The sequence below is a fragment of the Arachis stenosperma genome, chromosome 6 (genome assembly GCF_014773155.1).
Source record: "Arachis stenosperma cultivar V10309 chromosome 6, arast.V10309.gnm1.PFL2, whole genome shotgun sequence".
Classification (NCBI taxonomy): domain Eukaryota; kingdom Viridiplantae; phylum Streptophyta; class Magnoliopsida; order Fabales; family Fabaceae; genus Arachis; species Arachis stenosperma.
The window spans coordinates 63679884-63751972 of record NC_080382.1 but is presented as its reverse complement, the minus strand read 5'-3'; the positions used below and the strand labels follow the sequence as shown (position 1 = coordinate 63751972).

Genomic DNA, 72089 nt, shown 5'->3' with positions numbered 1-72089 from the left:
ACACTGGAGCACCCAGGTATAACACACATTCTATATTCTACACATATCTGCTTGGACCCATGCTAACTTAAGCATCGGAGTGTCATTGCAGGTACAACCCCCAGCCGCTCAGCACACCAAGCTCGGGTCACGGAACCCCCACCTCGGGTCTTGCCAGACGACCGAGCTACACGTTTCAGGTAACCCTCGGAACATTGGCGCCGTTGCCGGGGAACCTGGAAGTCATCCTTTTACCATGGCGGACGACCCTCACAACAATGACCACGCTGCATCAGAATAAGAGGAGGAAGTTGACACCGGCGAACGACCGGACAGCCCTCTATCACCACGCACTCCAGGAGGAAACAAACAGAATCGCCCCAAGACATCACTCCCAAACAAAGATCCACAAAACCCCGAAAGAGAAAAGAGCTCGGAAATTCTAGAAGCAGTCCGGGCACAACAAAACCGACTGAAACAACTCGAAGAGGACATAAAGAAGCAAAAAGAGACTGAACAAGATCTGAGAAGGGAGGCTCGCAAGCGCAGAGAATTAGAAGAAAAACTACGGAAAATAGAGGCCAACTTGAAAGATCGGACAGAACGCGACACCACCCCCGAAGGCAATCATGATCCCTTCACAAAAGAGATCATGAAGGAGAAGGTACCGCGAAACTTCAAACCACCCGATATGGATCTCTACGACGGCACCACCGATCCAAGTCACCACCTCAGCAACTTCAGAAGCAGAATGTACCTAGTCGACGCCTCCGACGCGATTCGATGCAAAGCCTTCCCCACCACTCTCACCAAGTCAGCTATGAAGTGGTTCGACAAACTGCCACCAAGATCAATCACTAGCTTCGAAGACCTAACCAAAAAATTCCTAACAAGGTTCTCCATTCAAAAGGACAAGGCAAAACATGCCCCCAGTCTACTCGGGATCAAACAAGGTAACCAAGAAACTCTCCGAGAATACATGGAGCGATTCAACAAAGCCTGCCTGGACATACAACACTTGCCCACTGAAGCGGCCATCATGGGACTAGCAAACGGCCTAAAAGAAGGACCGTTTAGCCAATCCCTATCAAAACGATACCCGACCTCCCTATACGAGGTGCAGGAGCGGGCAGAAAAATATATCAACATGGAGGAAACCTCCCAGCTAAGAGACTCTTCTAGGAAGGAATCAACCTACCCACTCCGAGATCGAGATCGGGAACAGAAGAAGAAAGAAGAACCCAGCTCGGACAAGCCACGGAAGTACCACAACTACACCCCCTCCGAGTCTCCCTGGTAGACGTCTACAGAGAAGTATGCCACACCGAAAAAATTCCACCGCCCCGACCTCTAAAACACAAGAGAGCGGGGAGAGATCGGTCCGAATACTGCGAATATCACAAGCTCTACGGTCATTCTACCAACGACTGCCACGACCTAAAGAATGTCATAGAAAAGCTAGCCAGAGAAGGAAAGCTCGACAGATACATAGCAGAGAAAGGAGAAGAGACCAGGAAGAGAAGACGAGGAGACAATGAAGGTCGGGCCGAACAAATCCCGCGAAACCCTGAAAGACACGTTCACATGATAAATGGAGGTTTTGCAGGCGGAGGAACATCCAGATCCTCGCGAAAAAGACACCTCAAAGAAGTCTATCATGTCCGAGAAGACAGTCCCCTGCCCGAGTTACCCACTATCTCATTTACCCGAGAAGATGCTCAAGGAATAATACCCGGACACGACGATCCGATGATGATCACCGTTATTCTAGCAAACGCCAACTTACATCGAATCCTGATTGACCAGGGAAGCTCGGCAGATATCCTGTTCAAAGCGGCCTTCGACAAGCTCGGACTCGAAGAAAAAGAGCTAAAAGCCTATCCCACCGACCTATTTGGGCTAGGGGACACCCCAATCCATCCCTTAGGATACATCTCGCTACACACTACCTTTGGAAAAGGCGAGCAATCTAAAACATTAAGCATCGACTACATCGTGGTCGACGTCACTTCAGCATACAATGCCCTCATTGGGCGACCAACCCTAAACAGACTGGCAGCTATAGTCTCGACCCCACACCTCTGTATGAAGTTCCCTACCACAAAGGGAATCGCTACCCTAAAAGGCGACCAAAAGCTAGCACGCCGATGCTACAACGAAAGCTTAAGCCTAAAAGGGAAAGAGGTCAACACAGTAGAACTCGGACGAGTTCAAGCCCGAGAAGACCTTCGGCCACAACCAGAGGGAGAGACCGAAAAAGTCCAGATTGGGAACACACCTGAAAAAATAACAAACGTAGGGGCAAACCTCGAAGCGGGCCTAAAAGAGGAACTCATAACCCTCTTGAGAGAGAATTCCGACCTCTTCGCCTGGAAAGCCTCCGACATGCCCGGCATAAGTCCCGATCTGATGTGCCACAAGCTATCAGTGTACCCGGGATCCCGACCTGTCCAACAAAGACGCAGGAAGCTCGGGCCCGAACGCATGCAAGCAATAGAAGAACAAGTACAAGCACTACTAGATGCAGGGTTCATTAGGGAAGTAAAGTACCCCCTATGGCTCGCAAACGTGGTCCTGGTAAAAAAGCCCAATGGAAAATGGAGGATGTGCATAGACTACACGGATCTCAACAAAGCCTGCCCCAAAGATCCATATCCGCTACCAAACATCGACGCCTTAGTAGACGCAGCCTCAGGCTATAGATATCTCTCCTTCATGGACGCATACTCGGGATACAACCAAATCCCGATGTATGGACCTGACCAAGAAAAGACCTCGTTCATAACCCCAAGGGCAAACTACTGCTACGTAGTAATGACCTTCGGGCTGAAGAACGCAAGGGCAACCTACCAGAGGCTAATGAACAAAGTGTTCTCAGAGCACATCGGACTACAACTGAAGGTGTACGTCGACGACATGCTGGTAAAAACACAAGAAGACAGAAACTTGCTGACCGACCTCACCAGTGTCTTCGGCACCCTCAGAAAACACAACATGAGACTTAACCCGACGAAGTGCACCTTCGCCGCAGAAGCCGGAAAGTTCTTAGGCTTCATGCTGACTCAAAGGGGCATCGAAGCAAACCCGGACAAATGCCAAGCAATACTCAATATGAAGAGCCCGACGTGTGTCAAAGAAGTACAACAACTGAATAGAAGACTGGCCGCCCTATCAAGATTCTTGGCAGGATCAGCAATAAAATCACTACCTCTCTACTCACTCCTAAAGAAAGGGAAACCCTTCTCGTGGACCCCGGAATGCGAAAAAGCCTTTCAAGAATTCAAGGAATTCCTCGGGCAGCCACCAGTCCTAACCCGACCTTTAAAAGGGGAAGAGCTCGTACTATACCTCTCGGTCGGACATCGGGCAATCGCTTCAGCGTTAATACGAGAAAATGACCAAGGACAACACCCCATATACTTTGTAAGCAAGGCACTGCAAGGGGCCGAATTAAACTATCAGAAAATAGAAAAATTCGCCTACGCCTTAGTGTTCACAGCTCGGAGGCTCCGTCCCTACTTTCAAGCCCAGACCATCAAAGTCCGGACAAACCAACCCATGAGACACATCCTACAAAAAACAGACCTGGCAGGACGAATCCTACAATGGGCGGTGGAACTGTCCGAGTTCGACCTCCGTTATGAAGCCCGGACTGCCATAAAATCTCAGTATCTAGCCGACTTCATCGCAGAATACACTGAGACCCCCGGAACCCCGCTCTCGTGGAACCTGTATGTCGATGGGTCCTCAAACAAAACAGGAAGCGGAGCCGGCGTTATACTCGAAAGCGACCAAGGAACGCGGATAGAACTATCCCTAAAATTCGAGTTCCAGGCTTCGAACAACCAAGCCGAATACGAGGCCCTACTAGCAGGTCTAAAGCTAGCCGAAGAGGTCGGAGCCCAGAATATCACGATCTTCAGCGACTCCCAGGTCATCACATCACAAGTAAAGGGAAGTTACCAGGCCAAAGACCCTACTATGAAAAAATACCTAGACCAAACACAGGCGCAATTGCGCCACTTTTCAGAAATACAAATCCAGCACATACCTCGGGAACAAAATGCCCGGGCAGACGCCCTCTCAAAGCTCGCGAGCACCAAACCCGGAGGCAACAATAGAAGTCTCCTCCAAGAGACCTTACAATCTCCCTCTGTGATAAGAGAGGAAGAAGCACTGAATATATCCAACCAACAGCAAGGATGGATGACCCCCATACTCAATTACCTGAAGTCGGGAACTCTTCCCACCGAAAGAAAGGAAGCTAAAAAACTCACGAAAGACGCCCAGAACTATACACTAATACACGACATATTATACAGAAGAGGATTCTCAAACCCCCTCCTTAGGTGCGTCCCGACCTCAGAAACAAAGAGCGTCCTTGAAGAAGTCCACGGAGGCATGTGTGGGAACCATCTCGGAGCTCGGGCATTATCCAAGAAAATAGTCCGAGCCGGGTTCTACTGACCGACCTTGCAAAGAGACGCAACGGAATTTGTGAAAATATGCCCTCCCTGCCAAAAACACGCCAATTTTCACAAGGCACCACCCGAAGACCTTATCAGCATCACCGCACCATGGCCCTTCGCAAAATGGGGACTCGACCTACTCGGCCCATTCCCACAAGGACCGGGGCAAGTCCGATACCTCATAGTAGGGGTCGACTACTTCACAAAGTGGATCGAAGCTGAACCCTTAGCCACCATTACGGCTCAGAAAAGCCGCAAATTCCTATACAAAAACATTGTCACAAGATTCGGAGTCCCCTACTCCATCACAACAGACAACGGGACACAGTTCATGGACACAAGTTTCCAGAACTTAGTGGCCGAACTAAAAATCAAACAGCAATTCACATCAGTCGAGCACCCACAAGCCAATGGACAAGCAGAGGCTGCAAATAAAGTCATCTTGGCCGGGTTAAAGCGAAGACTCCAAGAGGCCAAAGGGGCATGGGCCGAGGAGCTCCCCCAGGTGCTATGGGCATATCGGACAACCCCACACTCTACAACGGGAGAATCACCATTCCGACTAGCTTACGGGATGGAGGCAATGATTCCCGTCGAAATAGATGAAGGGTCGCCCAGAATCATCTTCTACAACGAAGGAGGCAACCCACAGGCACAAAGGGACGAACTCGACCTCCTCCCCGAGGTCCGAGAAAGAGCCCGAATCCGAGAAGAAGCCCTAAAGCGACGAACAGCCCTCAGATACAATCAGAAGGTAATAAAGCGAAGCTTCTCCATTCACGACCTGATTCTAATCCGAAATGACATCGGAACACAAAAGTCGAGAGAAGGAAAGCTAGCCGCAAATTGGAAAGGACCCTACAAGGTAACAGAAGTCTTAGGAACAGGCTACTACAAAATATCCGACCTAGAAGGCAATGAGCTGCCCAGGGCCTGGCACGCCTGTAATCTAAGACGGTACTACAGCTAGAAAAATTTGACCCGAGGTGTACTCTTTTTCCCTACAAGGGTTTTTTAATGAGACGCCCGGTCAAGTAAGGCACCCGACCTAGTCAAGGGTAAACACTCTGTAAATATTCTTTCTTTTTTAATACTAATCAAATTTTTCTATTTTCTCTTGTTCTTCATGATAAAACCAAATCCTGGAAAAGTACCCCACCAAGGCGCATTAATTTATGCTCGACAAAACGCAAAAAATCATTTGCCAAGAGACCACACAAGGTCGGCAAAGATAAAGCGACGAGGTTCAAATTAATGTGAGAAGTTATAAAGTAACTCTGGAAAGGCTCAAAAAGCCAAATAAAAAGAGATTACAAAAATAACTTAAAAGGCCGACCGGCAACAAGGTCGGACCCAACAAAGGAGGTACTCGAAACGTCCGAGGTCCGAGGAAAGGCCCAGACCAGAGAAAGAAGCCTTAAAATGGCGGAAAACCAAGATTTCGAAAACGCTTACTAAAAAGTTGCTTTACAAAAAACAACTAAAAAGTACAAGCGAAAGAACGAAATCGAAGGAAGTTTCGAAAACGCTAGCTAAAAAGTTGTTATCCGAAAACAACTAAAAAGCACAAAAGCGAAAACAAGAAGTCAAAACGCTAGCTAAAAAGTTGTTATTCGAAAACAACTAAAAAGCACAAAAGCGAAAACAAAAGGTCAAAACGCTAGCTAAAAAGTTGTTATCCGAAAACGACTAAAAAGCACAAAAGCGGAAACAAAAAGTCAAGCGCAAACAAAAAAACACCGCATAATAAAGTTACTACAAGTAGCTAAAAAAAAAGCAAAAGGTGTCCAAAGCGTTCACAGAAACCATCCAAAAACAAAAGAGCCCACAGGTCGGGCAAAAACACCAAAAATACAAGGTTACAGAGGATCAAGGCCCTTTCCGGACTCCACATCAACAGCAGGCTGAAACATAGATATCGGGACTGCATCGACGGCAACGTCATCCCGGTTTGACACCTCCACGCCAGATCCATCCCCGGCCAAAGAGGAAGTCGGGTTCTCAACAGGAACTTCGGGGTCGGACGCCGGAACCTCATCCTCGTTTGGAGCAGGAACAATCTTTCCCTCCACAACGACGTTATCCGTACTGAACAAACTCAGATCTAGGTCGGGAGCAAGAACCCGAACCTGAGCCTTCAGATTTTCAAACATAGCATCCATACCCTTGGCCACATGACCTTCCAGCTCGTAAAACTTGTCCTGCGAAGATTGCAACTCCTCCTTCGTCTCCACAAGCTCGGCATATAGCCGAGTATAATTCTCCGTGGCCACCTTCGCCATCTCCTCAGATGTCTTCGCTGACGCCACAGCCGCAGTAGCCCTAGCTTTCTCTTTCTCCAAAGAAGCCTCCAGCTCAGTAATCCTGGCAGCCTTCAGTTGACTAATCTTATCCAGCTCGGACTGAGCCTTCTCAAGTCGGGAGCTAGTCGCCCCAAGAGGAGATTTCTTGAACTCCCGGGCAATAGCGGCATGAAGACTAGCCATCCGGACACAGCTCCGCGCCATATACTGAAAATGATGCTCCATAGACACATCATCAGTAGAAATAAAAGTCTGAGGGAGGATATGCTGCTCAATCCAACCAAGAGCATCAAAGTCCTTATCATTAAAACCGGCAAGCCCTTGAGAGGTCTTCTGCTTCTTGGGAGGAGGACCCGAGAATGGAGGAGGAGAAGAAGTAGCAGGCCCAGAGGTCGGAGGATCCTGATTTACAGCTCGGAACTGAGGAGTCGGAATAGTCTTCGACCGAGTTTGAACACCCACAGTAGTCTTCTGCGGAGAAGATCGGGCAGAAGCATCCCCGGCCTCGATATTCCGAGCAGCCACCGACTTCTTCGTCCGACGAAGGAATTTCATGGAATCCGCCTGAGAAGACATCTCTGCAAGAAATAAAGAAAGGGATTACCACAACAGATACTCCACCAAAAACAAGCAAAATACTAAAAAGACAAATTTCGAAAGAGGTCGGGAACTACCTAACTCGGAACGGAGAAGGCTTGGATCTCCCAACATTTTCTTCGTATCCAAGTGAGGTGCCCGACCCCATAAACTGCTCACCACACCCACAAAAGCCTGCTCCACCTCGTCTAGACTCTCAAAGGTATACTTAACAGACACTACATTCTCCTGCCAACAAAGAGGAAAAGAAGGCTCCCCACTCTCATCTAAAAGAAAGGTCGGACGTCTCCAGTAGCCCGGACCTTGAAATAAAAGTTCTTAAAATCGTGAAAAGACTCATCATACAGGGTACAAAACTTTCTTCCCTGGTTAGCCCTAAAAGAGACCCAGGACACCTTCCCTCCACCCGACCCCGGCTTCGTCAACACAAACAGATAGGAAAACAGAGAAATAGAGGGAGAGACACCCAAAAACTGACACAAAAGTTGGAACAGCTTTAAAAATGCCCAAGAATTTGGATGGAGCTGCGTAGGGGCAAGGTTACAAGACCACAACACCTCGGACTCCAGGTCGGTAAAAGGAAGTCGGACGCTCAGTTTAGAGAAAAAACAATCATAAGCGTAAAAGAAGAGCTTCTCGGAACTATCTAGGGGCGGGAAGCACACTCTCTCCTCGAAATCCGGGGCTACTAGCTCATAATCCCTCTCAGACTCTCTATCTTCACATATACTACATTGCCTGCGAAACCTAGCTAAATACTCAGAATCTACCACAGAAGGGACTTTTAGAGGAACAAGATCTACCCAACCAAGACCACTCGGAATCTTGGTCGACATTGCTTGAAGAACCTTTCGAGACATAAAAATCTTGCCTACAAAGAAGAGTACAAACAGCAAAACAAAAATCACATAAAAGCAGACAGCAAAAACCCATTCAGCAAAAACAAGAAACAAAGATCTTTTAGAAGAAAATACAGCAACCCGGAGCAAAATACCACAGAACAAAAAAGAGCCCCCCCCATGTACAAACAACAAAGCAATGGCGGCGCCTCTTTTCGGGGCAACCCAGGCGTAGAGAAAAAGAAACAGACAAAGAGCCACACAAAAGAACAGAAGCATATGTACACAAAAGAAAAAGAGACGAGAACGAACCTGGAAAGAAAGAGAACGACGAGTTCCGACAGCAAGGAGAAACAGGCGGCGCAGAAGGAACCCCGGAAAAACGCACAGAAAGAATCGGAGAAGAAGAACAAAGAGAAAGAAGGAGCGGTGCTCGAAGGAGAGATGGCGAAAACTCAGAAAACGGAAAAGGGAACAGAATAAACGAAAAAAATGAGGAAAGGGGCAAATAAATAACACCTTCACAGAGCCCGAACGGAAATCGAGGAGAAACGGTAAAAAGCAATAAATGCTGAAACGGCCATCTTCAAATTTTGAAAAAAAAACTACTATGCCCGAGCTCGACCTCTCAAGAAGGACGAACTCGGGCAGGGGCACTGTTCATACCCTGACCGAGCTCCCCAAACTCGGTAAGTTCATAGAAGGTCCGACCTCGTCCAAAGGCCCACGCCTGAGGTCGGACCTCGGACAAAAAAGCTAAGAAGGCCCATCAAAAGGAACGAAGCCCAAAAACCTAAAGGCCGAAAAGGCCTAGGAAAGGCGGTTCCACAAAGATAGGGATAAAACCCCCAAAAGATAAGATAAGATAAGAATATCTTATCCAGGGAAGATCACGGCCAACTACTATAAATACACTGGAGCACCCAGGTATAACACACATTCTATATTCTACACATATCTGCTTGGACCCATGCTAACTTAAGCATCGGAGTGTCATTGCAGGTACAACCCCCAGCCGCTCAGCACACCAAGCTCGGGTCACGGAACCCCCACCTCGGGTCTTGCCAGACGACCGAGCTACACGTTTCAGGTAACCCTCGGAACAAGTTTTAAAACCAATTTTTCAACCAAAAATCTAGTTTTAAAACTAGTTTTTAAAAATCCAATTACCAAACTAGATTTTTTAACAAAAAATCCACTTTTAAAACCACTTTTAAGACATGAGACACAGAGAAGCAGAGAAAGTGCTTCAAATTAGACACTATAAATAGTTTTAAAACACACTAAAACTACAGTTAATTGCTGCCTCCATTACTTCACATACAAACACAAATACAAATGCGAAATACCAATTCATGTCATGATTAAAACCAAAACAAATGATAAATTCTGCAGGGAGCATAATGGTAACTCAGGTGAAGGTATATATCACAAGATTCCAAGCAGTATAATAATTAAATAAATAAAATTCCTCTATAGTTAGAATTTACTTTCAATGTGACAGATTATATTACTTTTAGGTAAAATGTAAAATTAAAATTATGTTGTTAACTGTGTAGTTCCTTAACAATGTAAACAAATTAAAAGCTTTATTATAGTTAGAACATAAAAAAGAGAAGTATCCATCAACCAAAATAATAGTAGGTCATTAGCACTTTTCAGTTTTTGTCATAGAAAAAGCAATTACATGAATCAGAATTAGTGGAGCAATTGGTAAAGAGCGATAGAAAAAGCAATTATATGAATAAATGCATAAAGTTATGAAGATATATGTAAATCAAATTAGTGGATTTGGAATTGGATAACATTATAAAAAGTATATTATCTATACAAAACACATACTCACACAACACCAAGACATTAGATTAGACTTGTAATGCACTTATGGGTTCTGTTTGGTTTTGGCATAAGAAGGCATGTTTGTCCTATTTGCTGGTGCATGTACTCTGTCACTATCATCAAGTGGTCACAAATCTTTGGAAAGATTCATGTGTGTTCATATTTATTGCTATAATACTAATAGTAAACCTACACAACTATAGTACAACCATTTGCATTAAAGGACAAATAATTCAACTTAAATCATTGATGCCAGGGCATCTAGGCCAGTTTCACTGACCTTTTCTTTACTGTTTTAGGGTAGTTTCATGCATTTTCTTAGGAAATAAGTAAGTTTTGGGTAAAAGAACACTTACATCTTGATGTGAATTTTACATTATTTCATGAGAATTATGCAAGGAATGAATGTTAACTTGGATAATGCATGATTTCATGACTTGGATTAGAGCTTTGATGCACTTTATTTGTGTAATTTCAGGACAAAGGAAGCAAGAAAGAGCCACGTTAGCATCCACGTTAACCTAGTGAGCTCTAACGTGAGTTCTAACGTGAGGACTAGGGGCACAAGGCAACGTTATTGGGAAAGGTGAGTCCCAATAACGCTTGTGAAGATGAGACATAACTACGTTAAGAGCCACGTTAACTTAGTTAACGTGAGCTCTAACGTCGGGGCTAGGGGCACAAGGCAATGTTATTGGAAAAGGTGAGTCCCAATAACGCTTGCGAAGGTTTGTAAGGCAACGTTAGTGGTCACGTTAGTACCACTAACGTTGGAGTTAACGTGGGCCATGTGGTGGGAACGTTAGTAAGAAAAGTGATTGCCACTAACGTTCTTGGTGGACGAAATTGTGATCATCGATAATGGCTCTTTGGTATGTGCATTTATTAACTCAGCACTTTCTTTCCACAACTTTGCTCAACTAACCAGCAAGTGTACTGGGTCGTCCAAGTAATAAACCTTACGTGAGTAAGGGTCGATCCTACAGAGATTGTTGGTATGAAGCAAGCTATGGTCATCTTGTAAATCCCAGTCAGGCGGATTCAAATGTGATTGGATTAGATAAATAAAAGATAAATAAAATAAACTGGAAATAAAGATAAAGTTACTCATGTAATCCAATGGTGGGAATTTCAGATAGGTGCATGGAGGTGCTGTGTTCCTTCCGAATCTCTACTTTCTTATTACATTCATCCAAGCCTTCTTACTCCTTTCCATGGCAAGCTGTATGTAGGGCATCACCATTGTCAATGGCTACATCCCATCCTATCAGTGAAAAAGGTCCAAATGCTCTGTCACAGCACGGCTAATCATCTGTCGGTTCTCAATCAGATTGGAATAGAATCCAGTGATTCTTTTGCGTCTGTCACTAACGCCCAGCCTTCAGGAGTTTGAAGCTCGTCACAGTCATTCAATCCCAGAATCCTACTCGGAATACCACAGACAAGGTTAGACTTTCCAGATTCCCATGAATGCCGCCATCAATTCTAGCTTATACCACGAAGATTCTGATCAAAGAATCCAAGAGATATGCGCCCGGCCTAAGGTAGAACGGAAGTGGTTGTCAGTCACGCGCGTTCATATGTGAGAATGATGATGCGTGTCACGGATCATCACATTCATCAAGTTGAAGTGCAATGAATATCTTAGAATAGGAATAAATCGAATTGCATAGAAAATAATAGTAATTGCATTAAAACTTGAGGTACAGCAAAGCTCCATACCCTTAATCTATGGTGTGTAGAAACTCCACCGTTGAAAATACATAAGTGAAAGGTCCAGGCATGGCCGAATGGCCAGCACCCATAACGTGATCAATAGTCTCCTAAGATGAATAATAAAATAAAACTGAGACCAAAGATTCCTAGTACAATAGTAAAAGGTCCTATTTATACTAGGCTAGCTACTAGGGTTTACAAAAGTAAGTAATTGATGCATAAATCCACTTCTGGGGCCCACTTGGTGTATGTTTGGGCTGAGCTTGATCTATCCACGAGCTGAGGCTTCTCTTGGAGTTGAACGCCAAGTTGTAACGTGTTTTGGGCGTTCAACTTTGGTTCGTGACGTGTTTCTGGCGTTTGACTCCAGAATGCAGCATGGAACTAGCGTTGAGCGCCTGTTTACGCCGTCAAAATCCGAATAAAGTATGGACTATTATATATTGCTAGAAAGCTCTGGATGTCTACTTTCCAAAGCCATTGAGAGCACACCATTTGGAGTTCTATGGCTCCCTAAAATCCATTTCGAGTGCAAGCAGGTCAGATTCCAACAACATCAGCAGTCCTTTGTCAGCTTCCTTATCAGAGTTTTGCTCAGGTCCCTCAATTTTAGCCAGAAATTACCTGAAATCACAGAAAAACACACAAAATCATAGTAAAGTCCAGACATATGAATTTAGCATAAAAACCAATGAAAACATCCCTAAAAGTAACTAGATTATATTAAAAACTACCTAAAAACAATGCCAAAAAGCGTATAAATTATCTGCTCATCAGTTCTCGAACCCACATTGTCACTCAGCGTTAACACCACTAACGCCCCAAGCCAAAGTCCATGCTTACATCACTTTCTCTTTGCAAATAAAGCTGAGCCCACTGAAGATTCCAGAACTGCTTCAACTTAAGATCAAAGGCACATATCAAAGACTTGCAGAATTGACTAGAAGACCAAGAAGAGTAGTATATATAGGAGTAGTATTGAACTAGAAAAGAGGTTGGCATATTGGAGAAAACTACTGATGAGCGGATAATTTATACGCTTTTTGGCATTGTTTTTAGTATGTTTTTAGTGTGTTTTAGTTAGTTTTTATTATATTTTTATTAGTTTTTAGTTAAAATTCACTTTTCTGGACTTTACTTTGAGTTTGTGTGTTTTTCTGTGATTTCAGGTATTTTCTGGTTGAAATTGAGGGACCTGAGCAAAAATCTGATTCAGAGGCTGAAAAGGACTGCAGATGCTGTTGGATTCTGACCTCCCTGCACTCGATGTGGATTTTCTTGAGCTACAGAAGCCCAATTGGCGCGCTCTCAATTACGTTGGAAAGTAGACATCCTGGGCATTCAAGAGAATTTGGAAGGTCTAAACCTTGTCTGTGATATTCTGAGTAGGATTCAAGGATTGAATGACTGTGACGAGCTTCAAACTCGCGATTGTGGGGCATTAGTGACAGACGCAAAAGAATCACTGGATTCTATTCTGACATGATCGAGAACCGACAGATGAATAGCCGTGCTGTGACAGAGCGCGTTAAACATTTTCACTGAGAGGACGGGACTGTAGCCACTGACAACGGTGATGCCCAACATACAGCTTGCCATGGAAAGGAGTAAGAAGGATTGGATGAAGACAGTAGGAAAGCAGAGAGACGGAAGGGACAAAGCATCTCCATACGCTTATCTGATATTCTCACCAATGAATTACATAAGTATCTCTATCTTTATTTTATGTGTTATTTATCTTTTAATCATTAATCCTCCATAACCATTTGAATCCGCCTGACTGAGATTTACAAGATGACCATAGCTTGCTTCATACCAACAATCTCCGTGGGATCGACCCTTACTCGCGTAAGGTTTATTACTTGGACGACCCAGTGCACTTGCTGGTTAGTTGTGCGAAGTTGTGATAAAGAGTTGAGATTGCAATTGAGTGTACCATGTTGATGGCGCCATTGATGATCACAATTTCGTGCACCAAGTTTTTGGTGCCGTTGCTGGGGATTGTTCGAGTTTGGACAACTGACGGTTCATCTTGTTGCTTAGATTAGGTATTTTCCTTCAGAATTTTTAAGAACGAATTCTAGAGTTTCAAGGTGATGTTTTCATCATCACCAAAGCTGATTGATTCTCATCAATTTAGCTCTTGAATGCAATGTCCTGCTGAAGCTTGGCTAGCCATGTGTAATTTCTTTAGACTAAAGCTTTAGACTAACATTGCATGATTCCTGGAATTCTTATTAAAAATTTTGAATCTCTTTATTTTCTTTTCCATATAATTTTCAAAAAATCCAAAAAAAATTATAAAATCTTAAAATAAAAAATATTTTTATGTTTCTTGTTTGAGTCTAGTGTCTAATTTTAAGTTTGGTGTCAATTGCATGTCTTTATTCCTCTAAATTTCGAAAATTACATGCATTATGTTCTTCATTGATCTTCAAGTTGTTCTTGATGATTTCCTTGCTCTGATCTTTAAATTCTCTTGTCTTGAGTGTTTTGTTGTTTCTCATATGCATTCTCAATTTGTTAGTGTCAATAATATACAAACTTCTAAGTTTGGTGTCTTGCATGCATTTTTTATTTGATTTTAGTTGCATTTTAATTATCCCTCATCATTAAAAATTCAAAAAAAAAAAATTTTAATTTGTGTCTTTTCAAGTCAATAATACAGAGAATTGAAGATTCAGAACATACAGCAGAGGAATCACATAGAAAAAGCTTGGCGTTCAAAACGCCCAGTGAAAAAGGAAAACTAGCATTTGAACGCCAGCCAGGATACCTGACTGGGCGTTTAACGCCCAAAAGGGTAGCATTTTGGGCGTTAAACGCCCAGAATGGTTGGATACCATTCTGAGCGTTTAACGCCAGGATGGCACAAGAGGGAAGATTTTGTTTTTAATGCCAATTTTTTTTTAAGTTTTCAAAATTTTTCAAAATCAAATCTTTTTCAAATCATATCTTTTCAATCATATATTTTCAAAATCAATTTCTTTCCATTTTCAAAAATACTTGCTAACAATTAATGATTTGATTCAACATTTCAAGTATGTTGCCTTTTCTGTTGAGAAAGGTTTAATGTCTGAATCATATCTTTTAAATTTCTTGTTAGCCAAGTCATTAATTTTCAAAATCAAATATTTTTAAATTGTTTTTCAAATCATATCTTTTTAAAACTATATCTTTTCAATCATATCTTTTTGATTTCTAATTTCAAAATCTTTTTCAAAAATCACTTTATTTCTTTCCCAATCTTATTTTTCGAAAATCATTTACCATTTCTTAAAATTTCTTTTAATTAATTCACTTTAATTTTCGAAAATTTCTTCCCCTCTTCTCACATCCTTCTATTTATGGACTAACACTCCTCCTCAATGCACAATTCGAACTCTATCTTTCTTGATAAGTTCGAATTTTTCTACCTCTTCCTTCTATTTTTCTTTTCCTCTGACACCTCAAGGAATCTCTATACTGTGACGTAGAGGATTCCATATTTTCTTGTTCTCTTCTCTTTCATATGAGTGGTGCATGAAATTGTGATCTCTACTTTTCACAACTCAAGCAATCCCCGGTAATGGCTACAAAAACTTGGTGCTCAATACCATGGTCTAAACATAATTTCACAACTTCGCACAACTAACCAGCAAGTGCACTGGGTCGTCCAAGTAATAAACCTTACGCGAGTAAGGGTCGATCCCACGGAGATTGTTGGTATGAAGCAAGCTATGGTTACCTTGTAAATCTCAGTCAGGCAGACTCAAATGGTTATGGAGGATAACATAGAATATAAAATAAGGATAGAGATACTTATGTAATTCATTGGTGAGAATTTCAGATAAGCGTATGGAGATGCTTTGTCCCTTTCGTCTCTCTGCTTTCCTACTGTCTTCATCCAATCCTTCTTACTCTTTTCAATGGCAAGCTGTATGTTGGGCATCACCGTTGTCAGTGGCTACAGTCCCGTCCTCTCAGTGAAAATGTTCAACGTGCTCTGTCACAGCACAACTAATCATCTGTCGGTTCTCAATCAGGTTGGAATAGAATCCATTGATTCTTTTGCGTCTGTCACTAACGCCCAGCCTTCAGGAGTTTGAAGCTCGTCACAGTCATTCAATCCTTGAATCCTACTCAGAATACCACAGACAAGGTTTAGACCTTCTGGATTCTCTTGAATGCCGCCATTAATTCTAGCTTATACCACGAAGATCCCGATTAAGGGATCCAAGAGATAAACATTCAAGCCTTGTTCGCTTGTAGAATAGAAGTGGTTGTCAGGCACTCGTTCATAAGTGAGAATGATGATGAGCGTCTGGTGCACGAATTTGCAATCCGTACAACTAACCAGCAAGTGCACTGGGTCGTCCAAGTAATACCTTACGTGAGTAAGGGTCGATCCCACGGAGATCATTGGTTTGAAGCAAGCTATGTTTATTTTATTAATCTTAGTCAGGATATTAATTAAAATTATCAGTTGGAATTATTAGATTGGAAAAATAAAAGAGAATAAAATCGTTACTTGTTGTGCAGTAATGAGAAATATGTTGGAGTTTTGGAGATGCTTTGTCCTCTGAATTTCTGCAATGTAATATTCAACTCAATTGTTTGTAAAGCACGTCTACGGCAAGCTGTATGTAGGGTGTCACCATTGTCAGTGGCTACCTCCCATCCTCTCAGTGAAAACGGTCCAGGTGCTCTGTCACAGCACGGCTAATCAGCTGTTGGTTCTCGATCATGTTGGAACAGGATCCATTGATCCTTCTGCGTTTGTCATCACGCCCAGCAATCGCGAGTTTGAAGCTCGTCACAGCCATTCGATCCTTGAATCCTACTCGGAATACCACAGACAAGGTTTAGACCTTCCGGATTCTCAAGAGTGGCCGCCATCAATTCTATCTTATACCGCAGAGATTCTGATTAAGGAATCTAAGAGAAGCTCATTCAGTCTGATGTAGAACGGAGGTGTTTGTTAGGCACACGTTCATGGATTGAGGGAGGTGATGAGTGTCACGAATCATCACCTCCTTCATAATTAAGCGCGAATAAACATCTTAGATCGGAACACACACACGTTTGAGTGAAATAGAAACAATTGCATTAATTCATCGAGACGCTGCAGAGCTCCTCACCCCCAACAATGGAGTTTAGAGACTCATGCCATCAAAGTGTATAAAATTCAGATCTGAAAATGTCATGAGGTTCAAAATAATTCTCTAAAAGTTGTTTAAATAGTTAACTAGTAACCTAGGTTTACAGAATATGAGTAAACTAAGATAATTGGTGCAGAAATCCACTTCTGGGGCCCACTTGGTGTGTGCTGGGGCTGAGACTAAAGCTATCCACGAGCTGAGGCTTTTCTTGGAGTTGAACTCCAAGTTATGACGTGTTTTGGGCGTTCAACTCCGAATCATGACGTGTTTCTGGCGTTTAACTCCAGACAGCAGCATGTACTTGGCGTTCAACGCCAAGTTACGTCGTCTATCTTCACGCAAAGTATGGACTATTATATATTGCTGGAAAGCCCTGGATGTCTACTTTCCAACGCCAATGAGAGCGCACCAATTGGACTCCTGTAGCTCCTGTAGCTCCATTTCTAGTGCAGGGAGGTCAGGATCCAACAGCATCAGCAGTCCTTTTTCAGCCCAACTCAGATTTTTGCTCAGCTCCCTCAATTTCAGCCAGAAAATACCTGAAATCACAGAAAAACACACAAACTCATAGTAAATTCCAGAAATATGATTTTTGCCTAAAAACCAATAATATTTAACTAAAAACTAATTAAAACATGCTAAAATCTACATGAAATTATCCCCAAAAAGCGTATAAAATATCCGCTCATCACAACACCAAACTTAAACTGTTGCTTGTCCCCAAGCAACTAGATGAATAAAATAGGATAAAATGAATTTAAGGAGTAATAAAATCTCCGAGTTTTAAGTGAAGCTCAGATTCTAATTTAGATGAGCGGGGCTAGTAGCTTTTTGTTTCTGAACAGTTTTGGCATCTCCCTTTATCCTTTGAAATTCAGAATGATTGGCATCCATAGGAACTCAGAATTCAGATAGTATTATTGATTCTCCTAGTATAGTATGTTGATTCTTGAACACAGTTACTTTATGAGTCTTGGTCGTGGCCCTAAGCACTTTGTTTTCCAGTATTACCACCGGATACATAAATGCCACAGACACATGACTGGGTGAACCTTTTCAGATTGTGACTCAGCTTTGCTAAAGTCCCCAGTTAGAGGTGTCCAGAGCTCTTAAGCACACTCTTTTTTCTTTGGATCACGACTTTAACCACTCAGTCTCAAGCTTTTTACTTGGACCTGCATGCCACAAGCACATGGTTAGGGACAGCTTGATTTAGCCGCTTAGGCCTGGATTTACTTCCTTGGGCCCTCCTATCCATTGATGCTCAAAGCCTTGGATCCTTTTCACCCTTGCCTTTTGGTTTTAAGGGCTATTGGCTTTTGTTCTTTTTCTTGATCCAATGATTCCTTGTTTTTTTTTCGCAAGCTTGTTTTTCACTGCTTTTTCTTGCTTCAAGAATCAATTTCATGATTTTTCAGATCATCAATAACATTTGTCTTGTTCATCATTCTTTCAGGAGCCAACAATTTTAACATTCATAAACAACAAGATAAAAAATATGCACTATTCAAGCATTCATTCAGAAGACAAAAAGTATTGCCACCACATATAAATAATTAGAATTTTTCTTATTAAGAACTCGAAAAAAATATTGCCTCTTTATTCTAAAAATCTACTATTTTATTCATGTTTGATGATGATGAGAAAAATAAATTATAACTTAATTGGAATTAAAATCAAAGTAGAGATACTAATTACTACTACTAATATATAACTTCTAAGGTAAATTCCTAATAAGAACAGTTATCACAGAGTTAAGGCAAAGATTAGAACTCAACGACTTTTATTTTGGGAAGTGGATGTTCCTTTAGTCTGTGGGGTGCTTGGTCCTTCAAGAGATAACTTCTAGCTCTGATTCGAGACTCTCAGCCATATTGACCTCTCTTACTAGGGAGTCAATAATATCAACACTCATGCAGTCATTTGGGGTGTCTGGATGTTGCGTGGCTTTAATAACGTTCAACTTGAACTCCTCCTCATTGACTCTCAGGGTTACTTTCCCTTTTTGGACGTCAATGAGGGTTCGGCCAGTTGCTAGGAAAGGTCTTCCTAGAATGAGAGTTGCACTCTTGTGCTCCTCCATTTCCAGCACCACAAAGTCAGTAGGAAAGGCAAATGGCCCAACCTTGACAATCATGTCTTCAATCACACCTGATGGGTATTTAATGGAGCCATCAGCAAGTTGAATACATATCCGGGTTGGTTTGATTTCTTCAGTCAAACCAAGCTTTCTCATAGTAGATGCAGGTATTAGGTTGATACTTGCCCCAAGGTCACACAGAGCTTGCTTGGTGCAATTACCCTCTAATGTGCATGGTATCATAAAGCTTCCGATGTCCTTAAGCTTCTCGGGTAAGCTTTTCAGAATGACTGCACTGCATTCTTCAGTGAGGTAAACTTTTTCAGTTTCCCTCCAATCCTTCTTATGACTTAAGATCTCTTTCATGAACTTAGCATAAGAGGGTATTTGCTCAAGTGCTTCTGCAAACGGAATCTTTATTTCAAGAGTCCTGAGATAGTCTGCAAAGCGGGCAAATTGCTTATCCTGTTCCGCTTGGCGGAGTTTTTGAGGATAAGGCATTTTGGCTTTGTATTCCTCAACCTTAGTTGCTGCAGGTTTATTACCTACAGAAGTGGGTTGGGAAGCCTTTTTAGAAGGGTTGTTATCAGCACTTGTATGTGACTGATCTGTTGAACCTATGCACAATTACTCAAGAGGGGGGGTGAATTGAGTAATGCAACAACAATGAATCTTTTTGCGAAAGTTAAAGACAATATACAAAAGCGTTATTGTACTAGTATTTTTCCAAGAGCTTAACTCAATTGCTAAGCATTTATAAGGAGCTTTTACTTTCCAATAGACACCAACTCAAATAAATTGATCAAGCTTTTCACCAATCGGACTTAAGCCACTCCTTAAGTACTTACGAAGCTACTTTACGATCACAATTTATTTGCTTAAAGGTAAAAGACAATAATATTGAAGAGATGAGTTTGGAGAGATGCAAACGCTATTTAGAGTGGTTCGGCACAATCCTTGTCCTACGTCCACTTTCTTTCTCAATCGCAATTGAGAAGTTCCACTATTGCCAAGCTTCAAGGTGCTTGCGCAAACCTTTTACAATCCGAGTCCTTAGTTTCTAACACCTCACGGTATATGATCACCACTCGTATACTAACCCACTCCACTTAGAGATACCTTCTCTAAGATTTGCCTTGAGTACTTAGTATACCTCTTTGGTATCCTCACCGACTATAGTGTTTGTAACTCTTGACTCAACCTTGGAGATCACACTCCAATTTACAATGTGTACAAGAAAAACAATTCTCAAAGAATTGTTGAGATGAAATGAGTGCTCTCTAGAAGAGTGTGTGATTACAAGTTTAGCACTATTGAACCAAATGATATTACTCTCTCAAATTGTGTATTATATCACTTAAAAATGTGTAGAATGAAAGAATATGAACAAGATAGTTTTCTAAAATCAAAACTTGTGAAATGAGGCTTCAATCCATCCATTTATAGATTCCCCAAACCTTAGAAACGTTGGGGAATTAATGGGATGGAGCATTTATGTCAAAACTAGCCGTTTTTTATGTTTTGAATTATTTGCATCGATGCATAACACTTTGCATCGATGCAAATGTGCCTTTGATGCTGAAATTTGAATTTTCAGCTAGGTTGCATCGATGCAAACATCTTTGCATCGATGCAACAAGTCGTTGCATGCTTTGCATCGATGCAAGATGAGTGTGCATCGATGCAAACCTCAAAGAATGGCTTAAAAACACTTCAAAATGCTTAGGATTGATCTCAAACTTGTTGGAGTCAATTCCTATGCTTTTGTACTTTTGAAAACAAGTTTTTAAACCTTTTGGCTAGCATCGAATTGCAAGATGTGTATCAAAACATTTTGTGAGTGTGTGTTGAGAGATTTAGCAATTGGTTCTTAACAAGAAGTTACCTAAGTCCTAAGACTCTATACTTGTCTTCAACTGTTGTGGACTTGAGTTTCTTGTTGTTGTTGTGTTTGCTTTCAACTCTTCATGCTTGTTCATTCAAGTTGTTTGTTGGTTTGTCTTTTCATGTCGTTTGTTGGTTTGTCATTCATCAAAACCTACGAATACAAACTTCGCATACAAGCAACATGATTTACAATTTCCCCCTTTTTGATAATGACAAACCAATTTTGAGGATATGTATTTATAAATGATTTTGAAAGCAACAATAATGCACTTTGTTTTATAGAAAGCTTTGGAGAAGACTTTAAGAAATAATTTTGCAAGAGTTCCCCCTAAATATGTGCATTTGTTCCCTTAAAGATTTAGATATCAAAGTTTTTGCTTAGCGGAAGTCTTTTTGAAATCATTGTTTCGCAAACTTATTTCTTTTTTCAAATCCTCAAACTTCTTCTTTTTCAAAAGATCAAAACCTCAAACTTTTCTTCCTTTTTCAAAAGTTCAAAACTTCAAATATCCTCAAACTTTTCTTCCCCCTTTTGACATTATCAAAAAGAAAGGGAGTTTGAAATGCATAAAACAATGAGATATTCCCCCTTTCAAAAAAATTTGATTTCCTCTTTTTATATATAATAAGCATGCATAATTCCCCCTAAAATATATCAAGACATGCATATTAACTTAAAATAGGGGTACCAAGCCTATTTTGAGTTATTCACCAAACAAGCATACAAGCATTAATCATTAAACAAAATTATGAAGGAAATATCAAAGTATTTAAACCATAATAGAAATCCTTAACTTACTAGGAGTTAGTTTAACAATTCATATAATCAAATAAGCATAAAGTAATGAAAAGTGACTTTGCTCAAAAATGGGGTTTTGTTGCTCAAAAATGCCAAATTCACTTGTTTTTGTGTAATTTGGTCGTGTTTGCATCGATGCAATGGTCTTTGCATCGATGCACATAGCACGTCGTGTGCTTTGCATCGATGCAAAGCTTGGTTGCATCGATGCAGCATGCATCATTTTGCCCAAAATCACCAAATTTTCATCCTTTGGTGGTTCTTTCTTCAATCCTTTGAGTTCCAACATGTATATACTCACTTAAACCATTATAAGCTTCAATTTGTTGATCCTCCATTGTTTATAATCTTCAAATTCTTCAATCTACCTCAAGATTAATCACTCATTCATCAACTCATAAACTTTTCCAACGCCGATTACTTTGCCGGTGTTGTTGTCTCCATAGATCACGTTTCCTCCGTTTGTAGGCTCTATTTCGGTGAACTTTGCTTCATCGCCGGTCATGTGTTTGGAGCATCCACTATCAACATACCAATTTGTATCCTTAGCTCCAACACGTACCTACAAAATAATTAAAATTTGGTTTTAGGTACCCAAGTGAATTTGGGTCCTTGATGGTTAGTATGAGCATAATGCCCATAAGGTGCCCCTCTCGTATCTTGACTACGAAAGTTTATATGTTTAATTCTAGTAAAGCATACGGGTGCTATATGACCTACTTTATTACAATAATGACATATGACATTTGGATTATGCATCCTATGCATGTTTCTAAATGGTTGCCTAGGTTGTTTCCTAAATGCAACATCTTTTGATCTATATACATTGTGATTATAATTTCTAAATGAAGCATGTTGAGGAGGATGTTTAAAGGCTTTATTCCTTTTAGGCATGCTTACCTTTTGGGCTTGCGGTTGCCTAATAGGAGTTTTAGCATTTTTAAATTTTCCTTTTTCAAAACCCAAGCCTTCCTTATTATGAACATGCTTTTGGTTTTTCAACATTTTATCTAAGTTCTTTGAAGATTCATTGAACTTAGCTAAAGTGTTCTTAAGATTTGTGATTTCATCTTCATGCATTTTACAAGATTTGTATGGATCACTACTTGTGCTACACTTATCTTTTCCAAGATTGATATTCTCGTTTTTCAACATCTCATTTTGTTTTAAGAGTTCCATATTCTTTTTCTTTAGGAGAGAATAATCTTGGGTAAGTTTTGTGTATACCTCAAGTAAGGCATCATATTCATCTTGTAAATTAAAAGAAGTGGAGTTGTCATCACTAACCTTTTCTTCGCTTGCCATTAAGCAAAGATTTGCAACCTCGTCGTCATCGGAGTCGGATTCATCCTTTGATTCTTTAACGTGGTTGGTTCCTTCGTAAGTGATTTGGAGTTTATCCCAAATCCCTTTAGCGGTTTCACATGTAGAGATCTTCATATAATCATGCTCGTTAAGTGCACAATGAATGAAGTTGATGGCTTTATCATTCAATGCCACTTTCTTCCAATCATCGTCACTATATTCATCTTCTCCTTTCGGTATTTGCTTTGAGACGGAGACTTGTCTTTTTTTTGCGCTTGTTGTCTTTGTTGGAATGTGATTTCCATTCTCAATTACTTTCCAAATTCTCACATCTTGAGAACGGATCCAAATTCTCATCTTATTTTTCCAATAAGAGTAATTTGTTCCGCTAAAAAGAGGAGGTCTAGCGGTTGAGTTACCTTCGCTAGTGTTGTTGTTGTTAAAGCCTGTGCTTGCCATGATCTTTTCCCTTAAACGGTTAAGTCTTTCAAAGGGTTAAGCTCTGATACCACTTGTTGAACCTATGCACAATTACTCAAGAGGGGGGGTGAATTGAGTAATGCAACAACAATGAATCTTTTTGCGAAAGTTAAAGACAATATACAAAAGCGTTATTGTACTAGTATTTTTCCAAGAGCTTAACTCAATTGCTAAGCATTTATAAGGAGCTTTTACTTTCCAATAGACACCAACTCAAATAAATTGATCAAGCTTTTCACCAATCGGACTTAAGCCACTCCTTAAGTACTTATGAAGCTACTTTACGATCACAATTTATTTGCTTAAAGGTAAAAGACAATAATATTGAAGAGATGAGTTTGGAGAGATGCAAACGCTATTTAGAGTGGTTCGGCACAATCCTTGTCCTACGTCCACTTTCTTTCTCAATCGCAATTGAGAAGTTCCACTATTGCCAAGCTTCAAGGTGCTTGCGCAAAACCTTTTACAATCCGAGTCCTTAGTTTCTAACACCTCACGGTATATGATCACCACTCGTATACTAACCCACTCCACTTAGAGATACCTTCTCTAAGATTTGCCTTGAGTACTTAGTATACCTCTTTGGTATCCTCACCGACTATAGTGTTTGTAACTCTTGACTCAACCTTGGAGATCACACTCCAATTTACAATGTGTACAAGAAAAACAATTCTCAAAGAATTGTTGAGATGAAATGAGTGCTCTCTAGAAGAGTGTGTGATTACAAGTTTAGCACTATTGAACCAAATGATATTACTCTCTCAAATTGTGTATTATATCACTTAAAAATGTGTAGAATGAAAGAATATGAACAAGATAGTTTTCTAAAATCAAAACTTGTGAAATGAGGCTTCAATCCATCCATTTATAGATTCCCCAAACCTTAGAAACGTTGGGGAATTAATGGGATGGAGCATTTATGTCAAAACTAGCCGTTTTTTATGTTTTTGAATTATTTGCATCGATGCATAACACTTTGCATCGATGCAAATGTGCCTTTGATGCTGAAATTTGAATTTTCAGCTAGGTTGCATCGATGCAAACATCTTTGCATCGATGCAACAAGTCGTTGCATGCTTTGCATCGATGCAAGATGAGTGTGCATCGATGCAAACCTCAAAGAATGGCTTAAAAACACTTCAAAATGCTTAGGATTGATCTCAAACTTGTTGGAGTCAATTCCTATGCTTTTGTACTTTTGAAAACAAGTTTTTAAACCTTTTGGCTAGCATCGAATTGCAAGATGTGTATCAAAACATTTTGTGAGTGTGTGTTGAGAGATTTAGCAATTGGTTCTTAACAAGAAGTTACCTAAGTCCTAAGACTCTATACTTGTCTTCAACTGTTGTGGACTTGAGTTTCTTGTTGTTGTTGTGTTTGCTTTCAACTCTTCATGCTTGTTCATTCAAGTTGTTTGTTGGTTTGTCTTTTCATGTCGTTTGTTGGTTTGTCATTCATCAAAACCTACGAATACAAACTTCGCATACAAGCAACATGATTTACATGATCCCCCATTGGCATTTGAATGCCAGGGGTGGAAGCTGGAGTGGCGTTAGACGCCACCTCCCTATTTGTTACTGGCGTCTGAACGCCAGAACTATGCTCCCTTTGGGCGTTCAACGCCGGATTCATACTTGTTTCTGGCGTTGAACGCCAGGAATGAGCATGGGATGGGCGTTCAGCGCCAGCATTATTCCTCTCTGGGCTCTAACTGTCCTTAGAGGGATTTTGAGTAGCCATTTGTTCAGTTCTAGGCTTCCTGCTGCTTTGAAGTGAGGTATTTAATGTTTTCCCACTTCTTAATTGAACTGCTTGGCATTCTTCTGCTATTTGTTTTGACAATTGCTTTTCTGTTTGCTTTAGCTGTACTTCCATATTCCTGTTAGCCATTCTTGTTTCCTGTAGTATTTCCTTGAATTCGGCTAGTTGCTGGGTTAGAAAGTCTAATTGCTTATTGAATTCATTATCCTGATCCACAGGACTGAGTTCAGCAGTTACTGTTTTAGCTTCTTCTTTCATGGAAGATTCACTGCTTAGGTACAGATGCTGATTTCTGGCAACTGTATCAATAAGCTCTTGAGCTTCTTCAATTGTTTTTCTCATATGTATAGATCCACCAGCTGAGTGGTCTAGAGAAATCTGAGCTTTTTCTGTAAGCCCATAGTAGAAGATGTCTAATTGCACCCATTCTGAAAACATTTCAGAGGGGCATTTTCTTAGCATCTCTCTGTATCTCTCCCAGGCATCATAAAGGGATTCATTATCTCCTTGTTTGAAGCCTTGGATGCTTAGCCTTAGCTGTGTCATCCGTTTTGGAGGGAAATAGTGATTTAGGAATTTTTCTGACAGCTGTTTCCATTTTTTATGCTGTTCTTAGGTTGGTTATTTAACCACCTCTTAGCTTGATCTTTTACAGCAAATGGAAACAGTAATAATCTGTAGACATCCTGATCTACTTCCTTATCATGTACTGTGTCAGCAATTTGTAAAAATTGTGCCAGAAACTCTGTAGGTTCTTCATGTGGAAGACCGGAATACTGGCAGTTTTGCTGCACCATGATAATGAGCTGAGGATTCAACTCAAAGCTACTAACTCCAATGGAGGGTATACAGATACTACTCCCATATGAAGCAGTAGTGGGGTTAGCATATGACCCCAGAGTCCCCTTGGACTGTTCATTTCCGCTTATGTCCATGTTGGAGTAAAGGGGTAATGTGGATTTAAATTTTTAGTTTATAAATAAATAAATAAAAATTTGAAATAAAATAAAAACCAAAATAAAAATAAGATAAAATAAGAAAATTAAAATAAAAAAAATTTAATAAGAATTTGAAAATATTTTATGAAGATTTTTGAAAAGGTGAGGAGAGAGAAAGTGGTTAGGATATTTTTGAAAAAGATAATTTTTTTTTAAACTTAAAAAGATAAGAATTGAAAAATTTTAAAATTGAAATCTGAATTTTTATAAAAAAATTTCGAAAAAATAGTTCAAAATTAGTTAGAAAAGATAATTTTTTTTGAATTTTGAATTTTATGATGAAAGAGAAAAACACACAGAAGACACAAGACTTAAAATTTTTAGATCTAATGCTCCTTATTTTCAAAAATTTTGGAGGGAAAACACCAAGGAACACCAAACTTAAAAATTTTAAGATCAAAACACAAGAAAGACTCAAGAACACCTTGAAGATTCACAAGAACACCAAGAACAAAAGAAAGAACACCAAACTTAAAATTTTTAGAAAACTTCACTAAATTTTTGAAAATTGAAGAAAAATTAACAATAAAACACCAAACTTAAAGTTTGGCACAAGATTAAATCAAGAAAAATTATTTTTTAAAAGAAGTTTTGAAATAAAGATACCCAATTACCAAGAACATAGACCAACGCTCTAGCCAATTGGGCAGAAAAGGTAACAATTGTTCTGAGCAGGTATATTTCTTTTTTAAAAGACTAATGCTTTGGATTAGTACAAGAAAAACAAGAAAAGACACAGAACAAGAAAAACTCAAGATCAAACAAGAAAAATAAACACGAACAACTTGAAGATCAATGAAGAACAAAGAACACAAGTTCGAAGATTTTAAAGAAAAATATCAAATATGTAATTGACACCAAACTTAGAACAAGACACTAAACTCACGAAAAACTTAAAAAATTGATAAAGAAAAATAATATTTTTGAAAAATTTTAAAAAGGGATGATAAAAGATGCAATTCTAGTAAAAAGAAAGGATAAATTCTTCCTAATCTAAGCAACAAAATAAACCTTTAGTTGTTCAAACTCGAATAATCCCCGGCAACGGCGCCAAAAACTTGGTGCACGAATTTGCAATCCGTACAACTAACCAGCAAGTGCACTGGGTCGTCCAAGTAATACCTTACGTGAGTAAGGGTCGATTCCACGGAGATTATTGGTTTGAAGCAAGCTATGTTTATTTTATTAATCTTAGTCAGGATATTAATTAAAATTATCAGTTGGAATTATTAGATTGGAAAAATAAAAGAGAATAAAATCGTTACTTGTTGTGCAGTAATGAGAAATATGTTGGAGTTTTGGAGATGCTTTGTCCTCTGAATTTCTGCAATGTAATATTCAACTCAATTGTTTGTAAAGCACGTCTACGGCAAGCTGTATGTAGGGTGTCACCATTGTCAGTGGCTACCTCCCATCCTCTCAGTGAAAACGGTCCAGGTGCTCTGTCACAGCACGGCTAATCAGCTGTTGGTTCTCGATCATGTTGGAACAGGATCCATTGATCCTTTTGCATTTGTCATCACGCCTAGCAATCGTGAGTTTGAAGCTCGTCACAGCCATTCGATCCTTGAATCCTACTCGGAATACCACAGACAAGGTTTAGACCTTCCGGATTCTCAAGAGTGGCCGCCATCAATTCTATCTTATACCGCGGAGATTCTGATTAAGGAATCTAAGAGAAGCTCATTCAGTCTGATGTAGAACGGAGGTGTTTGTCAGGCACACGTTCATGGATTGAGGGAGGTGATGAGTGTCATGAATCATCACCTCCTTCATAATTAAGCGCGAATAAACATCTTGGATCGGAACACACACACGTTTGAGTGAAATAGAAACAATTGCATTAATTCATCGAGACACTGCAGAGCTCCTCACCACCAACAATGGAGTTTAGAGACTCATGCCGTCAAAGTGTATAAAATTCAGATCTGAAAATGTCATGAGGTTCAAAATAATTCTCTAAAAGTTGTTTAAATAGTAAACTAGTAACCTAGGTTTACAGAATATGAGTAAACTAAGATAATTGGTGCAGAAATCCACTTCTGGGGCCCACTTGGTGTGTGCTGGGGCTGAGACTAAAGCTATCCACGAGCTGAGGCTTTTCTTGGAGTTGAACTCCAAGTTATGACGTGTTTTGGGCGTTCAACTCCGAATCATGACGTGTTTCTGGCGTTTAACTCCAGACAGCAGCATGTACTTGGCGTTCAACGCCAAGTTACGTCGTCTATCTTCGTGCAAAGTATGGACTATTATATATTGCTGGAAAGCCCTGGATGTCTACTTTCCAACGCCAATGAGAGCGCACCAATTGGACTCCTGTAGCTCCAAAAATCCATTTCGAGTGCAGGGAGGTCAGGATCCAACAGCATCAGCAGTCCTTTTTCATCCTAACTCAGATTTTTGCTCAGCTCCCTCAATTTCAGCCAGAAAATACTTGAAATCACAGAAAAACACACAAACTCATAGTAAATTCTAGAAATATGATTTTTGCCTAAAAACCAATAATATTTAACAAAAAACTAATTAAAACATGCTAAAATCTACATGAAATTACCCCCAAAAAGCGTATAAAATATCCGCTCATCAGCGTCACATAATCATCACATTCATCATGTTCTTGGGTGCAAATGAATATCTTAGAACAAGAATAGGCTGAATTGAATAGAAGAACAATAATAATTGCATTAATACTCGAGGTACATCAGAGCTCCACACCTTAATCTAAGGTGTGTAGAAACTCCACCGTTGAAAATACATAAGTGATAGTAGTGATCATTGGCTTCGGCCCCAAAGAGGGAACCAGAAGAACCAAGATGATAATACAATAGCAAAAGGTCTTATTTATAAAGAACTAGTAGCCTAAGGTTTACAAAGATGAGTAAATTACATAAAAATCCACTTCCGGGCCCACTTGGTGTGTGCTTGGGCTGAGCATTGAAGCTTTCATGTGTAGAGACTTTTCTTGGAGTTAAACGCCAGCTTTTGTGCCAGTTTGGGCGTTTAACTCCCATTCTTGTGCCAGTTCCGGCGTTTAACGCCGGGCAGTTTCAAAGCTGATTTGGAACGCCGGTTTGGGCCATCAAATCTCGGGCAAAGTATGGACTATTATACATTGCTGGAAAGCCGAGGATGTCTACTTTCCAACGCGGTTGAGAGCGCGCCAATTGGGCTTCTGTAGCTCCAGAAAATCTACTTTGAGTGCAGGGAGGTCAGAATCAAACAGCATCTGTAGTCCTTTTCAGCCTCTGAATCAGATTTTTGCTCAGGTCCCTCAATTTCAGCCAGAAAATACCTGAAATCATAGAAAAACACACAAACTCATAGTAAAATCCAGAAAAGTGAATTTTAACTAAAAACTAATAAAAATATAATAAAAACTAACTAAAACATACTAAAAATATACTAAAAATAATGCCAAAAAGCGTATAAATTATCCGCTCATCACAACACCAAACTTAAATTGTTTCTTGTCCCCAAGCAACTGAAAATCAAATAAGATAAAAAGAAGAGAATATACAATGAATTCCAAAAACATCTATGAAGATCAGTATTAATTAGATGAGCGGGGCTTTTAGCTTTTTGCCTCTGAACAGTTTTAGCATCTCACTCTATCCTTTGAAATTCAGAATGATTGGCTTCTATAGGAACTCAGAATCCAGATAGTGTTATTGATTCTCCTAGTTAAGTATGATGATTCTTGAACACAGATACTTTATGAGTCTTGGCCGTGGCCCAAAGCACTCTGTCTTCTAGTATTACCACCTGATAGATACATGCCACAGACACATAACTGGGTGAACCTTTTTAGATTGTGACTCATTTGCTAGAGTCCCCAATTAGAGGTGTCCAGGGTTCTTAAGCACACTCTTTTTGCCTTGGATCACAACTTTCATTATTATTATTATTATTATTATTATTATTATTTCTCTTTTTTCTCTTTTTTTTTTTCGTTTTTCTCTCTTTTTTTTGTATTCACTGCTTTTTCTTGCTTCAAGAATCATTTTTATGATTTTTCAGATCCTTAGTAACATGTCTCCTTTTTCATCATTCTTTCAAGAGCCAACATTCATGAACAACAAATTCAAAAGACATATACACTGTTCAAGCATACATTCAGAAATCAAAAGTATTGCCACCACATCAAAATAATTAATCTGTTATAAAATTCAAAATTCATGCAATTTTTCTCTTTTTCATTTAAGAAAATTTTTCATTCAAGAAAGGTGATGGATTCATAGGACATTCATAACTTTAAGGCATAGACACTAAGACACTAATGACCATAAGACACAAACATAGATAAACATAAGCATAATTTTCGAAAAACAGAAAAATAAAGAACAAGGAGAATAAAGAACGGGTCCACCTTAATGATGGCGGCTTGCTCTTCCTCTTGAAGATCTTATGGAGTGCTTGAGCTCCTCAATGTCTCTTCCTTGCCTTTGTTGCTCCTCTCTCATGATTCTTTGATCTTCTCAAATTTCATGGAGGAGGATGGAATGTTCTTGGTGCTCCACCCTTAGTTGTCCCATGTTGGAACTCAATTCTCCTAGGGAGGTGTTGAATTGCTCCCAGTAGTTTTGTGGAGGAGAGTGCATCCTTTGAGGTATCTCAGGGATTTCATGATGAGTGGGATCTGTTGTTTGCTCCATCCTTTTCTTAGTGATGGGCTTGTCCTCATCAATGGGGATGCTCCCTCTATGTCAATTCCAACTGAATAACAGAGGTGACAAATGAGATGAGGAAAGGCTAACCTTGCCAAGGTAGAGGACTTGTCCGCCACCTTATAAAGTTCTTGGGCTATAACCTCATGAACTTCTACTTTCTCTCCAATCATGATGCTATGAATCATGATGGCCCGATCTATAGTAACTTCAGACCGGTTGCTAGTGGGAATGATTGAGCGTTGGATAAACTCCAACCATCCCCTAGCCACGGGGTTGAGGTAATGCCTTCTCAGTTGAACCGGCTTCCCTCTTGAATCTCTCTTCCATTGAGCGGCCTCTTCACAAATGTCTATGAGGACTTGGTCCAACCTTTGATCAAAGTTGACACTTCTAGTGTAGGGGTGTTCATCTCCTTGCATCATGGGGAAGTTGAATGCCAACCTTACATTTTCCGGACTAAAATCTAAGCATTTCCCCCGAACCATTGTAAGCCAATTCTTTGGGTTCGGGTTCACACTTTGATCATGATTCTTGGTGATCCATGCATTGGCATAGAACTCTTGAACCATTAAGATTTTGACTTGTTGAATGGGATTGGTAAGAACTTCCCAACCTCTTCTTCGGAGCTCATGTCGGATCTCCGGATATTCACTCTTTTTGAGTTTGAAAGGGACCTCGGATATCACCTTCTTCATGGCCACAACTTCATAGAAGTGGTCTTGATGCACCTTTGAGATGAATCTCTCCATCTCCCATGACTCGGAGGGGGAAGCTTTTGCCTTCCCTTTCCTCTTTCTAGAGGTTTCTCCAGCCTTGGATGCCATAAATGGTTATGGAAAAACAAAAAGTAATGCTTTTACCACACAAAACTTAAAAGTTTGCTCGTCCTCGAGCAAAAGAAGAAAGAAGAGAGTAGAAGAAGAAGAAATAGAGGAGATGGAGATGGCTTTGTGGTTCGGCCAAGGGGGGAAGGAGTGTTTAGGTTGTGGGAAAATGAGGTGGTGAAGATGAGAGAGGGTGGTGGGGTAGGTGGGGATCCTGTGGGGTCCACAGATCCTGAGGTGTCAAGGAAAATTTATCCCTGCACCAAGTGGCGAGTAAAAATGCTCTTTATGCCAATTCTGGCGTTAAACGCCGGGATGGTGCCCATTTATGGCATTTAACGCCAGCTTCTTGCCCTTTCCTAGCATTTAACGCCAGTCTAGTGCCCCTTTCTGGCGTTAAACGCCCAGAATGGTGCCAGACTGGGCATTAAACGCCCATTTGCTGCCCTTACTGGCGTTTAAACGCCAGCAAGGTTTTCCTCCAGGGTGTGCTATTTTTCTTTCTGTTTTTCATTTTGTTTTTGCTTTTTTAATTGATTTTGTGACTTTCCATGATCGTCAACCTACAAAAAACATAAAATAACAAAAGAAAATAGATAAATATAACATTGGGTTGCCTCCCAACAAGCGCTTCTTTAATGTCAGTAGCTTGACACTTAGCTCTCATGGAGCCTCACAAATGTTCAGAGCAATATTGGAACCTCCCAACACCAAACTTAGAGTTTGAATGTGGGGGTTCAACACCAAACTTAGAAGTTGGTTGTGGCCTCCCAACACCAAACTTAGAGTTTGACTGTGGGGGCTCTATTTGACTCTGTTTTGAGAAAAGCTCTTCATGCTTCCTCTCCATTGTTACAGAGGGATATCCTTGAGCCTTAAACACAAGGATTCATCATTCACTTGAATGATTATTTCACCTCTGTCAACATCAATCACAGCCTTTGCTGTGGCTAGGAAGGGTCTGCCAAGGATGATGGATTCATCCATGCACTTCCGAGTTTCTAGGACTATGAAATCAGCAGGGATGAAATGGTCTTCAACCTTTACCAGAACATCCTCTACAAGTCCATAAGCTTGTTTCTTTGAATTGTCTGCCATCTCTAGTGAGATTCTTGCAGCTTGCACCTCAAAGATCCCTAGCTTCTCCATTACAGAGAGAGGCATGAGGTTTATGCTTGACCCTAGGTCACACAGAGCCTTCTTAAAGGTCATGGAGCCTATGGTACAAGGTATTGAGAGGGTCCTGTCTCTTTTGAGGTAATCTCTGCCTAGACAAGTCATCCAGTTCTTTGGTGAGCAAAGGGGATTCATCCTCCCAAGTCTCATTACCAACTAACTTGTCATTTAGCTTCATGATTGCTCCAAGGTATTTAGCAACTTGCTCTTCAGTGACATCTTCATCCTCTTCAGAGGAAGAATACTCATCAGAGCTCATGAATGGCAGAAGTAAATCCAATGGAATCTCTATGGTCTCATTATGAGCCTCAGATTCCCATGGTTCCTCATTAGGGAACTCATTGGAGGCCAGTGGACGTCCATTGAGGTCCTCCTCAGTGGCGATCACTGCCTCTTCCTCCTCTCCAAATTCGGCCCTGTTGATGACCTTGCACTCTCCTTTTGAATTTTCTTCTGTATTGCTTGGAAGAGTACTAGGAGGGAGTTCAGTAACTTTCTTACTCAGCTGACCCACTTGTGCCTCCAAATTACTAATAGAGGACCTTGTTTCAGTCATGAAACTTTGAGTGGTTTTGATTAGATCAGAGACCATGGTTGCTAAGTCAGAGTGGCTCTGCTTAGAATTCTCTGTCTGTTGTTGAGAAGATGATGAAAAAGGCTTGCCATTGCTAAACCTGTTTTTTCCACCATTATTGTTGTTGACACCTTGTTGAGGTCTCTGTTGATCCTTGATGAGCGGATAATATGTACGCTTTTTGGCATTGTTTTTAGTATGTTTTTAGTAGTTTTAGTTGAGTTCTTAGTATATTTTTATTAGTTTTTAGTTAAAATTTACTTTTATGGACTTTACTATGAGTTTGTGTGTTTTTCTGTGATTTCAGGTATTTTCTGGCTGAAATTGAGGGATCTGAGCAAAAATCTGATCCAGAGACTCAAAAGGACTGCAGATGCTGTTGGATTCTGACCTCCCTGCACTCGAAGTGGATTTTCTGGAGCTACAGGAGCCCAATTGGCGCGCTCTCAATGGCGTTGGAAAGTAGACATCCTGGGCTTTCCAGAAATATATAATAGTCCATACTTTGCCCAAGATTTGATGGCCCAAACCGGCGTTCAAAGTCACCTACAGAAATTCCAGCGTTAAACGCCGGAACTGGCACCTAAATGGGAGTTAAACGCCCAAACTGGCATAAAAGCTGGCGTTTAACTCCAAGAAGAGTCCCTACACGAAAATGCTTCATTGCTCAGCCCAAGCACACACCAAGTGGGCCCGGAAGTGGATTTTTATGTCATTTACTCATCTCTGTACACCCTAGGTTACTAGTTTTCTATATATAGGACCTTTTACTATTGTACTTTCATCTTTTGATCATGTTTTGATGATTGAACCCTCTTTGGGAGGCTGGCCATTCGGCCATGCCTAGACCTTGTTCTTATGTATTTTCAACGGTGGAGTTTCTACACACCATAGATTAAGGTGTGGAGCTCTGCTGTACCTCGAGTATTAATGCAATTACTATTGTTCTTCCATTCAATTCCGCTTGTTCTTTGTCCAAGATATCACTTGTTCTTCAACATGATGAAGGTGATGATTGACGCCCATCACCATTCTCACTCATGAACAAGGTGACTGACAACCATTCTTGTTCTACAAGCATCTGAGGCTTAGTGAATATCTCTTGGATTCTTTAATCGGAATCTTCGTGGTATAGGCAGGACCTGATGGCGGCATTCAAGAGAATCCAGAAGGTCTAAACCTTATCTGTGGTATTCTGAGTAGGATTCAATGATTGAATGACTGTGACGTGCTTCAAACCTGTAACCTACTGGGCGTTAGTGACAGACGCAAAAGAGTGATTCTATTCCGGTAGGGGAGGGAACCAAACCGGTGATTGGCAGTACTGTGACAGAGTGCGTGCATTAGCTTTCACTGCGCGGATGGGAGGTAGCTACTGACAACAGTGAAACCCTACACGAGCTTGCCATGGAAAGGAGTAAGAAGGATTGGATGAAGACAGTAGGAAAGCAGAGAGACGGAAGGGAAGGCATCTTCATATGCTTGTCTGAAGCTCTTACACCAATGATATACATAAGTATCTCTATCTTTATCTTTATGTTATTTTCATTCATCACCATTATACATTTGAGTCTGCCTGACTGAGATTTACAAGGTGACCATAGCTTGCTTCATACCAACAATCTCCGTGGGATCGACCCTTACTCGCGTAAGGTATTACTTGGACGACCCAGTGCACTTGCTGGTTAGTTGTGCGAAGTTGTAGTGATCACAATTTCGCGCACCAAGTTTTTGGCGCCGTTGCCGGGGATTGTTCTTGTGTATGGACAACTGACGGTTCATCTTGTTGCTTAGATTAGGTATTATTTTTCTTCAGAGTTCTTAAAAATGAATTCTAGTGTTTCAAGGTGATGTTCTTATCATCACCAAAGCTGATTGATCATCATCAATTTAGCTCTTGAATGCAATGTCCTGCTGAAGCTTAGCCGGCCATGTCTAATTCCTTTAGACTAAAGCTTTAGACTAACATGGCATGATTCCTGGAATTCTCATTAAGAATTTTGATACCTTTATTTTCCTTTTCACTTAATTTTCGAAAAATCCAAAAAAATTACAAAATCATAAAAACCAAAAATATTTCTTGTTTAAGTCTAGTGTCTCATTTTAAGTTTGGTGTCAATTGCATGTTTCTGTTCTTCTTGCATTTTTCAAATTTATGCATGTGTCTTCATTGATCTTCAAGATGTGATTGATGATTTCTTACTCTAATCTTTAAATTCTCTTGACTTGAGTGTTTTGTGTGTCTCATATGCATTCTCATTAGTGTCAGTAGTATACAAACTGCTAAGTTTGGTGTCTTGCATGCATTATTATTTGATTTTAAGTGCATTTGATTATTCCTTATTATTAAAAATCCAAAAATATTTTTAATTTGTGTCTTTTCAAGTCAATGATACAAAGAATTGAAGATTCAGAACATACTGCAGAGGAATTATACAGAAAAAGCTGAGCATTCAAAAATGCCCAGTGAAGAAGGCAGACTGGCGTTTAATCGCCAGCCAGGGTACCTGGTTGGCGTTTAACGCCCAAAGAGGTAGCATTTCGGGCGTTAAACGCCAGAATGTATACCATTCTGGGCGTTTAACGCCAGGATGGTGCTAGGGGGAAGATTTTGTTTTCAAATCAATTTTTTCAAGTTTTCAAAGTTTTTCAAAATCAAATCTTTTTCAAATCATATCTTCTCAATCAAATGTTTTCAAAATCAATTTCTTTCCTTTTTCAAAGATACTTACTAACAATTAATGATTTGATTGAACATTTTTTGCCTTTTCTGTTAAGGAAGGTTTTATGCTTGAATCATATCTTTTCTTGTTAGGCAAGTCATTAATTTTTAAAATCATATCTTTTCAAATTGTTTTCAAATCATATCTTTTAAAATTGTTTTCAAATCATATCTTTTCAATTACATCTTTTAAAACCAATCATATCTTCTTAACCACATCTTTTTCAAAATAGTTTTCAATCAAATCTTTTTAATTTCTAATTTCAAAATCTTTTTCAAAAAATCACTTGATTTCTTTTCCACTTTTAGTTTCGAAAATCAATTAGTGTTTTTCAAAAATGTTTTCAAAATTTTTTACTTAAATTTTCGAAAATTACTTCCCTTCTTCTCACATCCTTCTATTTATGGACTAACACTATTCCTTAATGCAAAATTCGAACTCCATCTTCCTTGATAAGTTCGAATTTTCAACCTCTGTCTTCCATTTTTCTTCCTCTGACACCTCAAGGAATCTCTATACTGTGACATAGAGGATTCCACATTTTCTTGTTTTCTTCTCTTTCTTATGAGCAGGAGCAGAGACAAAGGCATTCTTGTTGAAGCTAACCCTGAACCTGAAAGGACCTTGAAGAGAAAACTAAGAGAAGCTAAAACACAACTCTCTTTAAAGGACCTGACCGAATTCTTCAAAGAAGAAAGACACATGGCAGCCGAAAACAACAACAATGCCAACAATGCAAGGAAGGTGCTGGGTGACTTTACTGCACCTACTCCCGACTTCTATGGGAGATGCATCTCTATCCCTGCCATTAGAGCAAACAACTTTGAGCTTAAGCCTCAATTAGTTTCTCTAATGCAACAGAATTGCAAGTTCCATGGACTTCCATTGGAAGATCCTCATCAGTTTTTAGCTGAGTTCTTGCAAATCTGTGACACAGTCAAGACTAATGGGGTTGACCCTGAGGTCTACAGACTGATGCTATTCCCTTTTGCTGTAAGAGACAGAGCTAGAATATGGTTGGACTCTCAACCTAAAGAAAGCCTGGACTCTTGGGAAAAGCTAGTCAATGCCTTCTTGGCAAAGTTCTTTCCACCACAAAGATGGAGTAAGCTTAGAGTGGAAGTCCAAACCTTCAGACAGAAGGATGGAGAATCCCTCTATGAAGCTTGGGAAAGATACAAACAATTAATCAGAAGATGTCCCTCAGACATGTTTTCTGAATGGAGCATCATAGGTATTTTCTATGATGGTCTCTCTGAACTATCTAAGATGTCCTTGGATAGCTCTGCTGGAGGATCTCTTCATCTGAAGAAGACGCCTGTAGAAGCTCAAGAGCTAATTGAAATGGTTGCAAATAACCAATTCATGTACACTTCTGAAAGGAATCCTGTGAACAATGGGACTAGTCAGAAGAAAGGAGTTCTTGAGATTGACACTCTGAATGCCATATTGGCTCAGAACAACATATTGACTCAACAAGTCAATTTGATCTCTCAAAGTCTGTCTGGAATGCAAAATACACCAAACAGTACTAAGGATGCTTCATCTGAGGAAGAAGCTTATGATCCTGAGAACCCTTCCATGGAAGAGGTGAATTACATAGGAGAACCCTATGGAAACAATAATTCTTCATGGTGGAAGAATCAAGAGAGACAGGCTTGGCACTTGGCACCAACAAGCCTTTTCCATCATCTTCTCAGCAACAGACAGAGAGTTCTAAGCAGAATACTTCTGACTTAGCAACAATGGTCTCTGATCTAATAAAGACCACTCAAAGTTTCATGAATGAAACAAGGTCCTCCATCAGAAATTTGGAAGGACAAGTGGGTCAGCTGAGCAAGAAAGTTACTGAACTCCCTCCTAGCACTCTCCCAAGTAATACAGAAGAAAATCCAAAAGGAGAGTGCAAAGCCATAGACATGGCCGAATATGGAGAGGAAAGAGAGGAGGAGGACGCCACTGAGGAAGACCTCAGTGGGCGTGTACCAATCTCCTCTGAGTTCCTCAATGAGGAACAATGGGAGTCTAAGGCTCAAAATGAGACCATAGAGATTCCATTGAACTTACTTCTGCCATTCATGAGCTCTGATGAGTATTCTTCCTCTGAAGAGGATGAGTATGTCACTGAAGAGCAAGTTGCTAAATACCTTGGAGCAATCATGAAGCTAAATGACAAGTTATTTGGAAATGAGACTTGGGAAGATGAACCTCCCTTGCTCACCAAAGAACTGGATGACTTGTCTAGGCAGAAACTGCCTCAAAAGAGGCAAGATCCTGGGAAGTTTTCTATACCTTGTACCATAGGCACCATGACCTTCAAGAAGGCCTTGTGTGACTTAGGGTCAAGTGTAAACCTCATGCCCCTCTCTGTAATGGAGAAATTAGGGATCTTTGAGGTGCAAGCTGCAAGAATCTCATTAGAGATGGCAGACAATTCAAGAAAACAAGCTCATGGACTTGTAGAGAATGTTTTGGTGAAGATTGAAGACCATTACATCCCTACTGATTTCATAGTCCTAGAGACTGGGAAGTGCATGGATGAATCCATCATCCTTGGCAGACCCTTCCTAGCCACAGCAAAGGCTGTGATTGATGTTGATAGAGGAGAGTTGATCATTCAAGTGAATGAAGAATCCTTGGTGTTTAAGGCCCAAGGACATCCCTCTATCATCATGGAGAGGAAGCATGAAGAGCTTCTCTCAAAACAGAGCCAAGCAGAGCCCCCACAGTCAAACTCTAAGTTTGGTGTTGGGAGGCCACAACCAAACTCTAAGTTTGGTGTTGAACCCCCACATTCAAACTCTAAGTTTGGTGTTGGGAGGTTCCAACACGGTTCTGAGTATTTCTGTGGCTCTATGAGAGTCCTCTGTCAAGCTAATGACATTAAAGAAGCGCTTGTTGGGAGGCAACCCAATGTTTTACAATTAACTATTTCCTTTTGTTATTTTATCTTTTTTTGTAGGTTGATGATCATAAGAAGTCACAAAATCAATGAAAAAAGCAAAAACAGAATGAAAAACAGGAAGAAAAACAGCACACCCTGGAGGAAGAACTCACTGGCGTTTAAACGCCAGTGAGGCTAGCAGTTGGGCGTTTAACGCCCAGTCTGGCACCATTCTGGGCGTTTAACGCCAGAAAGGGGCACCAGACTGGCGTTAAACGCCAGAGAAGGGCAAGAACCTGGCGTTAAACGCCAGGAATGGGCACCAGCCCGGCGTTTAACGCCAGAAATGGCTCAAAACGTGGATTTTGATGCCATTTGGTGCATGGATGACTTTTCCTTGACACCTAAGGATCTGTGGACCCCACAGGATCCCCATAAACCCCACCACTCTTTCTCTTCTTCTTCACCCATTCACCAATCACCTCAACATCTCTTTCTCTTCACCACTCACATCCATCCTTCATAAACCACTACTTCTTCCCCTTTTTGCCAAACCACAAAGCCATCTCCCTCTCCTCCATTTCTTCTTCTTCTACTCTCTTCTTTCTTCTTTTGCTCGAGGACGAGCAAACCTTTTAAGTTTAGTGTGGTAAAAGCATTGCTCTTTGTTTTTCCATAACCATTTATGGCATCCAAAGCCGGTTCAACTGAGAAGGCATGACCTCAAGCCCATCACTAAGAAGAAGATGGAGCAAACAAGAGACCCCTCTCATCAAGAGATCCCTGAGATACCTCAAGGGAAGCACTTTCCTCCACAAGACTATTGGGAGCAACTGAACACCTCCCTAGGAGAATTAAGTTCCAACATGGACAACTAAGGGTGGAGCACCAAGAACACTCCATCATCCTCCATGAAATTAGAGAAGATCAAAGAATCATGAGAGAGGAGCAACAAAGACAAGGAAGAGACATTGAGGAGCTCAAGCACTCCATAGGATCTTCAAGAAGAAGAAAGAGCCGCCATCACTAAGGTGGACCCGTTCTTTAATCTCCTTGTTCTTTATTCTTCTGTTTTTCGAATTTTAGTGCTTTATGTTTATCCATGTTTGTGTCTTATGATCATTAGTGTCTTAGTGTCTATGCCTTAAAGCTATGAATATGAATCCATCACCTTTCTTAAATGAAAACTGTTTTTATTACAAAAGAACAAGAAGTACAGGATTTCAAATTCATCTTTAAAACTAGCTTAATTAGTTTGATGTGGTGGCAATGCTTTTGTTTTCCGAATGTATGCTTAAACAGTGCATATGTCTTTTGAATTTGTGGTTCATGAATGTTAAAAATTGTTGGCTCTTGAAAGAATGATGAAAAAGGAGACATGTTACTGAGGATCTGAAAAATCATAAAAAAATGATTCTTGAAGCAAGAAAAAGCAGTGAATACAAAAAAAAAAAAAAAAAGAAAGAGAAGGAGAAAAACGAAAAAAAGGGAGAAAAAGAAAAAGAAAGAAAAAAAGAAAGAAATAAAGTTGTGATCCAAGGCAAAAAGAGTGTGCTTAAGAACCCTGGACACCTCCAATTGGGGACTCTAGCAAAGCTGAGTCACAATCTGAAAAGGTTCACCCAATTATGTGTCTGTGGCATGTATGTATCCGGTGGTAATACTGGAAGACAGAATGCTTTGGGCCACGGCCAAGACTCAATAAGTAGCTGTGTTCAAGAATCATCATACTTAACTAGGAGAATCAATAACACTATCTGGATTCTGAGTTCCTAAAGAAGCCAATCATTCTGAATTTCAAAGGATAAAGTGAGATGCCAAAACTGTTCGGAGGCAAAAAGCTACTAGTCCCGCTCATCTAATTTGGAGCTATGTTTCATTGATAATTTGGAGTCTATAGTATATTCTCTTCTTTTTATCTTATTTGATTTTCAGTTGCTTGGGGACAAGCAACAATTTAAGTTTGGTGTTGTGATGAGCGGATAATATGTACGCTTTTTGGCATTGTTTTTAGTATGTTTTTAGTAGTTTTAGTTGAGTTCTTAGTATATTTTTATTAGTTTTTAGTTAAAATTTACTTTTCTGGACTTTACTATGAGTTTGTGTGTTTTTCTGTGATTTCAGGTATTTTCTGGCTGAAATTGAGGGATCTGAGCAAAAATCTGATCCAGAGACTCAAAAGGACTGCAGATGCTGTTGGATTCTGACCTCCCTGCACTCGAAGTGGATTTTCTGGAGCTACAGGAGCCCAATTGGCGCGCTCTCAACGGCGTTGGAAAGTAGACATCCTGGGCTTTCCAGCAATATATAATAGTCCATACTTTGCCCAAGATTTGATGGCCCAAACCGGCGTTCAAAGTCACCTACAGAAATTCCAGCGTTAAACGCCGGAACTGGCACCTAAATGGGAGTTAAACGCCCAAACTGGCATAAAAGCTGGCGTTTAACTCCAAGAAGAGTCCCTACACGAAAATGCTTCATTGCTCAGCCCAAGCACACACCAAGTGGGCCCGGAAGTGGATTTTTATGTCATTTACTCATCTCTGTACACCCTAGGTTACTAGTTTTCTATATATAGGACCTTTTACTATTGTACTTTCATCTTTTGATCATGTTTTGATGATTGAACCCTCTTTGGGAGGCTGGCCATTCGGCCATGCCTAGACCTTGTTCTTATGTATTTTCAATGGTGGAGTTTCTACACACCATAGATTAAGGTGTGGAGCTCTGCTGTACCTCGAGTATTAATGCAATTACTATTGTTCTTCCATTCAATTCCGCTTGTTCTTTGTCCAAGATATCACTTGTTCTTCAACATGATGAAGGTGATGATTGACGCCCATCACCATTCTCACTCATGAACAAGGTGACTGACAACCATTCTTGTTCTACAAGCATCTGAGGCTTAGTGAATATCTCTTGGATTCTTTAATCGGAATCTTCGTGGTATAGGCAGGACCTGATGGCGGCATTCAAGAGAATCCGGAAGGTCTAAACCTTGTCTGTGGTATTCTGAGTAGGATTCAATGATTGAATGACTGTGACGTGCTTCAAACCTGTAACCTACTGGGCGTTAGTGACAGACGCAAAAGAGTGATTCTATTCCGGTAGGGGAAGGAACCAAACCGGTGATTGGCAGTACTGTGACAGAGTGCGTGCATTAGCTTTCACTGCGCGGATGGGAGGTAGCTGCTGACAACAGTGAAACCCTACACGAGCTTGCCATGGAAAGGAGTAAGAAGGATTGGATGAAGACAGTAGGAAAGCAGAGAGACGGAAGGGAAGGCATCTTCATATGCTTGTCTGAAGCTCTTACACCAATGATATACATAAGTATCTCTATCTTTATCTTTATGTTATTTTCATTCATCACCATTATACATTTGAGTCTGCCTGACTGAGATTTACAAGGTGACCATAGCTTGCTTCATACCAACAATCTCCGTGGGATCGACCCTTACTCGCGTAAGGTATTACTTGGACGACCCAGTGCACTTGCTGGTTAGTTGTGCGAAGTTGTAGTGATCACAATTTCGTGCACCAATCCTTCCATGAGAGATTTGGATGATTTCTCCATGAAGGATTATAGGTGTTTCCATAGGATTCTCCCATGTAATTCACCTCTTCCATTGAAGGGTTCTCAGGATCATAAGCTTCTTCTTCAGATGAAGCAGCCTTAGTGCTGCCTGGTGCAGCTTGCATTCCAGACAGACTTTGAGAAATCATATTGACTTGCTGAGTCAATAATTTGTTCTGAGCCAATATGGCATTCAGAGTATCAATCTCAAGAACTCCTTTCTTCTGATTCGTCCCATTGTTCACAGGATTCCTTTCAGAAGTGTACATGAATTGGTTATTTGCAACCATTTCAATGAGTTCTTGAGCTTTTGCAGGCGTCTTCTTCAGCTGAAGAGATCCTCCAGTAGAGCTGTCCAATGACATCTTGGACAGTTCAGACAGACCATCATAGAAGATACCTATGATGCTCCATTCAGAAAGCATGTCAGAAGGACACTTTCTGATCAATTATTTGTATCTTTCCCAAGCTTCATAGAGGGATTCACCTTCCTTCTGTCTGAAGGTTCGGACTTCCACTCTAAGCTTACTCAATTTTTGAGGTGGAAAGAACTTTGCCAAGAAGGCATTGACTAGCTTTTCCTAAGAGTTCAGGCTTTCTTTAGGTTGTGAGTCTAACCATATCCTAGCTCTGTCTCTTACAGCAAAAGGGAATAGCATAAGTCTGTAGACCTCAGGGTCAACCCCAATGGAAGTCCATGGAACTTGCAATTCTGTTGCATTAGAGAAACTAATTGACCCTGAGGTCTACAGACTTATGCTATTCCCTTTTGCTGTAAGAGACAGAGCTAGGATATGGTTGGACTCACAACCTAAAGAAAGCCTGAACTCTTGGGAAAAGCTAGTCAATGCCTTCTTGGCAAAGTTCTTTCCACCTCAAAAATTGAGTAAGCTTAGAGTGGAAGTCCGAACCTTCAGACAGAAGGAAGGTGAATCCCTCTATGAAGCTTGGGAAAGATACAAATAATTGATCAGAAAGTGTCCTTCTGACATGCTTTCTGAATGGAGCATCATAGGTATCTTCTATGATGGTCTGTCTGAACTGTCCAAGATGTCATTGGACAGCTCTACTGGAGGATCTCTTCAGCTGAAGAAGACGCCTGCAAAAGCTCAAGAACTCATTGAAATGGTTGCAAATAACCAATTCATGTACACTTCTGAAAGGAATCCTATGAATAATGGGACGAATCAGAAGAAAGGAGTTCTTGAGATTGATACTCTAAATGCCATATTTGCTCATAACAAAATATTGACTTAGCAAGTCAATATGATTTCTCAAAGTCTGTCTGGAATGCAAGCTGCACCAGGCAGTTGATGCCAAGGCATCTTAGGCTAGTTTCACTAGCATTTTTCTGTTAATTTTAGTTGTTTTATGCATTTTCTTGAGCTTAAAGTAACCAAGAATGGTTAAATGAATAACAAAGCAATAAACCATCCAAACAGTATGATTTTGATGCAAATTTCATGAGTTTTTAGTTATATTACTTGAATGCTATGAATGAAAGATTTCTCATGAAATTTTGCAAGACTTTGATGCAGTTGTTTGGATGATTTCAGGGAAGAAGAGGCTAGGCAAGGAAGCAACAAAATCAATAAAGGAAGCTTGAATATCACATGTGGAGTTTAAGCTCCAGTTTAAGCTTAAACTGGAGCTTAAACGCCAAAATCATGAAAGCTGAGGAAAGGCTGAAAGTGGCGTTTAACCTCCAGTTTAACCTTAAACTGGAAGTTAAACGCCAGAATTGAAAGCACCAGGGAGCCATTTCCACGTTTAAGCTCCAGTTTAACCTTAAACTGGAGCTTAAACGTGTTCGACCATTCTCCTCCAGGGTTGCGTTTTGCATTTCCACGTTTAAGCTCCAGTTTAAGCTTAAACTGGAGCTTAAACGTGTTCGACCCAATTTTCCTCCAGGGGTTGCTTTCCTCATTTCCACGTTTAAGCTCCAGTTTAAGCTTAAACTGGAGCTTAAACGTGTTCGACCATTTCACACTCCAGGATTGCTTTCTTCCATTCCCACGTTTAAGCTTCAGTTTAACCTTAAACTGAAGCTTAAACGTGTTCGACAATTTTACCTCCTGGAAGTGTCTGGCGTTTAAGTTGAAGTTTAAGCTCAAACTTCAACTTAAACGCCACTAATTGAAAATGTTTCTGGGCCAAAGATATTGCAGTTTAAGTTAGCATTTGAGCACAAGCATTAACTTAAACATATTCTGGTATGAAACCCAATTGAATATCATGGTTTATGGGATTGGGCCTGAAGAATTGATGAGTCTGGAATTTCAATTTGTTGAGTCATGTGTCATTACTTGATTATCACTAAGTTGGCTCAATGAATATTGCAGAATTGGATCAGCAGCCTCATCAGGATTATGGATCATAAACCCAAGGCAAAAGGAAATCAGGAAAAGGCCTCAAAGCCCAAGAAACACAACAGAAGCTCAATTTAGAAAGTGTATAAATAAGATAGAATTTAAGTTTGAGAGGAGACACTGGGAACTTTTGATCATTTTGCTAGTTTTCATCTTTTTGTAATTGAATTCGGAGCTATGACTCACTAAACCCCTTTCATTGGGTTAGGGAGCTCTATTGTAATTCAATGAATCAATAATAGTTTTTATCTTCTTCTTCAATCTTTTCTCTTGAATTTTGTTAGAAAGCTTCTCGATCTAATTCCATTGGTTAGTTGTCTTGGGAAAGAAACTATCCATAATTGGAATCCTTTGGAACCTTGGAAAAGGAATGGAGGATTGATGCTAGAGAAGCTTTCTCACAGTGAATTGGATTGGGGTTTGGATGGATATTGTGACATGTAATCCTACCAAATTGTGGTTCATGAAACTGTGTGGTATAATCAGTGATCGAGCATCATCTCTTCTTATGAACATTTAAACCAAGGGATTGGGAATCTATTTGTTTTTAGAGAGAATTGGTGAGCCAAGGGATTGGGATCCAATCATATAAGATTGCCAAGCAAAATTCAATGAATGCATTGGTTGAGGAAGGGATAAAAATGTTTTGATTCGGAGATCTCAATATCTCCTAAAACCCAATGAATTCCCCATTTCTGATCTACCACTTTCTCTTTACATTCTGCAATTAAATTCATGCAATCACCCCGATCCCCTTTTAATTTCAGCAATTTAGCTTCTCTCTCTTTAATTCATGCAATTTAAGATTCTGCACTTTTAATTTCTTGCCATTTACGTTTCCCGCCAACTTTACATTCCACAATTCTCATCTAAATCTTGATTCCGCTCAACTGGAACACACTTCTAATCCGAATTGCTCACTCAACCAATCCTTGTGGGATTCGACCTCACTCTATTGTGAGTTTTTACTTGACGATAACCGGTGCACTTACCGGAAGGAATTTTTGCCGATCGTGTAATTTCCTAAAATCGTAGCTATCAAGTTTATAGCACATCAAGTTTATGGCGCCGTTGCCGGGGATTGGTTTTCAATTGACAATTCTCAAATTGGAAGTTAACTAGATTGAGCATTTTTCTTGTTTTGTTAATTCAGTTCAAGTTACTTGTTGAATTTTTAATTTCTGCACTCTGTTACTTGTTTTCTTTCTTTATGCCTTTAAATTCAAGCAACTAACTCACTGACCCACTAACTATTTGAATTAATTCCTCAATTGCTCTAACCATACTCTTCCATTAACTAAGAGTATTCACTTGTTTATTGCCTGTGCTGTGTTCTTGTATGACAGGTAGGAGAAAAGAGACATCAACTCATCCATATACCGAACCAGAGAGGACCCTTCATAAACTTAGAAGGGAAGCAAGAGGGAAGAGAGTACTGGGAGAAGAAGAATCTGAAGGAGAATCTGAGGACAATTTTGAGGAAGCTCTAGATCTCAACATGGATAGAGAAGTTCACAACCATGAGAGAGCTGATGGAAACAATGCCATTCCCGAGAGGAGGGTTCTTGGTTCATACATAAACCCAACCTCTGGGAATTGTGGTAGCAGCATTCAGAAACCACCCATTCAGGCCAACAATTTTGAACTTAAACCACAGCTAATATCACTGGTGGAGGACCATTGTTCATTTGGTGGGAGTGCTAATGAAGATCCAAACCAACATCTCACAAAATTCCTGAGAATTTGCGACACTGTGAAGTCCAATGGAGTCCAGGAAGATGCCTATAAACTGCTCTTGTTCCCATTTTCACTTAGGGACAAGGTAGCTAAGTGGCTGGAATCATTCCCAAGGGGAAGCCTAACAACCTGGGATGAGGTGGAAAGCAAATTTCTGGCACGTTTCTACCCCCCACAAAAGGTCAATAGGCTTCGATCTGAGGTTCAGACTTTTAGACAACAAGATGGTGAAACTCTCTACGAGGCATGGGAGAGGTTCAAGGAGTTGACAAGGAAATGCCCACCAGACATGTTCCATGACTGGGTGCAATTGCATATTTTCTATGATGGACTTTCTTATGAATCAAGGAAGGCTATAGACCATTCATCAGGAGGTTCATTGAACAGGAAAAAGACTGTGGAAGAAGCCATTGAAGTGATTGAGACAGTGGCTGAGAATGAGTACTACTATGCTTCAGAGAGACACAACACTAAGGGAGTCATGGAGCTGAACCATGTTGATACAATTCTAGCCCAAAACAAGGTGTTTGCCAAGCAACTAGCAGAGCTCACCAGGAAATTAGGAACAAATCAAGTGGCTGCAATACACACACAAGATCAAGAGGAGGTAAGCACTGAAGGAGGTGATTGGGAAGAGGCCAACTATGTGGGAAATCAACAAAGGCAACCATATGATCCACATTCCAACACTTACAACCCAGGCTGGAAAAACCACCCAAACTTTGGGTGGGGAAACCAGCAAACCCAATCACAAAACCACAAACCTTACAACCCCAACCAACATAACAATTCCACATACCAAAACTCCAACCAAAGATCATACCAAGCCACACAAAACACTTACTCCCAACCACCATATCATGGCCAAAATAATCAACCTGCCCAACCTAATCCGAACCAACAATTTCAAGATCAATTAAACAGGATAGAAGGAATGCTTGCAAACATGGGTCAGGACATAAGTGAGTTGAAAAGCTTTAGTGGTGATGTGAGATCTACCTTAAGGAACCATGGTGAAAAACTCAAGAGGATGGAGTCTCGAGTAGGAGAGCTATCTCAACAGGCCCCCAAGTCAACTGCAGTGTTCCCTAGTGACACAGAAAAGAATCCTAAAAGGGAACAAAAGGGAGTGAGATGGGAAGAATGCAAGGCCATCACCATATTGAAGGAAGTCTCAGAAGAAGAAGGAATCAGACCCTCAGAACAGGAGCCAGAAATCTTGAAGGAAGGTGTGGAAGAAGCTAAGCAGGAAAGTAAAACTGAGCAAGCCAAGGAACTGCAAAATAAAGGCATGCTGGAAACATACCAACCAAAAGCACCATTTCCTCAAAGGTTAGGAGGAGGTGAAAAAGGGAAAACATATTCAAGGTTTTTAGAGATATTTAAGTCTCTCCATATCAATATTCCCTTTCTTGAGATTCTCCAGCAGATGCCTACACATATCAAGTATTTGAAGGAATTGCTGAGCAAGAAAAGAGTTTTGAAGGGAGGACAAACTGTAATAATGAACAAAGAATGCAGTGCCCTCATCAAGAAGGACATAGTCTCTAAGAAAACAGACCCAGGAAGTTTTCATATCCCCTGCATCATAGGGGAAACAAAAATTGACAGAGGATTCTGTGATCTAGGAGCTAGCATAAATGTGATGCCTCTGACTCTTATGAAGAGGCTACAACTGAATGAGGTGAGATCCACTGATGTAATCATACAACTGGCTGACAAAACTCAGAAGCAAGCTGAAGGGGTAGTTGAGAATGTGCTGGTGAAAGTGGGAAATTATTTCTTCCCCACAGACTTTGTCATTTTGGACATGGAGGAAAGCTACCTACACCCTATCATTCTGGGAAGGCCATTTCTAGCCACTGCTAGAGCGCTCATAGATGTAGAACAAGGGGAGCTAATTTTGAGAATACATGATGAACAGCTCATTTTCCATGTTTTCAAACCTGCATCTGAGCCTGAACCAGAACCTGAAAGGCCTAAGGATGATAGTAGCCATCTGTGTTTGGAGGAAAGCAACCCAGCAGCTGAAACTCTGAAACAGTCCTTGGAAAGTAAACAAGAATTGCAAGAGTTAAAGCCACAAGAATCAATAGAAACAGCTCCGAAGGATCCTCCTGACATAAGGGTCAATGAAGAAATCCTCAAGAGAGAGGGAAGAATTGTAAAGAAATTGCCAAGAGGGTGGAGAAACAAGAAAATTTCCACTGAAGGTTTCTCTCCGGGAGATAAAGTGATATCAAGTCATTATCTGCCAATCCCACCTGGCCTCAAAACCATTCCTTCCCAGCTCCCTCAAGTGTTCACAATCAGGAAAGTTCTTTCTATGGAACATTTGGAAATCATGAAGGAATCAAATGGGGACGTTTTCATAGTGAGAGGAGAGGACATCAAGCACTACAATCCACCCTAACAAGGGACAACCGTCAAGCTAGTGACGTTAAAGAAGCGCTTCATGGGAGGCAACCCATGTTTTAGTATCCTTACTCTTTATTGTTTTGCTTTGCATCTAATAAAGCATGGTTTCTTATGCATGAACTTGAATCCTCAGGACAACTGTTGATAAGGTGCACTAAACATTGCATGTAAAATACAATTGGTCTCTAAGTTTGGTGTGCCTGAAAGCACCCCAAATCTTACTCAAATTGTATTCAATCTTTCATTTAAGGTGCACAACCAAACATTAAGTTTGGTGTTCCTCTTTGAACACAGTTAATGAAAAGCAAGAAGTTCCTCTGGATTTAGAAATTCATGACAAGTATACCATTTGCATGTTTTAATACTTTGATTTCAATTACTTTAGGTAGTAAAATTGTTTAGGATCAAAGAGCCAAAGTGACTATGATTTATTAGAATTATGCACATTCATTAAGGACAACCAACATGTATTTCATGTCATCAGGAGACATTACCAAACACTAAGTTTGGTGTCCAGTAATAAGTGTGCATACATACAAGAGTCACGGCTATAAGCTCATAAAGTCAAGCATTGATTTACAATTCAAAAAGAAGGAAAAACATGTGCAAGTACTATTCATTATTCACATGGACCGAAAAAAAAATGATAGCAAAGTTGTTTGTTTGTGCAGGTACAAAAGGAAAGATAAGAATGGATGAAAAAGACAAAGGGGGAGGTACGGTGCTTGGTCAAAAAGGGAGTTCACAAGTCTTTGAAACTGACACATGGGAAAAGGAAGTTCTGCATGAAAAGATAGCTACATGTACAACTTAATACACCCAGAATACTTCCAAGAATGTTAAAAGCAATTCGTCTTTCTCCATAATTCATATATTTACCATCAAGCCATACTTCACAACTCACCCTAGCCGTCCATGTTTTCACTTGCATGCACTATAAAGAACCACTTGGGGAACGAGTTCCACACCACCAAATCTCCTTCTTGCACATATTCTTTCATCATAGCATAACTACCTCTTGCCGAAAATAACCTCACCACACTTCTAACAACATTTTCATACTTCACCTTGTCAACCTTAGCTTGTCACTTGCCAAAACTAAAGAACCAATGGCAGCATCATCTAGCCACAAAAGAAGAAATGACAAGCAGCCAATGGAGGAGGAAAGGGAATTTGATGCATGGAAATACAAATCAGTTTTCCATGAGATTCAGGCCGAATGGATGAGACCTAAAAAGATACTAGCTGAGATTCCCTTTGACCTTGGAAAGGAGGAGTTCCCAAGTGTTTGGGAGAAGATCAAAAAGAGGAAGTGGGAGCTTCTGACTAAGCCAATCACTAAAATCAACATCAACCTGGTGAAGGAGTTTTATGCAAATGCAGTGAGGGAGGATCCAACCGAGGAACCTACATACAAAAGCTATGTGAGAGGGGTGGAAGTTGACTTCAGCCCCAAGGCAATCATGAAAACTCTTGGCCTGAAAAACATACGTTTCAGCCAAGCAAGTTATGAGGATAGGATGATAGGAGAACCTGACTATCAGACTATTGCTGAAGACCTTTGTGCCATCAGAGCTGAATGGGTGAGAAAAACAAAAGGGGCTCCAAGAGTCTTGAGAAGGGGAGACCTAACACCTGAAGCTAAAGGGTGGTATGCAATAGTTAGGAGATCCATCCTACCCACTGCAAACTCTTCAGAAATAACCCCTAAAAGAGCCGTCTTGCTACATTGCATTATGGTGGGAGGAGAGATCAAAGTTCATAAACTCATTGCTGAACAGATACAAAAGTTTAGTGAGAAAAGTGAAGCTGACTCCTGGCTCCACTTCCCTAGCACCATCATCAGACTATGCATCGAGGCCCAAGTACCACTTGAAGATGCAAGACCTAATTGGCTACATCCTGGAATGGCCATGACTGCTCACAGAATGACTCTTGGCCCAATTGCTCCAAGACATACAAAAAGAAGAAATGAAGAAGCAGAGCAAGAAGCAGAGCAAGAAGAGCAAGAAGAGTAAGAAGAGCAAAGAAATCCAGAAAGAAGGCAACAAGTTCCCAGAGACCCCATGGATATGAGCAGAATGCAGGAAATCATAGAAGGAATGTCTCAACAATACATGAGGTCTCAAGAGAGGCAAGAGGACTTTCACCTAAAAATGATGGACATGCAAAGGAACTTTGAATCAAGATTCCTAGATCTGCAAAGGGAACAGAATTTACAATTACAGGAATCCCTCAGCCACATATGCCAACACCAAGATGACAATATCTTGGAAATCAAGGAAGCCACCACTTTGCAGAATGCAAGATATGCAGTTCAAGCTGATTACAACATCAGTTCTCAAATCAAGCTTAACTACATAGGGGAACATCTACACAAGATGGACCCAGCATTCCCAGCTTTTGATGAGTATTTCAAGGGGAGAAAAGAAGGAGAAATAAACAAGGCAGTGATCCTTGAAAAAGGAGTGGAAGAAACAATGAAAAAAGCTGGATTCTGGACAAAGCTCATAAGAAAAGACAAAGGAAGTACAAGTGGTCAAAGAGAGACAAGAAGCAAGAAGAAACAGGACCCCAAGAATCAAGAAGAACCAAGCAACAAATGAGAGGTGGTCTTGTTCCTTAAATATCAAATAATAGTTTGCGCATTGTCTTTATGAGCTTTCTTTCATTTTAAGTCATTTAAGTTTTATGTGAAATTTCTAGTATGTTTGTCTGTTTACTGCTTTGAATAAAGTGAATGCCTAGATGTTTGGATATAACTTCACCTTCTTAAACAAATGCTTGCCATGCTTGTTCTGTTTCTAAAAAAAAATAAATAAATAAAAGAAAAGTTTGAACAAAAGTAACTTGGCTCAATTAGTGACAAATCAAGTAGAATTAAGTGGTGGTATGCATGCTTGATTGTTTAGTCAGATCACTGGAAATTGAGTGTAGAATTATCATTTTTTGTGTAGAAGTTTGAATACTGTCTATGGATCTTGATGAATAAATGTCTTTGGCCATGAAAAAGAAAGAAAAAGAAGAAGAAAAAAGCCACTGAAAAAGGGCAACCAAAAAAAATTAAGAAAATAAGCTAGGCACCAATGGTTTGAACTTCTGAGACAAATGCCTGTGGTGTTTCTGTATTAAGGATATGATTGGATGAATAGGTTCTGAGGAGTGTTTCAACACTTGGTAACTTGGGTTAACTAACCCGGGATTATCAACCAAAAGTCCATTATCAAGAGCAACCTAAATACAAAACATTTAGTCACACAAAGAGGTGCTGGGCACCAATGTCTCAAGAAGAAATGTGAACTAAAATGCCTGTAGTGGATATGTGTAGTGCACTGATAAGAAAAAGAAAATGCCAAAGGCTTGTGCAACACATGACACTGAGCAAACAAGGAGCAAAGGAGCTCTAAGAAAAAGAAAAACAAAGAAGGGAAAAGTGCCAAGGACATAATAATAACAAGAGGCCATAGCAGTGTTTGATGGATGCAATGAAAAAGTGATAATCTTACCTGACAAGAATGAAAAAGTGATGCTGCAACTTTCTGCATAAAACCCTTCTGATGAACTTCAAGTGCTTGCTAATATAGCCAATGTAATTGCTTTCTGTTTCATACTTTCTTCTCAAATAACTCAGGACTTGCTTAGGGACAAGCAAGTATTAAGTTTGGTGTTGTGATGCCAAGGCATCTTAGGCTAGTTTCACTAGCATTTTTCTATTAATTTTAGTTGTTTTATGCATTTTCTTGAGCTTAAAGTAACCAAGAATGGTTAAATGAATAACAAAGCAATAAACCATCCAAACAGTATGATTTTGATGCAAATTTCATGAGTTTTTAGTTATATTACTTGAATGCTATGAATGAAAGATTTCTCATGAAATTTTGCAAGACTTTGATGCAGTTGTTTGGATGATTTCAGGGAAGAAGAGGCTAGGCAAGGAAGCAACAAAATCAATAAAGGAAGCTTGAATATCACATGTGGAGTTTAAGCTCCAGTTTAAGCTTAAACTGGAGCTTAAACGCCAAAATCATGAAAGCTGAGGAAAGGCTGAAAGTGGCGTTTAACCTCCAGTTTAACCTTAAACTGGAAGTTAAACGCCAGAATTGAAAGCACCAGGGAGCCATTTCCACGTTTAAGCTCCAGTTTAACCTTAAACTGGAGCTTAAACGTGTTCGACCATTCTCCTCCAGGGTTGCGTTTTGCATTTCCACGTTTAAGCTCCAGTTTAAGCTTAAACTGGAGCTTAAACGTGTTCGACCCAATTTTCCTCCAGGGGTTGCTTTCCTCATTTCCACGTTTAAGCTCCAGTTTAAGCTTAAACTGGAGCTTAAACGTGTTCGACCATTTCACACTCCAGGATTGCTTTCTTCCATTCCCACGTTTAAGCTTCAGTTTAACCTTAAACTGAAGCTTAAACGTGTTCGACAATTTTACCTCCTGGAAGTGTCTGGCGTTTAAGTTGAAGTTTAAGCTTAAACTTCAACTTAAACGCCACTAATTGAAAAGGTTTCTGGGCCAAAGATATTGCAGTTTAAGTTTGCATTTGAGCACAAGCATTAACTTAAACATACTCTGGTATGAAACCCAATTGAATATCATGGTTTATGGGATTGGGCCTGAAGAATTGATGAGTCTGGAATTTCAATTTGTTGAGTCATGTGTCATTACTTGATTATCACTAAGTTGGCTCAATGAATGTTGCAGAATTGGATCAGCAGCCTCATCAGGATTATGGATCATAAACCCAAGGCAAAAGGAAATCAGGAAAAGGCCTCAAAGCCCAAGAAACACAACAGAAGCTCAATTTAGAAAGTGTATAAATAAGATAGAATTTAAGTTTGAGAGAAGACACTGGGAACTTTTGATCATTTTGCTAGTTTTCATCTTTTTGTAATTGAATTCGGAGCTATGACTCACTAAACCCCTTTCATTGGGTTAGGGAGCTCTATTGTAATTCAATGAATCAATAATAGTTTTTATCTTCTTCTTCAATCTTTTCTCTTGAATTTTGTTAGAAAGCTTCTCGATCTAATTCCATTGGTTAGTTGTCTTGGGAAAGAAACTATCCATAATTGGAATCCTTCGGAACCTTGGAAAAGGAATGGAGGATTCATGCTAGAGAAGCTTTCTCACAGTGAATTGGATTGGGGTTTGGATGGATATTGTGACATGTAATCCTACCAAATTGTGGTTCATGAAACTGTGTGGTATAATCAGTGATCGAGCATCATCTCTTCTTATGAACATTTAAACCAAGGGATTGGGAATCTGTTTGTTTTTAGAGAGAATTGGTGAGCCAAGGGATTGGGATCCAATCATATAGATTGCCAAGCAAATTCAATGAATGCATTGGTTGAGGAAGGGATAAAAATGTTTTGATTCGGAGATCTCAATATCTCCTAAAACCCAATGAATTCCCCATTTCTGATCTACCACTTTCTCTTTACATTCTGCAATTAAATTCATGCAATCACCCCGATCCCCTTTTAATTTTAGCAATCTAGCTTCTCTCTCTTTAATTCATGCAATTTAAGATTCTGCACTTTTAATTTCTTGCCATTTACGTTTCCCGCCAACTTTACATTCCACAATTCTCATCTAAATCTTGATTCCGCTCAACTAGAACACACTTCTAATCCGAATTGCTCACTCAACCAATCCTTGTGGGATTCGACCTCACTCTATTGTGAGTTTTTACTTGACGATAACCGGTGCACTTGCCGGAAGGAATTTTTGCCGATCGTGAAATTTCCTAAAATCATAGCTATCAAGTTTATAGCACATCAGCAGTACTAAGGACGCTTCATCTGAAGAAGAAGCTTATGATCCTGAGAACCCTTCAATGGAAGAGGTGAATTACATGGGAGAACCCTATGGAAACACCTATAATCCATCATGGAGAAATCATCCAAATCTCTCATGGAAGGATCAACAGAGACCTCAACAAGGTTTCAAATACAATAATGGTGGAAGAAACAGGTTTGGCAATGGCAAGCCTTTTTCATCATCTTCTCAGCAACAGACAGAGAATTCTAAGTAGAGCCACTCTAACTTAGCAACCATGGTCTCTGATCTAATCAAACCCACTCAAAGTTTCATGACTGAAACAAGGTCCTCCATTAGAAACTTGGAGGCACAAGTGGGTCAGCTGAGTAAGAAAGTTACTGAACTCCCTCCTAGTACTCTTTCAAGCAATACAGAAGAGAATCCAAAAGGAGAGTGTAAGGCCATTAACATGGCCGAATTCGGAGAGGAGAAAGAGGCAGTGAGCGCCACTGAGGAAGACCTCAATGGACGTCCACTAGCCTCCAATGAGTTCCCTAATGAGGAACCATGGGAATCTGAGGCTCACACTGAGACCATAGAGATTCCATTGGATTTACTTCTGCCATTCATGAGCTCTTATGAGTATTCTTCCTCTGAAGAGGATGAAGATGTCACTGAAGAGCAAGTTGCTAAGTACCTTGGAGCAATCATGAAGCTAAATGACAAGTTATTTGGTAATGAGACATGGGAGGATGAACCCCCTTTGCTCACCAAAGAACTGGATGACTTGATTAGGTAGAGATTACCTCAAAAGAGACAGGACCCTGGGAAGTTCTCAATACCTTGTACCATAGGCACCATGACCTTTGAGAAGGCTCTGTGTGACCTAGGGTCAAGCATAAACCTCATGCCTCTCTCTGTAATGGAGAAGATAGGGATCTTTGAGGTGCAAGCTGCAAGAATCTCACTAGAGATGGCAGACAATTCAAGAAAACAAGCTTATGGACTTGTAGAAGATGTTCTGGTAAAGGTTGAAGACCATTACTTCCCTGCTGATTTCATAGTCCTAGAGACTGGGAAGTGCATGAATGAATCCATCATCCTTGGCAGACCCTTCCTAGCCACAGCAAAGGCTGTGATTGATGTTGACAGAGGAGAATTGATCATTCAAGTGAATGAAGAATCCTTTGTGTTTAAGACTCAAGGATACCCCTCTATAACCATGGAGAGGAAGCATGAAGAGCTTCCCTCAAAACAGAGTCAAACACTAAGTTTGGTGTTGGGAGGCCACAACCAACTTCTAAGTTTGGTGTTGAACCCCCACATTCAAACTCTAAGTTTGGTGTTGGGAGGTTCCAACATTGCTCTGAACATCTGTGAGGCTCCATGAGAGCCCACTATCAAGCTATTGACATTAAAGAAGCGCTTGTTGGGAGGCAACCCAATGTTATATTTATCTATTTTCCTTTGTTATTTTATGTTGTTCTTTTATAGTTTGATGATCATGGGAAGTCACAAAATCAATTGAAAAAGCAAAAACAACATGAAAAATAGAAAGAAAAACAGCACACCCTGGAGGAAAATTTGCTGGCATTTAAACGCCAGTGAAGATAGCAAAATGGGCGTTTAACGCCCAGTCTGGCACCATTCTGGGCGTTTAACGCCAGAAAGGGGCACCAGACTGGCGTTTAACGCCAGGAATGGGCACCAAGCTGGCGTTAAACGCCAGAAATGGGCAACAGCCTGGCGTTTAACGCCAGGATTGGCAGAAGGAGCATTTTTGCTCGCCACTTGGTGCAGGGATGAATTAACACCTCAGGATCTGTGGACCCCACAGGATCCCCACCTACCCCACCACTCTCTCTCTTCTTCACCCATTCACCAATCACCTCAATACCTCTTCCCCAAAAACCCTTCACCTATCAAATCCCACCATTCCCTTCACCACTCACATTCATCCTTCATAAAACCCCCCACCTACCTCCCAAACCCACCCATAATGGCCGAACCTAACCCCTCTCTCCACCCCTATATAAACCCATCTTCACTCCTTCATTTTCACACAACCTACACACTACTTCTCCCCCTTGGCCGAAAAACAAAGCCACCTCTATCTCCTCTATTTCTTCTTCTTCTACTCTCTTCTTTCTTCTTTTACTCGAGGACGAGCAAACCTTCTAAGTTTGATGTGGTAAAAGCATTGCTTTTTGTTTTTTCATAACCATTTATGGCACCTAAGGCCGGAGAAACCTCTAGAAAGAGGAAAGGGAAGGCAAAAGCTTCCACCTCCGAGTCATGGGAAATGGAAAGATTCATCTCAACGGTGCATCAAGACCACTTCCATGAAGTTGTGGCCATGAAGAAGGTGATCCCCGAGTTCCCTTTCAAACTCAAAAAGAGTGAATATCCGGAGATCCGACATGAGATCCGAAGAAGAGGTTGGGAAGTTCTTACCAACCCCATTCAACAAGTCAGAATCTTAATGGTTCAAGAGTTCTATGTCAATGCATGGATCACCAAGAACCATGATCAAAGTGTGAACCCGGACCCAAAGAATTGGCTTACAATGGTTCGGGGGAAATGCTTAGATTTTAGTCCGAAAAATGTAAGGTTGGCATTCAACTTGCCCATGATGCAAGGAGATGAACACCCTTACACTAGAAGGGTCAACTTTGATCAAAGGTTGGACAAGTCCTCATAGACATTTGTGAAGAGGGTGCTCAATGAAAGAGAAATTCAAAAGGAAAGCCGGTTCAACTGAGAAGGCATGACCTCAAGCCCGTGGCTAGGGGATGGTTGGAGTTTATCTAATGCTCAATTATTCCCACTAACAACCGGTCTAAAGTTACTATAGACCGGGCTATCATGATTTATAGCATCATGATTGGAGAGGAAGTAGAAGTTCATAAGGTTATATCCCAAGAACTTTATAAGGTGGCGGACAAGTCCTCTACCTTGGCAAGGTTAGCCTTCCCTCATCTTATTTGTCACCTCTGTAATTCAGTTGGAATTAACATAAAGGGAGACATCCTCATTGATGAGGACAAGCCCATCACTAAGAAGTGGATAGAGTAAACAAGAGATCCAACTCATGGACATGAGGAAATTCCTCATCATCCCTGAGATACCTCAAGGGATGCACTTTCCTCCACAAAACTATTGGGAGCAAATCAATACCTCCCTAGGAGAATTGAGTTCCAACATGGGACAACTAAGGGTGGAGCACCAAGAACATTCCATCCTCCTCCATGAAATTAGAGAAGATCAAAGAATCATGAGAGAGGAGCAACAAAGGCAAGGAAGAGACATTGAGGAGCTCAAGCACTCCATAAGATCTTCAAGAGGAAGAACAAGCCGCCATCACTAAGGTGGACCCGTTCTTTAATTTCCTTGTTCTTTATTTTCCTGTTTTTCGAATTTTTATGCTTATGTTTATCTATGCTTGTGTCTTATTACATGATCATTAGTGTCTTAGTGTCTATGCCTTAAAGTTATGAATGTCCTATGAATCCATCACCTTTCTTAAATGAAAAATGTTCTTAATTAAAAAAAAGAAGAATTGCATGAATTTTGAATTTTATAACAGATTAACTATTTTGATGTGGTGGCAATACTTTGACTTCTGAATGTATGCTTGAACAGTGCATATGTCTTTTGAATTTGTTGTTCATGAATGTTGGCTCTTGAAAGAATGATGAAAAAAGGAGACATGTTACTGAGGATCTGAAAAATCATAAAAATGATTCTTGAAGCAAAAAAAAGCAGTGAATAAAAAAAAAGGAGAGATTATGTGCGAAAAAAAAAGAGAGAAAGCAAGCAGAAAAAGCCAACAGCCCTTTAAACCAAAAGGCAAGGGTAAAAATAAAGTCGTGATCCAAGGCAAAAAAAAAAAGAATGTGCTTAAGAACCCTGGACACCTCTAATTGGGGACTCTAGCAAAGTTGAGTCACAATCTGAAAAGGTTCGCCCAGTTATGTGTCTGTGGCATGTATATATCCGGTGGTAATACTGGAAGACAGAGTGCTTTGGGCCACGGCCAAGACTCATAAAGTAGATGTGTTCAAGAATCAACATACTTAACTAGGAGAATCAATAACACTATCTGGATTCTGAGTTCCTATAGAAGCCAATTATTCTGAATTTCAAAGGATAGAGTGAGATGCCAAAACTCTTCAGAGGCAAAAAGCTAAAAGCCCCGCTCATCTAATTAATACTGATCTTCATAGATGTTTTTGGAATTCATTGTATATTCTCTTCTTTTTATCCTAATTGATTTTCAGTTGCTTGGGGACAAGCAACAATTTAAGTTTGGTGTTGTGATGAGCGGATAATTTATATGCTTTTTGGCATTGTTTTTAGTATGTTTTAGTTATTTTTTATTATATTTTTGTTAGTTTTTATTTAAAATTCACTTTTCTGGACTTTACTATGAGTTTGTGTGTTTTTCTGTGATTTCAGGTATTTTCTGGCTGAAATTGAGGGACCTGAGCAAAAATCTGATTCAGAGGCTGAAAAGGACTGCAGATGCTGTTGGATTCTGACCTCCCTGCACTCGAAGTGGATTTTCTAGAGCTACAGAAACCCAATTGGCATGATCTCAATTGCGTTGGAAGGTAGACATCCTGGGCTTTCCAGCAATGTATAATAATTCATACTTTGCCCGAGATTTAATGGCCCAAACCGGCGTTCCAAATTAGCTTAAAACTGCCCGGCGTTAAACGCCAGAACTGGCACAAGAATGGGAGTTAAACGCCCAAACTGGCACAAAAGCTGGCGTTTAACTCCAAGCGAAGTCTCTACATGAAAATGCTTCAATGCTCAGCCCAAGCACACACCATGTGGGCCCGTAAGTGGATTTTTATGTCATTTACTCATCTTTGTAAACCCTAAGCTACTAGTTCTCTACAAATAGGACCTTTTACTATTGTATTATCATCTTTTTGATCACTTTAGATCTTAAGATCATCTTTAGACGTCTAGTTCTTAAATCATTGGGAGGCTGGCCATTCGGCCATGCCTGAACCTTATTCTTATGTAATTTCAACGGTGGAGTTTTTACACACCATAGATTAAGGTGTGGAGCTCTGCTGTACCTCGAGTATTAATGAAATTACTATTGTTCTTCCATTCAATTTGGCTTATTCTTGTTCTAAGATATCACTTGTTCCTCAACTTGATGAATGTGATGATCCGTGACACTCATCATCATTCTCACCTATGAACGTGTGCCTGACAACCACCTCCGTTCTACCTTAGATTGAGTGGATATCTCTTGGATCCCTTAATCGGAATCTTCGTGGTATAAGCTAGAATTGATGGCGGGATTCAAGAGAATCCGGAAGGTCTAAACCTTGTCTGTGGTATTCTGAGTAGGATTCAAGGATTGAATGACTGTGACGAGCTTCAAACTCGCGATTGTGGGGCGTTAGTGACAGACGCAAAAGAATCACTGGATTCTATTCCGACATGATCGAGAATCGACAGATGAATAGCCGTGCTGTGACAGAGCGCGTTGAACATTTTCACTGTGAGGACGGGACTGTAGCCACTGACAATGGTGATGCCCAACATACAGCTTGCCATGGAAAGGAGTAAGAAGGATTGGATGAAGACAGTAGAAAAGCAGAGAGACGGAAGGGACAAAGCATCTCCATACGCTTATCTGATATTCTCACCAATGAATTACATAAGTATCTCTATCTTTATTTTATGTTTTATTTATCTTTTAATCATTAATCCTCCATAACCATTTGAATCCGCCTGACTGAGATTTACAAGATGACCATAGCTTACTTCATACCAACAATCTCCGTGGGATCGACCTTGACTCGCGTATGGTTTATTACTTGGACGACCCAGTGCACTTGCTGGTTAGTTGTGCGAAGTTGTGATAAAGAGTTGAGATTGCAATTGAGCGTACCATGTTGATGGCGCCATTGATGATCACAATTTCGTGCACCAACTACACTCTGTATATTTTACTTTTCTGTAACTTCTAGAGTTAGAGTGTATCTTTCTTCTTCTTCATTTCCATTTTCAAGAGCTATGAACAACTAAACCCCTTTCATTGGGTTAGGGAGCTCTGTTGTAATTTGATGGATCAATCATAGTTTTCATTATTCTTCTTCTTTCTTTTCTCTTGATCTTACTAGAAAGCTTTCGATCTTCATCTAATTAGATTGTTATCTTGGGAAAGAAACTCTCCATAATTGGATCTCCTCTGAGCCTTGGAAAAGGGATGAGGAGATCATGCTAGAAATGCTTTCTCATGTTGGACCAAATTGGGGTTTGGATGGGTATAGTGACATATAACCCTACCAACACTTTGATTTAGAAATACATGTGGTATAATCAGTGACCATACATCATCTCTTCTCATGAGCAATTAAATCAAGGAATTGGGCAATTGTTCAAGTTTAGAGAGATTGGATTGCCAAGGAATTGGGATTCAATCACTTAAGATTGCCAAGGAGATCAATGAATGCATTGATTAAGGAAGAGATGAGAATGAACTTGATCCGGAGAATGCAATACCTCCTGAACCCAATGATTTCCCCATTTCTGATCTTACCCATTCTCTTTACTTTCTATCATTTACTTTCATGCTAATCACCCTAATTCTCCATTTAAGATTCTGCACTTTATTTTCAGTCATTTACTTTCCCGCCATTTAATTTTCTGCAATTCTATATCTACTTTCTGCTTAGCTTAACTAGAGCATTCTTCCAATTAAAATTGCTTGACCAATCAATCTCTATGGGATTCGACCTCACTCTATTGTGAGTTTTTACTTGACGACAATTCGGTATACTTACCGAAGGAAATTTGTTGAGAGACAAATTCCCATGCATCAAGTTTATGGCGCTGTTGCCGGGGATTGATTTTGAATCAACAATGATTAAGTTGGAAGATCACTAGATTGAGCAATTTTTTTTCTTTTGTTCATTTTGTTTAGCTGTTTACTTTCAATTACAGTTACTTCTTCCCTTTCCTTATCTCCCCTTTTATTTTCCCGCATTATTTATAATTCTGTTCACTAACCCACTAACTGTTTGACAATTTGCACCATTCACACTAACAACCACTTTAACCATTATAATTTCTGCAATTTCTTTCTTGCTGTGAGCTGTGCTGGTTGTATGACAGGTAGAAGAAGCGAAGCTTCAATACCCTTTGATTCTGAACCTGAGAGGACCCTCCTTAGAAAAAGGAGGGAAGCGAGAGGCAAAAGAGTTGTTGGAGCAGAGGAAGAGGAGGAATTCTTCGAAACAATCATGGAGGATAACCATGAAGGAGCAGCTCATAATCATGCCAGAGATGGCCATGTGAATCATGCTGAGCCAGGAAGAAGGGTTCTAGGATCTTACATCAACCCAGACCCAGGCAACTGTGGAAGCAGCATCCAAAAGCCAACCATACATGCTAACAACTTTGAGCTAAAACCCCAGCTCATCACCCTTGTTCAGAACAACTGTTCATTTGGAAGAAGTGCCCAAGAAGACCCAAATCAACATTTAACCACCTTCCTAAGAATATGTGACACTGTGAAGTCTAATAGCGTCCACCCAGATGTTTACAGATTGCTCTTGTTCCCCTTTTCACTCAGGGACAAGGCGTCTAAATGGTGGAGTCTTTTCCAAAGGAGAGTTTAACAGCATGGGAAGATGTAGTGAACAAATTCTTGGCAAGGTTCTATCTTCCTCAAAGGATCAACAGGCTGAGAGCTGAGGTACAAACTTTCAGGTAACAAGATAGTGAAACTCTCTATGAAGCGTGGGAGAGGTTTAAGGATTTGACAAGAAGGTGCCCACCGGACATGTTCAATGAATGGGTACAGCTGCATATTTTCTATGAGGGACTCTCGTATGAATCAAAGAAGGCAGTGGACCACTCATCCGGAGGATCTTTGAACAAGAAGAAGACCATTGAAGAAGCCATAGATGTCATTGAGACTGTAGCTGAGAATGACTACTTCTATACTTCTGAGAGGAGCAACATTCGAGGTGTAATGGAACTGAACCATGTTGATGCACTACTAGCTCAGAACAAGATGATTGCCAAGCAACTAGCTGACCTTACAAAGCAAATGGAGAATAACCAAGTTGCAGCAGTCACCACACAATCATCAACCCAAGAATGAGTAAACACAGAGGAAGGAGGTTGATGAGCGGATAATTTATACGCTTTTTGGCATTGTTTTTAGGTAGTTTTTAGTAAGTTCAAGCTACTTTTAGGGATGTTTTCATTAGTTTTTATGTTAAATTCACATTTCTGGACTTTACTATGAGTTTGTGTGTTTTTCTGTGATTTCAGGTAATTTCTGACTGAAATTGAGGGACTTGAGCAAAACTCTGAAAAAGGCTGACAAAAGGACTGCTGATGCTGTTGGAATCTGACCTCCCTGCACTCGAAATGGATTTTCTGGAGCTACAGAACTCCAATTGGCGCGCTCTGAACGGTGTTGGAAATTAGACATCCAGGGCTTTCCAGAAATATATAATAGTCCATACTTTATTCTGAAATTGATGACGTAACTTGGCGTTGAACGCCAAGTACATGCTGCTGTCTGGAGTTAAACGCCAGAAAAACGTCATGATCCGGAGTTGAACTCCCAAAACACATTATAACTTGGAGTTCAACTCCAATAAAAGCCTCAGCTCGTGAATAGATCAAGATCAGCCCAAACATACACCAAGTGGGCCCCGGAAGTGGATTTATGCATCAATTACTTACTCATGTAAACCCTAGGAGCTAGTTTATTATAAATAGAACTTTTTACTATCATAATCTCATCCTGGATTGTAATTTGAATCCTGTGATCACGTTTTGGGGGCTGGCCATTCGGCCATGCCTGAACCTTTCACTTATGTTTTTCAATTATGAACGCGCGTGATTGACAACCACTTTCGTTCTACTTTAGGCCGGGCGTATATCTCTTAGATTCCCCAACAGAATCTTCGTGGTATAAGCTAGATAGATGGCGGCATTCATGGGGATCCGAAAAGTCTAACCTTGTCTGTGGTATTCCGAGTAGGATTCCAGGATTGAATGACTGTGACGAGCTTCAAACTCCTGAAGGCTGGGCGTTAGTGACAAACGCAAAAGAATCAATGGATTCTACTCCAACCTGATTGAGAACCGACAGATGATTAGCCGTGCTGTGACAGAGCATTTGGACCATTTTCACTGAGAGGATGGGATGTAGCTATCAGCAAGGGTGATGCCTCCAGACGATTAGCCGTGCAGTGACAGCGCATAGGACCATTTTCCCGAGAGGATTAAAAGTAGCCATTGATGATGGTGATGCCCTACATACAGCTTGCCATGGAAAGGAGTAAGAAGGATTGGAAGAGCGAATAGTGAAGTAGAGTTTCAAGAGGAGCACAGCATCTCCATACGCCTATCTGAAATTCCCACTCTTGATTTACATAAGTATTTCTATCCCTTTTATTTTCTCTTTATTATTATTCGAAAATCCATAAACAATTTAATCTACCTAACTGAGATTTACAAGGTGACCATAGCTTGCTTCATACCAACAATCTCTGTGGGATCGACCCTTACTGGCGTAAGGTTTATTACTTGGACGACCCAGTACACTTGCTGGTTAGTTGAACGGAGTTGTGAATTCAAATAGAGTCAATTATTAAATTTCATACAAGTACAAAGAGCATGGATCACAATTTTGTCCACCAAGTTTTTGGCGCCGTTGCCGGGGAACAATCAATTTCGAACAACAATTTCTCAATTGTTTCCAGACCACAATGGTGCCAAGTTTTAATCCGGCAACAACACCAAGTTTTTTGCGCTGTTGCCGGGGATTGTTAGAGTATGGACAACTGACGATTCATCTTGTTGCTCAGATTAGGTAATTTTCTTTTCAAAAACTTTTTCAAAATTTTTCTTTTCTTTTTCGTTTTTCCAAAAAAAATTTAATAAAAATCCAAAAAAATTTAGAAAATCATAAAAATAAAAAATATTTTGTATTTCTTGTTTGAGTCTTGAGTCAATTTTTAAGTTTGGTGTCAATTGCATGCTTTAAAAATTTTTCTTGCAATTTTCGAAAATCCCATGCATTCATAGTGTTCTTCATGATCTCCAAGTTGTTCTTGATAAGTCCTCTTGTTTGATCTTGATATTTTCTTGTTTTGTGTTGTTTGTTGTTTTTCATGTGCATTTTTCGTTTGTTAGAGTCCATGCATTAAAGATTTCTAAGTTTGGTGTCTTGCATGTTTTCTTTGCATCAAAAATTTTCAAAATCATGTTCTTGATGTTCATCATGATCTTCAAAGTGTTCTTGGTGTTCATCTTGACATTCATAGCATTCTTGCATGCATTCATTATTTTGATCTAAAAATTTCATGCATTGAGCATTTTTGTTGTTTTTCTCTCTCATAATTAAAAATTTTAAAAATAAAAAAAAATATCTTTTCCTTATTTCCCTCCAAATTTTCGAAATTTTGGGTTGACTTGGTCAAAAATTTTTAAAAATTAGTTGTTTCTTACAAGTCAAGTCAAAATTTCAATTTTAAAAATCTTATCTTTTTAAAATCTTTTTCAAAAATCATATCTTTTTCATATTTTTTTATAATTTTCGAAAATTTCAAAAATCTTTTTCAAAATATTTTTAAAATCTTTTTCTTATCTTTATATCATATTTTCAAAATTTAGCTAACAATTAATGTGATTGATTCAAAAATTTGAAGTTTGTTACTTTCTTGTTAAGAAAGGTTCAATCGTTAAATTCTAGAATCTTATCTTGTAGTTTCTTGTTAGTTAAGTCTTTTTAAAAATTAAATCTTTTTCAAAATATCTTTTTCTTAAAATTTTTATCTTATCTTTTTATCTTATCCTTCTCAAAATTTTATCTTTTTCGAAATTTGATTTCAAAATATCTTATCCAACTTCCTATCTTCTTATCTTTTCAAATTTGATTTCAAATCTTTTTCAATCAACTAACTAACTTTTTGTTTGTTTCTTATCTTTTTCAAAACCACCTAACTACTCTTCCCTCTCTAATTTTCGAAAATACCTCTCTCTTTTTCAAAAATTCTTTTTAATTAATTAATTGTTTTAAAATTTCAATTATATTTTATCTTTAATTTTCGAAAATTACTAACCCCTTTTTCAAAACTATCTTTAGATTCCGAATCCATCCTTCTTCACTCTTCTACCCCCTTCTTCTTCTACTACTAACATAAAGGAATCTCTATACTGTGACACAGAGGATTCCTCTTTCTTTTCTTGTTTTCTTCTCTTTCATATGAGCAGGAACAGGAAAAAAGCACTCTTGTTGAAATTGATCCAGAACCTGAAAGGACTCTGAAGAGGAAATTAAGAAAAGCTAAAATAAATTATTCTAAAGGTAACCTTTCAGAAATTTTCGAACAAGAGAAGGAGATGGCAGCCAAAAATAATAATAATGCAAGGAGAATGCTTGGTGACTTCACAAAGCCAACGTCCAAATTTGATGGAAGAAGCATCTCCATTCCTGCCATTGGAGCCAACAACTTTGAGCTGAAACCTCAGCTAGTTGCATTAATGCAACAAAACTACAAGTTTTATGGACTTCCATCTGAAGATCCCTATCAGTTTTTAACTGAGTTCTTGCAGATCTGTGAGACTGTAAAGACGAATGGAGTTGATCCTGAAATCTACAGACTCATGCTTTTCCCTTTTGCTGTAAGAGACAGAGCTAGAATATGGTTGGATTCACAACCCAAGGATTGCCTGGACTCCTGGGATAAGCTGGTCACTACCTTCTTGGATAAATTCTTTCCTTCTCAAAAGCTGAGCAAGCTGAGAGTGGATGTTCAAACCTTCAAACAAAAAGATGGTGAATCCCTCTATGAAGCTTGGGAAAGATACAAGCAGCTGACCAAAAGGTGTCCATCTGACATGTTTTCAGAATGGACCATATTAGATATATTCTATTATGGTCTCTCTGAATTTTTGAAAATGTCATTGGACCATTCTGCAGGTGGATCCATTCACCTAAAGAAAACGCCTGAAGAGGCTCAAGAACTCATTGACATGGTTGCAAACAACCAATTCATGTACACTTCTGAGAGGAATTCCGTGAATAATGGGATACCTCAAAAGAAAGGAGTTCTTGAAATTGATGCTCTGAATACCATATTGGCTCAGAACAAAGTGTTGACTCAACAGGTCAACATGATCTCTCAAAATCTGAATGGATGGCAACATGCATCCAACAGTACTAGATAAGCAGCTTCTGAAGAAGCTTATGATCCTGAGAACCCTGCCATGGCAGAGATTAATTACATGGGTGAACCTTATGGAAACACCTATAACCCATCATGGAGAAATCATCCAAATTTCTCATGGAAGGATCAACAAAAGCCTCAACAAGGCTTTAACAATGGTGGACGCAATAGGCTGAGCAATAGCAAGCCATATCCATCATCTTCTCAGCAACAGACAGTGAATTCTGAACAAAACACTTCTAATTTAGCCAATATAGTCTCTGATCTGTCAAAGGCCACTTTCAGTTTCATGAATGAAACAAGATCCACCATTAGAAATCTGGAGGCACAAGTGGGCCAGCTGAGTAAGAAAGTTATTGAAACTCCTCCCAGTATTCTCCCAAGCAATACAGAAGAAAATCCAAAAGGAGAGTGCAAGGCCATTGACATAGTCAATATGGCCGAATGCACAAAGGAGGAGGAGGACGAAAATCCTAGTGAGGAAGACCTCCTGGGACGTTCCTCAAGCAAGAAGGAGTTTCCTATTAAGGATCCAAAGGAATCTGAGGCTCATATAGAGACCATAGAGATTCCATTAAACCTCCTTCTGCCATTCATGAGCTCTGAAGACTATTCTTCCTCTGAAGAGGATGAAGATGTGACTGGAGAGCAAGTTGCTCAATACTTAGGAGCTATCATGAAGCTGAATGCCAAGTTGTTTGGTAATGAGACTTGGGAAAGTGAACCTCCCTTGCTCATTAGTGAACTAGATACTTGGATTCAGAAAACTCTACCTCAAAAGAAACAAGATCCTGGCAAGTTCCTAATACCTTGTACCATAGGCACTATGACCTTTCAAAAAGCTCTATGTGATCTGGGGTCAGGGATAAATCTTATGCCACTCTCTGTAATGGAGAAGCTGGGGATCATTGAGGTACAGCCTGCCTTGTTCTCATTTAATTGGCAGACAAGTCATTGAGAGAAGCTTATGGAATAGTAGAGGACGTGTTAGTAAAGGTTGAAGGCCTTTACATCCCTGCTGATTTCATAATCTTAGACACTAGGAAGGAAAAGGATGATTGCATCATCCTTGGAAGACCTTTCCTAGCCACAGCAGGAGCTGTGATAGATGTCAACAGAGGTGAATTAGTCCTTCAACTGAATGGGGACTACCTTGTGTTTAAGGCACATGGCCATCCCTCTGTGACAAAAGAGAGTAAGCATGAAGAGCTTCTCTCAGTTCAGAGTCAAGAAGAGCCCCCACAGTCAAACTCTAAGTTTGGTGTTGGGAGGCCACAACCAAACTTTAAGTTTGGTGTTAAGACCCCATATCCAAACTCTATGTTTGGTGTGGGCAACTATACAACATTGACCTGATCACCTTGTGGCTCCATGAGAGCCACTGTCAAGCTATTGACATTAAAGAAGCGCTTGTTGGGAGGCAACCCAATTTTATTTATCTAATTTTTATTTTACTGTTATTTTGTGTTTTATTAGGTACATGATCATGAGGAGTCACGAAAAAATCATAAAAATTAAAAACAGAATCAAAAACAGCAGAAGAAAAAAATCACACCCTGGAGGACGCACAGGCTGGCGTTCAACGCCAGTAAGATGCATCTGGCCGGTGTTTAACGCCAGAACAGAGCATCATTCTGGCGCTAAACGCCAGAAACAAGCAACATTCTGGCGCTGAACGCCAGGAATGTGCCCAGAGAAGAAAAGCTGGCGCTGAACGCCAGTAACAAGCATGAAACTGGCGTTCAACGCCAGAAACATGCTTTACATGGGCGTTGAACGCCCAGAATGTGCACCACACGGCGTTTAAATGCCAGAATGGTGTGCAAAGGCATTTTACATGCCTATTTGGTGCAGGGATGGAATTCCTTGACACCTCAGATCCTGTGGACCCCACAGGATCACCTCAGGATCTGTGGACCCCACAGGATCCCCACCTACCATATTCCCACCTTATCTCCTAATCCTAGTTTTTGTGATTACTCTTCCCCATGTCACACTTCCCAAAACCCTTCACCAATCACCTCAATTCCTCTTCCCAATTACCCCCTTCACCACTCACATCCATCCACTCTTCCCCATAAACCCCACCTACCTTCAAAAATTCAAAACCATTTTTCCCACCCATTCCCACCCAAAATGGCCGAATACACACTACCCCCTCTCCCTATAAATACCCTTCCATTCTACTTCATTTTCACACAACACAAACCCCTCTTCTCCCACTTGGCCGAACCTACATCTCTCCCTCTCTACCAAATTTTCTTCTTCTTCTTCTTCTCTTCTTTCTTCTCTTGCTCGAGGACGAGCAATATTTTAAGTTTGGTGTGGTAAAAGCATAAGCTTTTTATTTTTCCATTACCATCAATGGCACCTAAGACCGGAGTATCCTCTAGAAAAGGAAAAGGGAAGACAAAAGCTTCCACCTCCGAGTCATGGGAGATGGAAAGATTCATCTCCAAGAGCCATCAAGATCACTTCTATGATGTTGTGGCAAAGAAGAAGGTGATCCCTGAGGTCCCTTTCAAGCTCAAGAAAAATGCGTATCCGGAGATCCGACATGAAATCCGAAGAAGAGGTTGGGAAGTCCTAACCAACCCCATGCAACAAGTCGGAATCTTAATGGTCCAAGAGTTCTATGCCAATGCATGGATCACTAGGAACCATGATCAAAGTATGAACCCGAGTCCAATGAATTATCTCACAATGGTTCGGGGGAAATACTTAGATTTTAGTCTGGAAAATGTGAGGTTGGCGTTTCACTTGCCCATGATGCAAGGAGATGAACGCCCCTACACTAGAAGGGTCAACTTTAATCAAAGGTTGGACCAAGTCCTTATGGACATATGTGTGGAAGGAGCTCAATGGAAGAGAGACTCCAAAGGCAAGCCAGTCCAACTAAGAAGACCGGACCTCAAGCCTGTGGCTAGAGGATGGTTGGAGTTTATTCAACGCTCCATCATCCCCACTAGCAACCGATCTAAAGTTACTGTGGATCGGGCCATCATGATTCATGGCATCATGATTGGAGAGGAAGTAGAAGTTCATGAGCTCATCTCCAATGAAATCTACAAAATAGCCGACAAGCCTTCACATATGGCACGGCTAGCTTTTCCTCACCTTATTTGCCATCTATGTTACTCAGCTGGAGTTATCATAGAATGAGACATCCTCATTGAAGAGGATAAGCCCATCACCAAGAAGAGGATTGAGCAAGCAAGAGAGACCCCTCACGGTTCTCAAGAGATGCATGAGGAAGCTCATCATCAAGAAATCCCTGAGACGCCTCAAGGGATGCACTTTCCTCCAAACAACTATTGGGAATAACTCAACACTTCCTTAGAAGATTTGAGCCACAATGTTGAACAATTAAGGGTGGAACATCATGAGCACTCCATCATTCTCCAAGAAATAAGAGAAGATCAAAGAGCAATGAGGGAGGAGCAACAAAGGCAAGGAAGGGACATAGAAGAGCTTAAGAACATCATTGGTCCTTCAAGAAGAAGACGCCACTAAAGGTGGATTCATTCCTTGTTCTTTATTTCTTTCTGTTTTCGGTTTTTAATGTTGTGTTTATCTATGTTTTGTGTCTCTACTTCATGATCATTAGTATATAGTAACTGCTCATACCCTGACCGGGCTCCTCCAACTCGGCAAATCTATGAAAAGTCCGACCTCGTCCTAAGGCCCACGCCTAGAGGTCGGACCTCGGACAACAAAGCAAGGAAGGCCCATCAAAAGGAACGCAGCCCAAAACCTAAAGGCCGAAAAAGCCTAGCAAAGGCGGTTCCACAAAGATAGGGATAAAACTCCCGAAAGATAAGATAAGATAAGAATATCTTATCCAGGGAAGATCACGGCCAACTACTATAAATACACTGGAGCACCCAGGTATGGCATACATTCCACATTCTACACATATCTGCTTGGACCCATGCTAACTTAAGCATCGGAGTATCATTGCAGGTACAACCACCAACCACTCTACATATCAAGCTCGGGTCCCTGACCCCCACCTCGGGCCTCTCCAAGCGACCGAGCTATACGTTTCAGGTAACCCTCGGAACATTGGCGCCGTTGCCGGGGACCTGGAAGTCATCCCTCTACCATGGCGGACGACCCTCACAACAATGACCGCACTGCCTCTGAACAAGAGGACGAAATTGACACCGGAGAACGACCGGACAGCCCTCTATCACCACGCACTCCAGGAGGAAACAAACAGAATCGCCCAAAGACATCACTCCCAAACAAAGACCCACAAAATTCCGAAAAGGAAAAGAGCTCGGAAATTCTAGAAACAGTCCGGGCACAACAACACCGGCTGAAACAACTCGAAGAGGACATAAAGAAGCAGAAAGAAACTGAACAAGATCTGAGAAGGGAGGCTCGCAAGCGCAGAGAATTAGAAGAAAAACTACGGAAAGTAGAGGCCAACCTGAAAGGCCGGACAGAGCACGGCACCACCCCCGAAGGCAACCATGATCCCTTCACGCAAGAGATCATGAAGGAAAAGGGACCACGAAACTTCAAACCACCCGATATGGATCTCTACGACGGCACCACCGATCCAAGTCACCACCTCAGCAACTTCAGAAGCAGAATGTACCTAGTCGACGCCTCCGACGCGATTCGATGCAAAGCCTTCCCCACCACTCTCACCAAGTCAGCCATGAACTGGTTCGACAACCTGCCACTAAGATCAATCACCAGCTTCGAAGACCTAACCAAAAAATTCCTAACAAGATTCTCTATTCAAAAGGACAAGACAAAACATGCCCCCAGTCTACTCGGGATCAAGCAAGGTAACCAAGAAACTCTCCGAGAATACATGGAGCGATTCAACAAAGCCTGCCTGGACATACAACACCTACCCACTGAAGCGGCCATCATGGGACTAGCAAACGGCCTAAAAGAGGGACCGTTTAGCCAATCCCTATCCAAGCGCTACCCGACCTCC

General features: G+C 40.3%; 3 non-coding genes and 1 pseudogene across 3 annotated transcripts; 1 reads left to right on the top strand and 3 right to left on the bottom strand.

Moving 5' to 3' along the window:
• Positions 1-43037: 43037 nt before the first annotated feature.
• On the top strand, positions 43038-43145 carry LOC130937906 (small nucleolar RNA R71). Its single transcript, XR_009069098.1, has one exon. It is a non-coding gene; the product is annotated as a small nucleolar RNA R71 (small nucleolar RNA).
• A 361-nt stretch (positions 43146-43506) lies between these two features.
• LOC130937905 (small nucleolar RNA R71) lies at positions 43507-43614 on the bottom strand. Its single transcript, XR_009069097.1, has one exon. It is a non-coding gene; the product is annotated as a small nucleolar RNA R71 (small nucleolar RNA).
• A 3297-nt stretch (positions 43615-46911) lies between these two features.
• Positions 46912-47015, bottom strand: LOC130937035 (small nucleolar RNA R71). Its single transcript, XR_009068273.1, has one exon. It is a non-coding gene; the product is annotated as a small nucleolar RNA R71 (small nucleolar RNA).
• Positions 47016-62626: 15611 nt separating this feature from the next.
• LOC130938587 (small nucleolar RNA R71) lies at positions 62627-62721 on the bottom strand (annotated as a pseudogene).
• Positions 62722-72089: the final 9368 nt, after the last annotated feature.